Source organism: Pieris rapae, chromosome Z (assembly GCF_905147795.1).
Source record: "Pieris rapae chromosome Z, ilPieRapa1.1, whole genome shotgun sequence".
NCBI lineage: Eukaryota > Metazoa > Arthropoda > Insecta > Lepidoptera > Pieridae > Pieris > Pieris rapae.
The window spans coordinates 10,257,954-10,330,042 of record NC_059534.1 but is presented as its reverse complement, the minus strand read 5'-3'; the positions used below and the strand labels follow the sequence as shown (position 1 = coordinate 10,330,042).

At 33.7% G+C, this 72,089-nt stretch overlaps 5 protein-coding genes across 5 annotated transcripts in view; 3 read left to right on the top strand and 2 right to left on the bottom strand.

Annotated features, from left to right (window-relative positions):
• Nucleotides 1–2,262, top strand: part of LOC110997576 — a 4,841-nt gene extending 2,579 nt beyond the window's left edge. The window contains exon 3 of the mRNA XM_022265811.2: nucleotides 186–2,262. Within this exon, the coding sequence (XP_022121503.2) occupies nucleotides 186–2,262 (2,077 nt within the window). The remainder of the gene's footprint in view (nucleotides 1–185) is intronic.
• Nucleotides 2,263–3,802: 1,540 nt separating this feature from the next.
• Nucleotides 3,803–7,394, bottom strand: LOC110997616 (glycine-rich cell wall structural protein-like). The gene is made up of 3 exons (XM_022265859.2): nucleotides 7,333–7,394; nucleotides 6,162–6,220; nucleotides 3,803–5,188 (listed from the first exon to the last, which is right to left on the bottom strand). The coding sequence occupies exons 1-3, from the start codon at nucleotides 7,348–7,350 to the stop codon at nucleotides 3,937–3,939; spliced, it is 1,329 nt and encodes a 442-aa protein (XP_022121551.2). The 5' UTR covers nucleotides 7,351–7,394; the 3' UTR covers nucleotides 3,803–3,936.
• Nucleotides 7,395–14,147: 6,753 nt separating this feature from the next.
• On the bottom strand, nucleotides 14,148–25,934 carry LOC110997585 (protein disulfide-isomerase A5). The gene is made up of 12 exons (XM_045634137.1): nucleotides 25,690–25,934; nucleotides 25,219–25,451; nucleotides 24,849–25,056; nucleotides 24,236–24,364; nucleotides 23,660–23,760; nucleotides 21,779–21,924; nucleotides 20,781–20,911; nucleotides 20,179–20,337; nucleotides 19,849–19,987; nucleotides 18,949–19,148; nucleotides 17,816–17,990; nucleotides 14,148–16,810 (listed from the first exon to the last, which is right to left on the bottom strand). The coding sequence occupies exons 1-12, from the start codon at nucleotides 25,717–25,719 to the stop codon at nucleotides 16,554–16,556; spliced, it is 1,908 nt and encodes a 635-aa protein (XP_045490093.1). The 5' UTR covers nucleotides 25,720–25,934; the 3' UTR covers nucleotides 14,148–16,553.
• Nucleotides 25,935–26,072: 138 nt separating this feature from the next.
• On the top strand, nucleotides 26,073–29,194 carry LOC110997590 (transmembrane protein 208). Its single transcript, XM_022265826.2, has 4 exons — nucleotides 26,073–26,309; nucleotides 26,604–26,759; nucleotides 27,731–27,867; nucleotides 28,130–29,194. Exons 1-4 carry the CDS (start codon nucleotides 26,301–26,303, stop codon nucleotides 28,347–28,349), a joined length of 522 nt encoding a protein of 173 aa, XP_022121518.1. The 5' UTR covers nucleotides 26,073–26,300; the 3' UTR covers nucleotides 28,350–29,194.
• Nucleotides 29,195–39,894: 10,700 nt separating this feature from the next.
• Nucleotides 39,895–70,619, top strand: LOC110997617 (peroxidasin). The gene is made up of 7 exons (XM_022265860.2): nucleotides 39,895–40,133; nucleotides 62,409–62,624; nucleotides 65,505–65,576; nucleotides 65,954–66,186; nucleotides 66,262–66,555; nucleotides 66,637–66,909; nucleotides 66,985–70,619. Exons 1-7 carry the CDS (start codon nucleotides 39,973–39,975, stop codon nucleotides 69,828–69,830), a joined length of 4,095 nt encoding a protein of 1,364 aa, XP_022121552.2. The 5' UTR covers nucleotides 39,895–39,972; the 3' UTR covers nucleotides 69,831–70,619.
• Nucleotides 70,620–72,089: the final 1,470 nt, after the last annotated feature.

The window sequence follows — 72,089 nt, the reverse complement described above, 5'->3', positions numbered from 1 at the left end:
GGGGAAAGCCGCCTCGGTCCATTGACACTAGACGGAACAACTTACGAATAGCACGCATGCGAACGCAACGACCATTGCCTTTTACATATTGTGTGTTCCGCATGTATACATATTATGTAACCGTCCATCTCCTTGGTGTATGAAAATATTTTTGGTATAACATCACTAATTTTCTTTTGTTACAGAAAAAAAATTCGCATACATCTACCACAGAAAGTGAAGCATATACACCATCACAAAAAAATATACATAACGAACCACCCTGCGTCCTCGCAATATGCCCCGGCCTACATGCCGAGCGCTGAGGGCACAGTGGCGGTGCCGACTAGCGCCTTGCCTGGAATCAACCACATCGTTCCACTTAACGGCATGGACCTGTACGAAGATCATCAGGGTCGAGTGCCGAGTCTATCAGCCGCCGCTTCACACCTCCTACCTCTGTACCACGCTAGAGGTTACTATGGACCAACACACACTGAAGTCGATGAACAAGAGTATGACATATCAGCATCTGAGCCAAATGAAAACTTCGGACCATCAGGATATTCAGCCCAACCCGTATCTATTGCGTCAAGTCATCCATCGAACCGAGTTAAAATTATAAAATTAAATGATCCGCCGCGAAAGAAAGTAGTTAAGAAAAATAAACCAAAACGAGTTCCTGGACGCCGCAGGCCACCACAACCTGGAACCCTTGCGGAAGTGGAACATCCGGTATCCACTTTCCACGAACAATTTTATTCCGATGTAGATGGTTCAGGAACCATCAGAAAACTTAAAAAACCACCACGAGTTGAGAAAATTATCGACGGTGATACTGAACACATTCATACGTACACCGAAGAACATATACATAAATTGTTATATGATCAAAACTCTAAATATCAAAACATTATTGGAGTCGATCCTTTATCAGGTATGACAGCTATTACAAGACCAACTGCAATCAATCGTTTCAAACCTGGACCGACAATAATTGCTATTCCAACACATCCGTTTGCTGGCTTACCTGCATTAGGTACAATGGCCACACCACATTTTGAATACGCCGCCTACAATCCTCGCGAAGTAACGCATGATCACATATTCCATGACCATGGGGAAATACCTTCTGGAGTTGATATTACAAAGGAAGCTTTAAGTTTGCCCAAAGTATCGTACAATGGCCAAGGTATTAGAATAGGAAACATTAAGAACATACAAAATAAAATACCAAAGTTCAAAAAGCCGATAAAAACTCCTACCTCTGATTTCTCTTACTACGAAGGTATATACGGAGATAGCAGATTGAAGAAAAACTTACGGCCTCAGTCAGTGCCTTCATCGGCGTTTGGATCAACTGCTGAAGAAAACAACTTCAAGCAACTGTCTGATTACGGAATAAAAAAAGCTAATGCCAAACAAAGGAATTTGATATCGTCTTTTTTTGGTAAATCAGCCACGGATTTTAGAATACAACCTTCAAGCATTTCTTCACCGTATAGTGTTTCATCTACAGTCGTACACGACTATAAGCCCAATAATTTTGGAGGCGTTGCGTCTAATTCAGAAAATCTAAATAAATACAAAGACGCATTAGCAAATTTTAAAGAAAATTATGCGAACAACTTTGAATATGATACATTTGGATCTTCATCGTCAAATCTATATACATCGGAAGACAAGAACGATAGCGGCAGTCTTACTTTAACGCCGCAAAAGGATAGAAAGAAATCAATATCTAAACAGAATATTAAATTTGGTGGAAAAGATCACGTCACATATGTTGACCATTTAGGAAACGATCCGGCGATAAATGACGATACACCCACCGCTTTGGACAATCTCGATATATTTGACCAGACTCAATCGACAGATTTAGTCACTCCCACAGATGTATCATTCAAATCTCCATCATCAATACAAGATTTTATTTCTATGTTAAGCGCTAAATCATTAAAAGGAGAGTCTATCTCTTTACCAGACGCTTCAAATGACAACTTTCAGTATGTGGAAGCCCCAAAATCTAGCACACCTCACACAACACCTGTAACGACTCCACCATCCTCTACAAATCATCAAAGTATGGACCAGTCATCGGACTCAAAAGAAAGCAAGAGATTACGTGAAGCAAACAAAAATTCGAATGAAAATTTTAGTGTAATGTCAGGTAACGATTTTAGGAAAGGATCTCAGAACTTAGCAGACCATCAGCGCTCATACAATGATCCCAATAGCCCAACAACGGTAAGAGGGAAACTTAAATATGGTGACAAAATCTAGTGAAATTGGACTATTAAATTATTGTTAACTTTAGGATAGGTATATTGTATAAATTCGTGATCTTAGCCCTTATTATTGTTGCCTTAATCCAAAGTCTATTGTGATAATTTTATGAAACGATACTAAGCTAAGATAACTTATTTATTGAGTTAAATACTCCTTTTGTAAATATTCTATTAAAGCATAACGGAATTCATGCATTTTAAACGAATTCTTAGAAGTTATAAGTAAATTTTAAAATTTTAATTTGTATTTTATTTAACGCCTGTCAAGAAACTTCTCTACAATAAGCGTTTATGGTGCACTTGCATCTACTAGGCGCACTATAACTTGTTTTTTACAGATATTTATATTTTTTCTACAAGTGTTAATTAATACCTTTAAAGTATTATCATTTGAAGAGATGGGTCCCTTTCAGGGTTACAAACACAAAATATTGACGCTTCCAAAGGATTAGCAAGTCGTATCAAGTTCACAAATTGGTTTATTACGTTTACCCATCAAAGTGATTTCAAGGAAAGTAGACAAAATACACTATAGATGTTCAAGCCTAATAATAATATATAAATGAATAAAGAAGATATTTTATTAAGAATTTATCAAACGCCTGATACAGTTATCTAATCATATGCGTTTATCACGACACTGGTCTACTTATTTGACTGTTTCGCGCATAATTTAATTGGAAATTATATAAACTTAGTGATCCAAACAATGGCCTCTATTATAGGGTTTTCTATAAACTTTATATGAGCTATTAAAAAGTTCTGTAATAGCATAACCGGTTCACGTGTTTTCGGGAGTTAAACTATATCGATGTACATGAAGCTTAAAGCCTTCACTTAGAGTTACATAACCGGACAAGTAAGTTCGTGGTACTTATATTATGTAACGAGCCGTTGTCTGTAATTGTTACTGTCTCATACAATTCAGGTTGGGTAAAACGGTTTATTAAGTGACTTACACCATATATAAATTCTTTATACTATTGGTGAGATTTCTGCTACTGAATATGTTGTGTTTTTCTTTCTTTCTTTCTATCTATTAATTGATCCTTGATTTATCAACAATAGAATAAGTACATCATATGAGTTTCTACTTCAATTAACTCGTATAATTTTTTAACATTTTTTAAAGGGTTTTGGGATTTTGGGACTTATACCCTTGAAGAATCTTGTATCAAGCCGATAGATCAGTATATGTGGAGCAAAACATTTGAGTACTAGAGCGTAATTGCACATTGCAAGTGGCCATCTCAATTCCTTACTTTCACATTACGTAAAACGATGAGGCATCATTATACAATTTTTTTTCTCACTCAGTGTGCTCATTTCGTATACTTAAATTAATTACTTTTTCACGCTAACTTAACATACGAAACAGTCTTCATATTGACCACAAATAATTTCGCTTCCTGTGTTCCTTGCGATTTTCAAACAATACTTTTATATAAATTCGCCAATTGTCATACGATTTCGCTTAGCAAAGCATAATACAATTGTTAGTGTAGAAAATAAAACGAATTTGTTAAAGAAAATATTTTACTTCAAAACATTAACAAAACAATAACTTAATAATAATATATTATTATTTACACTATAACAAATTGTATTTTAATACTGGTTCGACCTCACCGCATGATGGAGCTATGACTTAGTTGGAATGCGGTGGAGATTATTTCTTATGATAGGGTCCACCACCGTGTCCTGCGCTTATCGCATTTGTGTAGCTGTCCCCGAAACTGCCTGATCCATGGCCTCCCCCACCCAAACTGTAACTATCGCCATGCCCTCCAAGTCCCCCATGACCTCCGCCTACGCTATAACTGTCGCCTCCGTGACTACCGGAGTAACTGTCGTGGCCCCCAAAGTCACCGAGTCCTCCAGAACCGTGGCTGGATAAAGCGAGTGTGTAACTGTCTTGGCTTCCATGACCTCCTGAATGTCCACCACTGTGGGAATCATGGCCATGTCCGATGTCTATGCCACCGTGGCCGTGATCACCTCCAAATCCCCCTCCGCCGTGCCCGATGCCACCACCATAACCACCTTGTCCGCCAAAACCTCCATGACCATGACCAGAGCCTCCGAATCCTCCATGACCTCCGATATCATTTCCACCTCCGTATCCACCTCCAAAACCACCACTATGGCCTCCAATATCTAATCCACCTCCATGGCCCCCTAAGTCATGGCCACCTCCAAAACCACCTCCATGCCCTCCGATATCATGGCCACCTCCAAATCCACCCCCATGCCCTCCGATATCATGTCCACCTCCAAATCCACCCCCATGCCCTCCGATAGCATGGCCACCTCCAAATCCACCCCCATGCCCTCCGATATCATGGCCACCTCCAAATCCGCCTACATTACCTCCGATATCATGACCACCTCCAAATCCTCCCCCATGGCCTCCGATATCATGGCCACCTCCAAATCCTCCCCCATGGCCTCCGATATCATGGCCACCTCCAAATCCGCCCCCATGGCTTCCGATGTCATAGCCACCACTGAATCCACCCCCATGTCCTCCGATGTCATGGCCACCGCTAATTCCGCCCCCATGGCTTCCTGAGTCATGTCCACCTCCAAATCCACCTCCATGACTTCCTATGTCATGTCCACCACCAAATCCACCTCCATAACCACCGCCATGCCCTCCAACATCGTGACCACCTCCGAACCCACCGCCGTGGCCCCCTCCATGACCACCAAGATCATATCCATGGCCAGAATCACCACCAAGTCCACCGCCGAAACCACCACCAAATCCCCCATGATCGTGCTCCCCTTTTAGGTGGTCAGCAAAGCCTCCGTGAAGATGTTCGGCAAATCCACCGCCTCCACCGTACCCTCCATGGCCGTGGTCATCGTGATGCTCCGTTGAATGATGATCGTCTGGTATGTGTACCCTGATATGGACGCTGTAAAAAATAATTCAAAATAAATTGGCTTCAAAACAAGTAAAGTGGCAAACACATTTCGTTCTATTGACAAAACGCGGAGGTATCTTTTCATGAAAAAACGCGTTGTTTGTATAGGTTCAGTCCGTGACCTAACCATGAATGCAAATTATGACAAAAATGCATCGCGGAAGTACCAACATAAAGAAAAACCCTGAGAAATTAAAACAATAGGTCGAAGCAAGGCCAGACAGAACCCAGTGAAATCGTAATGGGCGTTTACAATAGAATTTCACTACAAGACTCGTGGGAACCGCAAAAGAAATTCAAATTACACTGACTAGAGACATTTGCGGTTAAACGAATGCAATTGATATATTAACTGACATTGAACTGATTCGCTACCACAAAACATCAACACAATAACGAAAGTATTTTATAGAAACGTTATCATATCGCGTTATGATGGATTCTTGGGAATATGCCAACCCTAGGTGAAAATAAACTAAAGCTTTCTACTGTCTAATCGATGAATGTAGAAACTAAACAACCTGAGGCATTATTATACCACTATTATATACCTATATAATGTAGTGTTATAGAGATATAGTAGATAGGGAGTACCGGAAGATTTTTACGTCGTCTTTTTCTCTCGGCCTACACCCTCCGTCTTTTTTTCTGAGTATGGATGGAGATGAGTAGGGATGCCTACAGGTTCAAATTTAATGACGTGTAATAAGTGATACCTTTCTATCTTATGTTCCATAATAAACGTATTTTATTTTATAAAACTTATTATTTTAACTTTAACTTTTTAGGAAGCATATAATTAATTGCTAAAACTTTTAATGTTTATTGTGTTCAATATTTATAAACTAAACGGCCGTAGAGTATTTTATAGTAATTTAAGTTATTGTGATTTCTTGAGAGGTTTCAATAGATTCAGAGGTGCTTTAAACTAATCAAAAGCTTAAAGTGAGAAGGTATTACTTACTGTTCGTGACCTCCAAATGTCGCTGCGGTGAGGCCAATACACGCTAGTAAAAAGGCAAACTGAAACAAAAATGTTAGATTGTATACAACATATCATAAACCATTAGGATAGCTATCGAATATAAATTATTTCAAATTACGGACGTGGTTTTATTGTGTGTTAAATTAAGTCAATAATTCCATACTATCCATTTTAATGATACTAACAGGTCAAGCGACAAATGTTAGAATTAAACATGCTATTATTGATAGCCCCATGCTAATAAGAATAGAAACATTAATGTTTAATTAAGAGTTATATTAGTTCTATGTTTCATAGCTTAGGCTATCAAATGAAAAGGAAAGCGGTCAGTTCGACTTGCAAGATAATTGCCGGAATTATGTAAGTGCATTCAAGATTACAATCTAAAACAACATAACATAATACGTTAGATGACATACATATAACTTTTTAAGTTAAAATTACACAGATAAGAGTACAAGTCTTCGAAACTAATGTACAAAAATATAACACGTGGTTCAACAAAATTGTGAAATTAACTAAAAATAACGAATAATTAAAAAAAGAAAAATTGATCAATTAGTAGTATTTTTCACGCTTCATATCGATCGATACATCGATCCTACAAGTCGTAAACCTACAAGGCATACGTTTGTTGTAAGAAATGCTCCCTAGGAAATGATTTAAACGGATGTTACGTGCAGAATTAGATATCTCTATTATTTATTGCCAATGGGAAACTCGCCGCTTAAGGCTATGTGACAAATCAAGCGAAGCCTGTATAATAAGTTTAATACAGTATTCATTAGTACATTTGTAAACCAGTGAATGATAATTCTCCATATTATGATGTTAACCCGGGTTTACTAGCAGAAGACGCCTTAGTGGAGACTCTAAGATATGAACACTTCTGTTGCAATACTTCCGGTTAGGTTAATTTAATAATTTAACGGCAATTTATAATGTTTAACCAACTAAGTAACGCTACAACATATGACATAATTAGGATTTATTACATTAATTATCAAAGCATGCTATTATTGTAATAAAATTTTATAATAACTAAAAAAGTTATAACCGCGACCAAAAAGCCCAGTTGTTAAATCTATATAAAGCTTAAAGCTCAGCACATTTCCACAATCACATGAACTTTCACTGGTCCAGTACTCACGGCGTAGTAGGAAGCCATGATGAGAGGTTCCTCGCCTCGTGAGATGCACTTTGTAAACAGCAAACGAGTTGAGCGCCTTTTATATTACAGTGAATGTACACCCCTCTCGATAAAATAAACCTCTTTGGTTTATAGGAAACGCTTAGAAAATCTTCAAAGGACTTTGCCCTAATTGTAGTATTTAAATCGTCGTACCGCGCTACCAGTATAATAAGGTAATTTTTCTTATAAAACAGTTATTTTTATATGGTATTTATTAGTTCATAAAGAACATGAGTCAGTTATATTTATTCAAAAATAGTTCGTTATCTGTACATTCATTGGTGTTTGTTTAAAAAATAAATTGAAATAAATAGTTGCTTGCGCATGCGCCTCTGAACGCCGGTTGTGCGTTCGAATCACGGTTGTGCAACATTTGAAAATTCTTTATATGCACATTAATATGGTCGTACTTAGAAAAAAAATGCAAATTTGCTTAAAAACAATCACGAAACAGATACAGAAAAATCAAAGGCCAGCCTCTTCCACCTACATGCTATAGAGTATTACCAACAACTTAGCCTTCCTTCTATAGACATGAGAAAACAGACCACATACATGTGAAAAGATGGTATACCACCCCTTTAATCGGCGCCATTTCTATTTCTAAAATTCATTAATATATACCTCCTATATGTCAGGAATTAAATATATTTTAAACGATATAGACTAAATCCGAATCATATCAAAATGACAAAAAAAAATACTTTAACAATAGGTAGTTGTAATATGTAAAATGGCTAGAGTCTAATGATGTCGAAGTCGCTCATAAAAAAATAGTTTGATATAAAGCTTATGGGATCCGGAAAAACTCGTCAAAGAAACATTAGAAGGCAGAGTATATACGTTTGTAAATAATCAGTCAAATGATACAGACAGAAAAACTATGTCAGTACACTATTGAAAAATTCTTTTTTTATGCTAATGTATATACAAATAAAATAAGTTATTACTGAAGATATATATCCTTTTTAAAGCAGGTCCATTATGTAATTGGTGGATATTTACTTCGCTTTTAATTTTCAAAGAATAGTCGGAATGAAGAAATCCTTCCAGACGTGGTTCGAAAAATGTTCAAATGGGCCTTGAAACAATACGTATAGATAACTCCAATTGCCTCGTAGGAGGTATTCTTTCAATTAATATCATAACACAATAATATATCATAGGGTGGAATAGTGGCTTTAGCAATTAAATAAAACGTTAGTAATACTTGTAACATTGTGTTTACTTGTACAAGAGAAAATATATAATGATTCTATAAATGACAACGCACATCAAAAGTAAAGAAAACATAATGCAAATTCAAACGTAGTGCATCATAGACAATTATATTTGGACACCTTCAAACAGTCGCGTCTTGAATCTTATGAACCCAAAGGTTCTTACTACATCCAATAGAAATATTGATTTAGGAGAATACATTTTTAATCATTTATTTTTAAAACGTTTTAATGAGTCGAGATTTAGTTTTAATTTTTTTTATAGAACAGGGGACAAACGGGCAGGAGGCTAACCTGATGTTAAGTGATACCGCCGTCCATGGACACTGTCAATGCCAGAGGGCTCGCAAGAGCGTTGCCGGCCTTTTAAGAATTGGTACGCTCCTTTCTTTGCCGTTGAAGTCATACGTTTCGTTAATTACTATGGCTATTTAGACAATTTATTATATTACTATTATCAATAACATCTACCCCCGCAATGATGCATATAACAGATCATATATCACTTTTCAATATTCATATGTATAATGTGACGCCAGCCTTAGCAAGCACATTTCCTATATTGAAGATTCATTATATTATATAACAGCAGTCTTTCAATATGTGCTAAGTTTCACAATGATTTTTTGTGCAGCAAATCCAAAGATTTGTTTGGTGTCTCAATTAACAATAAAAAAATAATACGAAAATGAAAATAACAAATATTTTCCGCAAGGGAATTTTTTTCACAAGTTTTCGTCTTTGCTTTTGTATAATGCCTGCTCTTTTGGCTATCCTTTGTTCCTCTTTTATCAAAGAACTAAATTAACTTAATTATATTTGTTATTATATTAAAATAATTTGTATATTAAAATATAAACATAGCTTGTTCAGCTAGATCTGAGTTTGGTAGACATGTTTAAAAAATCACACGGGTAATAGCTCAAATAAACCCTCAAAAATGTATTTTATAATAATTTCTATAATGAAAATTTTATTAATACCTAGTCATCATTATTAATTTTGAAAATGATCTTTTATACTACACTTATATTCTGTATATTTAATTCCGTATTACATAAATGTAATATTAATGACATAATTCAAAATATTTAAATTGGCGCTAGATAAATAATTAAATAACCACTTAGCACTTATGCAATGTATGATCATTTTAAATCTTACAAAGATTTTCTGTAGTGTTTGATAAATTCGTATAGGAATTATTGCGACTGCGTGCGCTATAGCAGTCAACCCAGTCAATCAGTGATGAAGACGGATCACGTTCAGGCCTATGACTAAAAATAAGAAAGGAAGAAGAAACACCACTGAAGAGTGAAAGGCAGAAAATACTCTCATGGTATATTAAAAAATATACAATATGATACATCAATTTCTTGTTCGTTGTGATGTTTTTTTGTTTGTTTGTAAATCCGTAATTATATGATAGGAATATTTAACTTCTATTAATATAACAATTATATTTAATTTTTTTAAATTTAAAAATAAACATACTATGGTGAACCAGAGATATAACTTACAGTCTTAGGGCTAAAGAAAGTGTATACTGATTGTTAAAAGGCCGGCGATACAGTTGGGAGTCTCCTGGTACTATGAGTCTACACACACATCAGACGAAGCTTCCGATAGCCTCTGTTCTATACAAAATATATGTATGCCTTCAAAGCCGATATTTTCGTTGCGATATAAAAACATAATAATTATAAGATTACGTCGGATCCCACATTCTCTTTATTTATTTTGATAGTATCTTTCCGGTTTTACGCAATCAACTCAGAGGCTTTGATCTTTCGTATTTCAACATATAAATAATATCCAAATTGTATTTCACCGACATTCGGACACCCACTTGGTCCAGGTAAGTGTCCAATAATATAGGTAGCAAAACGGAAAGAAGGAAAAAAACTATAAAACACAAGTGAACAAATTTAAAAGTGAAAAATTAAGTGTTATAAAACATTTATTTATTTATTCTAGTACAACATTGTTTAGTAGATTTCCGCAAACGCTATTCAAAATTTTCCACTAACCTGCGATCTGTGAGTTAAACAAGGTGTGTAACAGGAACCGACACTGGGCAAGTTTCTAAAGCCCACATAACCAGCCTATTCTATTTAATTCAATGTTACATAATATATATGTTGTATAGTTGACAATAAATGTGATCGCAGTTTCAGGGAACCAAGATAGAAAACGCTCTGCTATTTGAATGCTCTGAATGACTTTTTGGGTTAAAATGACTTCGAAAATGGGATCTTTTTAATGATTCCTGATGATATGAAATTATTTATATAATTTTGTTAAAAACCGTTTGGGTTTAATTAAATTATTATTTTATTATATTTATATTGGTTATCATAGATGTGTTAAAATTCATTATAAATGTAAAGTAAAATTTAAGAAATTATGTAGTACTGAAACTTTCGTTTGCAATTTTGCATCTGTAACTTTATACCTATATGATTTTTGGTGTGTGTAAAAAAATCTAATAAGAATTATGTTGGTTATAAATTATAAAGATGGTTATTTTAATACAAAGCTTGTAATTATTTATGTACCTAAATAAAATAATAGGTATAAAAAGTTTCGAATCATTGTAATCTAAAATACATTAAATCTGCTTAGTTAAAAAAATGGCTGTTCGATCGAGTGTGTGCTTAATAAATAATTTAGTTTAGCATTCAAACAAGGAAATATGCAGTGCTCAATAGCATGTGTTTGCACTTGCTTTGCAATCTAATAATAAAACTTCTCAACTCCAAATTGTTAAAATTATACATTATACGTTTTTGTATACTAATAATTAGAATTAGAAAATATCATATAATATTTGTATATAATATTCATATTTCCAAGCCCTATTCTAAAAATTAAAAATAATTCTTATAAATTGCGCGTTACGAAATAAATCATAAAGGCGGTCAATGTAATAAGTGAAGAGTAATTATGGCGAATATGTACTTGTTACATCACCTGACAGCACCGTAAGATGTGCTATAAAAGATAAATGGTAAGAATCAAGTGTAATTTACGTTGAATTCGCGATAAACGTCTCCGATATTTCCTCAACTATTTTAAACTGGTTTGGCCCGCAGCCAACTATTCTTTGCAATTTTATCTATACAATTATTATTTACAACCCTACTTTTTACGACTTTCGGTCTACCAAAAGACTTAAACTTCAATAAGACTAATGCGTGTGTGGGCCTAATGTCTTCAATGAGCGAACTGGCTGTCCACCAATGCACTTTCTATGTGCGCATTTAACACTCCCTCGAGCGGAAGCGGAATACATCGTAAGGAAACTGGCATGCCTTAGACCTAAAAAGCCGACGGCGTTTGTCAGGAATCGATGCTGATCTTGCCTATTAGAAAAAATAAATGAACAAGAAACAGCTATAGAAATCTGAATCTCAGACCTAAAAATATTGTTGTGCCACTTTTTAATAAGTCTCAGCTATTCTAACATTTACTTGCTAACCTAGTTTAAAACCATATAACCTCGATAGCGGGAATCACAATTCACTTCGCTAAATATTTTCTTTTGTGAAAGAGTTGTGGAATCGACTCCCAGTGGAGGTCTTCGAGGTTCAAACTCCATGGCCTGAGATAGCTATTTAAGACCCGAGTCTTATAAAAATAAACTAATAGTAATAAACAGAACAAAGCTGTAACAACTACATATTATAAGTGGTACCCAAAACAAGGTAGTGATTTAATACATTTAAAAAATGTTATTAAAGAAAAGCTGTATAATAAAGGCTTACTATAAAGTTAACGATCATCTAGTTAATAAAAGGGCCTGAGGCTAATGCTAGGCTACTTCTAATTAATTGGCGATATTTGTTTTAAATAAAGTGTTCTTTGTCATAGTCATTTTGTATGATTTTTACGCCAACATTTCTCTCGGTATATGCCCTCTGTCTTCTTTATCGACGAGTAATAAATGATACTTGATATTATAGTCCATAATAAATATATTTTATTTATTTTCATATATGCCAGTAGAGAAGCTATTCTGACTATGGGGCTCAAACACAGATATTTTTCTTCTTCTAATATTACCTAGTTACCTAAAGTTACTCACACCTAACATCAAGACGTTCCACATTACAATGTGTCTATAGCCGATAAAAAAGAAAAATAACTGATACTGTCAATATACATTGATGATGGAAGTGACAGGACACAGCTGTAAATTAAAACATTAACATGGAACAAGTTTTTTTAAATTGGAAATATTAAATGAACTTTTTGATATCCGACAAGTGCTCGAAGCACACAATCGTGCCAAATCTATTCGCTGAAATTATCCTTCGAATATTACTCTTAATGGGAGTCATCGCTACTCACACAAGTTGCCAACGTCAGCCAATTTGTATAACTCCAGAGGAGATTATAAGCGACTACAAAAAACCCCGCCGGGATTCCATAGTGCCACCGTGGGTAATGTTGTCTATAATAATATATGTACCGCTGGTCATATTATGCCTCCCAATAGTGCTGATAAGGAACTACGTTGAAAGTATACAGGCTCTCCTCGCGTGGACACTTGCAGTCATAATAAATGCGTTCATAACTGAGATTCTAAAAATAATCATAAGCCGTCCTAGACCTGACTTTTTCTACCGCTGCTATCCGAATGGAATAGCTGCGGAATGCACTGGAGGTATGAAGGATATAATCGACGGCAGGAAATCGTTTCCGAGCGGGCATAGCAGCTTTTCTTTCTGTTCGCTCGGTTTCCTTAGTATATGGTTATATGGGAGGTTTCTCGGTCGCTGTTCAGGAAATATACAAAGCGCAATGTTTTGTTCAATGCCTGTATTTTTGGCTTGTTTTATAGGCTACAGTCGATGTTGTGATAATCACCATCATTGGGAGGACGTGATAGCCGGCGCTGTTATTGGTTTGGTAACCGCGTTCCAATGTTATAAAACTTATTGTTTACCTGGTGGGGCTAGTATGGGGGAAAGGAATGAATGATCGACTCAAGTTTGTTACTTCACTAAGATCAACAATGCATATCAACAATATCGTATTCGATAGTGTAATTGTCTAAGTTTGTAAAATGAAACATCAATATTTTATGATGAATAAACTTTTTTATATATTTTCACTATACCATTTAATTCCTCTATTTTCCTTATCAACTTATGCCTAAATGGTATAAACTAATTACTTATTTTAGATTAAATACAAAATTAAAAACAAATTGACACTAGACAAAACATAAGTTTACAAACAAATAAATGCCGGCAACGCACTTGCGAGCCTTCTGGCAATGTGAGTGTCCATGACCGCCAGTACGATTATCATTATAAGTTCGTAAAAAAAGCTAACAAACTAAATTGAACGCGCCCCGAATTAAATGGCACCTAGCTATTTACTCTTAAATAAATTTAAATAATGCACAGGATTTCCTAATTGCATCTTGTATAGTTAACTAAATAACCAAATAATTCTAACTAAATTATATTTTCTGAGCTTCGAAGTTTAAGAGATTTTATTAATAAATCATGGTCAAATATTACAAGAAATAAAAAACATACGTTGCTTGCAAGACAATTTATTTATAGAAAAAATAAGTATGTTACATCTCCAACAATTATCCTTATTTTCATATCTGAAAAAGCATTTTAACTCATAACTAAATGCATTAAATACTTGGAAGACAATGGAGGAACATATAATTATAGTGGTACACATGCCAGTAATGGGATTCAGTGCCGGAGAAACGGTTTGGGTAGACATGAGGCTTAATTAAATGAAAATATGATTTTTAGACAAATAGCTCAACCAAACACTTGTTCCGTCGAAACTCAAATCCAAAACTGGCTGGCCATATTTGGCCAAAATTGTATATGAACTCATTTATAATATAGGCAAAATATTTTAACTCTATAAATTCGTACAAAATTTATGTAAATACATATGTAAATAGTAGTGTATATAAAAAAGTGTAAATTTTCGGATACTTTTACGTATGACGCCAATAGGTTCACAATAGCACCAGCGAAATAGATGATATGGGCGCAAGGGTAACGTAGTTACCACAATAGCTTTGTAAATTAACTGGAAAGTAAACTCCCTTCCAACCTATTTATCTATTCCACGATTGAACCCAAAAATTATGTCTAATAAGTACGTACATTTAATATTCCATTAGGAGAAATAATCCTATATTACTGTAGCAAATTACATCAAGACTGATTTAATACAGCAAACCGACTTCTATATGCCAAAAGGACTTAAGAAGCATTTGTATATTTAAACGATTTTTTCTGGTCAAATTTAACATTGCGACGACTGTACAACTCAAATATCAAAGCTATACTTAAAATTGATAGACGATTTGAAGTAATTTGATTTTATTAACATTCATTATACGACAATGGGCTTTAGTTTAAAAAATATATGTTTTATACGAATTATAAAGGCACAATTAATATTAGTAATAACAACATACGTTTACGTTAGTTAACGAACCAGTTATAAAGAATTACAATTAGCCCTGTCAGACAGGGAAGTAAACTATTGCATTAGATCAATATTAGAAGGTACATATAAAAATTCAGTTACAAGTATTGCAACCAATTCCAATTGGAATGTTACTTACAGGGTTTGAGATCTCGTCAATATTTATTCATGTGTAAACGCGGCAGAAATATTGAGCATATTGACATAATAATTATTTTTTGTGATGTATCAATATATATTGACTGTGTTGATTTGGATGGGTAGTTAGAGTATGTTGGATCACTGTTTTGACAAAATAAACCTACGTAGTATTTTTGTATGGATTAACAATTTAAAATTTGACTGAACTGATTTCTTAAAAGTTATAGGCTTAACTTTTGTCGTCCATTATTACGAAACACGTCTACTTATACCAAAAATACCGCAAATCCTAAGTTTTTTCAATTAAGATCGAAAAAATGGAATGTACGTGCCGATATGAAGACGCGGATTCTCTATTATTATTGTAACCTTGATTTCAAACAAATAGTGCAAACGCCTCGTAGCTTTTACGAATCGTGGTTTAATTGATCCGGGCTTGATTTTACGAAATTTTAATCAATTTATGTATACTATAAACCATTCAATACATTTATAAATCAGAATTCCGTGCCGTTAATAATTACGTTAATTACAAATTAAAATCAATCAAATTTAGTGTAGTGTGAGTGTGAATTGCTAGTCCTGACAAAATGACGGAAACTGACGAAAGGTAATTAAAAAATTTAGACCGACTTCATAAATATATGAAATTCAGAATATATATCGAAAACCAATAAACCAACCATTACTCCCTTATTGAACCTGTGACCTAATAAATTTTGCAGATACAAAGTTTAACACACAGGTTAAAAACTCTTATTATACACAAAATATCACATACAAATCAACACATTTTTATAAAGTCGATTAAAAAGTTCTGAGTTCGTATAATTACCAACAAGTTGTTTTGACCGCGTTCATTCAAGGAAATTGGCAACATTTTGATTTTGAAATTAAATTTCAAACATCTTCAATTGAGAACTGTGTTATTTTAATTACTGACAAAATAATTACATTTATACAAAATACACTTGTTGAGAATGAATACCAACTGGAATATATAAAAACTATCAAATTTTTTTGAGGTATCTAAATGAAAAATTAAAAGCTTCGCAATACCCAATAATTAAAACTTGAAAACCTCGAAAAGAATACCTTTTTAACTTGAACTATAAATTCTTTCTAATTAACTTCATTGAATTGTTAATATTGAGTTTTACGAACGATTTTAATATAATTATTATATTAACAATTCTGACATTGTTAACCTACATATTTTTAGCAGTTATAAGATGATTCAACATATATTGCTAGATAAAAAAAGTAATAATGATGAAAATTTAATGATATAAAAAAAATTTAATGATCTGAATAAATTTCATGATTTTGCTACAAAAATCACAATTCATCTTTCACCTGAAAACTCTTACAGAATTTGTACATATCATCCTCAGATCTATCTCCCCCGTAAACAGATACTTCAGAAGACTTGGCATACATTTTCAATGTAGGCAACGTTTTAATACCTCCAAAATCTGTTGCCTTCGGATTATCAGTCACGTCAATGGCTACTATTTTTATTTTAGCATTCTCGCTTTTCAGTTTAGTTGCTAGGCGGCTAAATGACGGCTTAATCTCGTTACAGTGACCACACCCTGAAATTGTTATTACACTTTAACTATGAAATAAATAAGTATTATACTACCATAGACAGACTCGGCCAAGCATTGCTATGGCTAAGGTATTTGTTATGTTACATAGTAGTAAACTATTCAAGAGAAACGGTAGGTAAACTTATGTGAAACCTTGGTACTTTAACACAGCGCCATCTGTTGGATTTGTATCAAATAATAAATAAATAAATAATTTGCAATAAAATAAAATTGCGACTATAATTAAAGATCTAAGCTATCCTATCTCTTAAGTTGGATCAGACTGCTCACGGTGTGCCAATTTAATTTAAAATCGTTTAAGTAGTTTAGGAGTCCATCGCAGACAAAGATAAAAGCAGTTTACATCAGTTATTACGTAAGGGGCGGCCTTCGCTAGCGTTTTCTTCCGGGCAACCCTAATATGGAACAATAAAAGACGAAACATATGCATAAGGTAAAGTACTCAAAAGAACTATAACTTAAACAAAAGGGTTTTGATTTTCACAATAGGGTCCGAAGAAAAAAAAGTTATGATTTGATAATTTTTTTTCGTAAACTTAATATTATTTTCAAGACATTCCATAAACAATCATAAAAAGCAAGTGTATCGAAAGGTCTTATCAGTACTATCTAGTGGGTATTATAAAAAAGATACAGAGTGTAGATTTTTTCGAATTTCAATAATTAGTAAGAAATGTCGATTATCTTATAAAAACGCTAAATAAATTATAACTCTACAGGGGATGAGTTGAAGGCCCTCCCGTAAAACAATTTTTTGCATCTGATGACCTCATCTATCGCCTAGTTGCGTTTGATCCACGATATTTTGGCCACCCTGTATACACACTATCGCTATACAAAAACGTCTGGTTTACATAACCCCCTACAAAAATAACTTAAAATATATACCATCTATATTCTACCCACATGCCGGCCACTAAACCCACTAATGACTTTGCTATCGATGAAGGCAGTATTTCTACAACATATATAATAGATAAAACTTACATTGAGCATGATACATAACAAAACTGGGAACTGAGTCGGAGAGAATCTCTTCAAAATCTGCATCACTCGCTTGCACCACATTTATCCCAAATCCTGTCACAGTATGACTCTTCCTACCCTGCTCTTGCCTCTGACCATCTATTTGTGTATGTATGTGCTTTACGAAGTCCTCACTCTAAAAAAAATAAATCATAACTAAAAAGTCATAGTGCGATTAAGTGTAAGCCTTATATATCAAAAACTACTGAGTTGATTTTGATGAATTTTAACAGAAATTAACCCGATTGCCGATATCTCTAGAGAAATATATATAAACAAACAAAACGTGGAATACATTATATATATATATATATATATATATATGTATATACATATATGTACGTATAAAATATAAATATGTATAAAATATGTTGTGTATGGGGATATCTATTGAATGTGCTGTTTTATTGATTATATTATATCTGGTCTTGTAGTGTTTTGTATGTACTGGCTCTATCAAAGTACGACTAATGAGTATGACTTTCTAGAATCCTATCTGGGATTTATCAAAACAGGAATATATTTCAGAGTTTATGTTTATATAGTTCAATTAACAAACTAAACGGCGCCGTTTAACTAACGGCCTGAACGATATTCAGCCAGTAGATTAAACAGCTAGGCAAATGACTTGGATCGATGTCGTTTCATTACTTGCCTAGCAAATTGACTGTTAATTTAAATTTAATTTCACTTTCTGCCACTCTAAAACTTGAAACGAAACTCTTCATACTGTCAATGGCATCGGCAAACTACAATTTTGACGGTATTTTCCAAAATTTCATGGAAAACAACAAGTACTATGAAAAAGTGTAGTGACAATAATAATGTGTAGCATTTTGTATCTCATATGTGATTTTTTTTTTATTTCTGCCAAAGAATTAATATATCGTACGAATGGCCTAAGCATTAGCCAGCCAGTTTATTAAATGTTGTAACAAACGGTACGGCCGAATATCTTTCAGGCCGTTAGTTAAACGGCCGATTAAACTAGTTGACTGCGACATATATAAAGTTATATATTATAACCACAACCTGGAGGGAAGAAGGCTCCGTGTGAGGGTCATGAGTATATTTAATATAATTAAAAACCTTACCCTTCTCCCGCCATTATAATCTTCAACTCCCTCATAATGATGGAAGTATTTAAATGTGGGATAACCAGTAACTTTGTAATTATTACAAATGTCTTCCTCAACCGTACAGTCTACGGCCCCAAACAGAACCATCAGGTTATCCGCGAATGTGTCGGCGGCCTTTACGAATTCCGGTTTAGTCGATTTACAGTGACCGCACCCTGGAATTTTTTAATACATTACTAGATTACTAATTTAGGAAATATTAAAACTACTCAAACGGAAAATGTCAATTCTAATCTATTTAAAGATACATAATCGCTAAATATGTTGCTAAGCTTGAAATATCAATATTGGATCAAATTAAGTAATTTTTGAGGAAGGTTTAATATTGGGAGAAATATAAAAATACAAAAAGAAGAGTAATATTAGAATGATATATACGCACAAACGAAAAAAAAAATTATAAGTTAGGTTTATTACGTAAGCAAAGCTCCCAAAAATAATAGTACATAAACGGATTAATTCTTTGTAGGAATTATCGAAAATACATTTCGTTTTCAAGCATAGGCAATGAGTGGGTAATATGTGAAAACAGTAAATAATTACTGTTGACGTAATCACCAAATAAGAAAATCATAGAAATCCCCCACCCCGATTACATAATACTAATAATAATTCGGACACCTCAAACTGGGAATCGAAACTAGCTTGTTACCATATATAAATAACCTAGATACCGACTGCAGCTATGTTGGGTTGATTTGTGAATCTAAACCTTCAAAAGTTCATACAAACCGGTCCAGCCGTTTAAGAGGTTTTCAGTGAAATGCACAAGTACAATAGAATTATATAAAGATTATTGTCAATGGTAAATTATTTAAATATTTTATGAATCATATAAAATATTTATATACTTACATGGAGCATAGAACATAACTATCGCGTATGCCGCCTTCTTAAGCGAGCGTTTAAAGTTGCTTGCTGAGAGGTGACGCACAGATGTCTCCTCTTCAGACCATGGCGTTTCTGGTGGTGTAGGCACCGGTTCTTGGGGGTTCTAAATATTTAAACAAACAAATATGTATATTCGAGAACTATAAAAAAAACTTCCATCATTTCCACTAATTTTTCAACTGCTGGCAACATAATTATCTCCGATATTATAATTAATTTTAACTAATAAACACAAATCACTAAAAAATTATAAATCGTTTAAATAAAAAAAATATTAATGACTAAATATCATACCTTCATAAATTCAACGATTTTGTCATCAGTGCGGAAGTTCAGGTCATATTTGTATTCGCCATTGTTAAAATACTTGATCGACGGATATCCCTTGATATTGAACCTGGACCCCAAACCCTGCTCTGACGTCACATCAACAACTGCGATCATACCAGCAATCTGGAAAGTGATTATAAATAGCAGTGTGCCGTAACTTCAGAGGAACACGGGTCATACCTACTGGAACCAAAAACATTCTATACCCCAAACAGATTTGGGAATTCATCAATTTTACAAGCAAAGGGCGCTGGAACGACCTGGCGTTTAGAGAAGGAAGACAAACAGACTGGACTTGATCAGCTGATTAGCAAACAATCATATTTTAGAAAATATATATCTTGTAACATATACTGCATATATGTATAGCGTAATGTAAGATGTGATAAACTTCAATATATAAGACAGCAGAATACAATAAATTAACAAATAAAAATTAGTGTTCCTACACGTTCCTTAAAATTTTCCTTAATGTTATGTGACAAAAAAATTGTCCATCAGTGATAACATTACGAACTTTGAAATATCTATTTCAAAGATAAAATATTTTAAAAGACTTTACAAACCTGTTGCGTCCTCATACTTTCTTCAGCTTTAATGAGATTCGGCTTCAAGTTCTTACAATGACCGCACCAAGGGGCGTAGAACACTACCATAGCGTTGTTTACGTGTTTTAATGTTGAATCAAAGCTATCCGCTGAAATTTAAAAGAAATATTCACATAAAACCTTTTTTAAACAGTACGTATACATATATAATTCACACTATACATAACATTCATAAAACTTTTTAACAGCACCGTTTAACCTAGTTTTGTCTTTTTTTATCAAAGTAAACAATTTGACAGATAGAAAAGTACAGAGTATTTTCAGTTTGGCTAGAACATTGGTAATTTACACTAATTCAACGTAAATTTAAACCTACATAATTAAAAATGTAACTATAATTATAGTTACATTATTAATGAGTCAATTGCATCAATGTCATGGAAGAAAAAACTGAAAAGAATTAATTCAATCGAAATCCCTGCTGCCCTGATGAGTCTTCCATACAAATACAGACCAGTAAAGGTAATTGGGACACATAAAATTCGCTTGGATGTTTAAGTTAATAATAAAAATTGCCTTTTATTTCATAAGTTTCTAAGTAGTTGGATGGCAAGTTTTACAAAAAATGTGACTATATATGATATGTATTTACCATGTACCCAACACGTCTATAGCAAATCTATTTTACATAACTACAAGCTAGTTAATATTAAAATACCTAAATAATACCGTATACGCTTTAGCATTGTTTAAAAAATAGCAATGTTGACCCAGCCAGAATAATTGACGTAATGACAAACGTTGGGATAAAGAAAAATACGAAATGAGGTCTTATACAAAAAAGTGAATACGACACAGATTAGATTAGTATAGAGTAATTCCATTAAATACTTCTTAGTAAGCATTTTAAATGAATAAATTTTATTCTATGGTCATAGAACAGACAATGATAAGTACATTGTTTCTCAGTATGACTTCTCATATACTGACCTATGGCCACAGAATTTATTAATTACCTGTCAAGTGTAGTAGATCGGTATCCAAGTCCCAGGATTTTGGGGTTTCCTTCTTCATCTCCTGTACACTATTCGGGTCTCGAATGAACCGCACTAACGAATCGCGCTTGTTTTCCCCATTGTACACCATACGATAATTTCCTTTTCTGTAATTTTTTAAATAGCCAACATACAGTCCATTATTCTAATTCATATGTCAAACTTCGTACAGCTCTTGAAACTAGATTATAGTTAGATTGACTTAGTGGTAGATCTGAGAGTTGTCACAGAACGTTAAACATGGGGCAAACAGGCAGGAGGCTCACTAGATTACTCTCAATGCCAGAGGGGTCGCGATCACGTTGACCTTTTAAGAAAAGGTATTACTTTGAGACAATAATAAAAGAAACTTGTACTTTTGTCTCAACATATAAATAATAAATTATAAAAGCACATCGTCACATACAATTAACAAAAACGCACGTTATAAAGTTTCGTAACACAACACAAAAATACATACATAATTAAATGATGTCTGTTTTGTAGTATGACTTTCAAAACTTATAATCCCCGGCTGTATCCATAAACATTTTTTTGTTTTTCAAAGCAAACATTTAAATGGAAAAGAAAGGCTACTTCATAAATATAATTAAAGAAGTAAGACAGGGCGACCCTCCATCGTCAAAGCTGTTCTAGAAGATCTATTCCGTAAGTTAGAGACAGAATATGGATTAAATATGAATGGCCAGAAACTGACCCATCTGAGATTCGCTGACGACATAGTGGTCTTTGCCAGTACCGCAAAAGAAATACAACAAATGCTCTAAGAACTGAAATAGTACCAGAAGTTGGACTCCTAACGAACATCAAAAATAGATGAGGAAACAAAAGATTATGTATCAGAAAATCTATATTTAGGTCAACTAATATCCTATCACGATTCAACTACAAAGGAAATAGACAGAAGGATTGGAAATGCATGGAAGCAATCCATCCACAAAAGTAATTATGAAAAATAGTCAAACAAGCATGCACATCAAGAGAAAACTTTGCAACACATACATAATACCAATTCTCAAATACGGCTATAAAACATGGGCACTTACCATAGCACAATGTGGAAGATTAAACGTAACCCAGATAGCCATGGAAAAACATAAAAAATAAAAAACAGTGGCGCTACAACCTTTTTAGGGCTGGGTCTCAAATTTCTGTATCTGTTTCGTGATCATTTGTCACTCTAATAGGCAAGTAGGTGCCTAATCCTTCTGAGCCTGACATACGCCATCGACATTTGGGTCTAAGCAAGCCGATTTCCTCACCATGTTTTCCTTCACGGTTCGAGCGAATGTTAAATGTATAACATTCGCTCGAAATGAAACTCGAAGGTCTCGCATGACACCTTCGACGCACGCTTAAGCCACTTGGCCACCACTGCTTGCTAGACCGGATGGAAAGAAATATTATAAAAAAAGAAGATGAAGAATCAACAAAATAAGTAACAAGAATTTAAGAGGTTTGGTGACGTTACACAAAATAAAACAACAAAATAATGAAATTGAATTGTTCTATACAAGAGGAGCAGATAAATGGATTAAAATTGTAACACTATCGCAACGGCCATAAGAGAAATAGAGGTAGGCAATTTATAAGGTGGGCTGATGAAAGCATGGAAATGGCTGGCTGCAAGCAAGCACACAGAATCGGTTATCATAGAAAAACAATAAGTATAATGTATATAATTTGTGTTTCTGAGACTATAAATTAATAAATTAGCTTTATGGATTGTTTCTATATAATATTATATCAATTTAGTCCATGTCAAGGCCGTAAGAAGGGCCCATGACCCCACTCTGGATCAGCACTTAACAGATTAAACCAAAAATATGACATAATACTTACACAAAATACAATAGAGTGGGGAACCCTGTAATGTTGTATTCATAACGAAGTTTTGAATTATGAGGTTTAGATACATCCATAGCTGCCAGCATTGCTTCTCCCTGTAAATACAAACAATTAAAAAAAAAAATTTCTTCATCAAATTTGTATAATTTATTTCTTGTAATACTCACATACTAATAACATTCATGCAGCATCCATAATAAATTATCCCTGAGTAACATAGGCTACTTTTTATATAAAGGTATAAGAAGTTGAGACTCATTCTTATATTTTGGTGGTATTTATTATTGTGCTATATATATTAGATTATTATATACAAATAACAAAATTGAACATAATAAAATTATTGAAATAACATAAAACAATAGCATGACTTAATCTTGATCAAAGAATAGCATGTCTCAGGCACTGAAGGATTATAATCTACTTTTGTATAAAAAAGGAAATAAACACATGATCATACTGTATAATATTTGATAATGCCAAGACTGAAAAATTATAGCGCTACTGGTTATTTATTATGAAAAACCAACTACTTTAAATTTTTTACTATTTATTAAACAACCATTTTACCTTTAAGTCCAAAGCTGCATCAGAATATTCAGGTTTCAATATTTTACAATACCCACACCAAGGAGCATAAAACATAATTATTGACTTCATTGAGGTTGCTGCACACTTTTTGAGAAAGCTAGATAGAGCCTGAAATATAAATATACATATATTATAAAGTTATTCATACATTGGTTTCTATGTTACAATTTACAATCACATAAAAGAATCTACCTAAAAATATATAAAAATATGTATATTATTTGTGTATGTGTTTTGATGTTTCAACTGGAGTCTCAAAGGTCTACTTTACCAAAACAAATCAAAATTCTTTTACTCATATGGGTAACTATTGAAGGTCATAAATTTCCAAAAGTTAATTTATTACTAGCTCCCAAATCAAGGGTGTAAAGCAAACTAAAAGAGCAGGCAAGAAACTCTCAGCTACTATAATTGTTCATTGCAAAGATTTCAGTTTAAAAATTGTAAAATGAAGAATAAAAGAAATAGACTGAGAAAGGCAACAATTGCCCTATAACCTGATTTTGTACTTGTGATCTAAGCAAGTCTTGTAATGTTAACAATCAGTATGTTAAGTTGTAATATAGTAGCTAATATATAAGCTTGAGCTTACCATAGAATCAGCTAAATGATAAATATGATTAGCAGATGGATCTTCGTCCCATGGTGCATCTCCAGTTGGATCCAATAAAAAATTTACTATAGAATTGACTGTTTCTGCTCTATCATAATCCTTATTGAATTCTCCATCTTTAAAGTGCTTAATGAAGTAAGGACTGCTTTTTTCAATCTTCAATTTTTTGCAAAGCTTTTTCCCTTCACTGTTAACAATAATTACATAGTTATATCTAGGGTTTGGTAATGGGTATCCAATAGTAAATATTACTTAATTTAATAAATATCTATTATATTCATAATTTCTACACATTTCAAGAAGTATTTTTTTAAATTTGTGAATAATTCATTCCATCTGCTTAACTCACCCTCCAGCACAATTAATGGACACCAGTGTAGCCTGCCCTTTCATTTTATCTGCTACTTCTCGGAATGTCTTTAAAATAGGTGTGGCCTCTTTCTGAATATTTATGTATAAGACTAAAACATTAGTCTTTGTTTTCATTAACTTTTTGAAATCTTTAAGGTCTTCAACTTGAGTGATTGATGTTTGTTTCTTGACTTGAGTTGAATTTTGTATGCATATTAACAATATTAATAGCTGAAATCGTAAATTGAGTTAAATTATTCTTAAAGCTTATTGTAATGACCAAAAAAAAGTTATTGACAAGTTATTTCCAGGCGGGTATTTTCTCCTTAAAGTATTGACAACGTGGGAGCATCCGATTTATTTTAATGTCCTTACCAAAGCCTTTCACATTCTGCTATATTGTGCAATACTTAATAGTTAATGTATTTATCAAGATTCAAGTTTAAACTATTTAAATTTTAAAACTTACCAAACAGTCTGCAAAAGCTAATCGGCGCATTTTTGTAAATGTTTAAACACACAAGTTTGTACTTAATACGATTTGTTTACAAAGTTTAATCTTATTTAAAAGCGAAAACGTAAAACTGTTAAAGATAACTTATTCAAAAATACCTTTATAGAACTAAGAAGTATACCCAATAATCGCGACTACTAAATACTAATATTACAACTTATAACTTGAAAGTTCATTTCACCGGTCACCCAGTCCACAGACTTCACCGCTGACCAAGACAACAATAGATAGTAGATATCTTTTAACTCTGAAATTTGCACAAATTTGTATGTCAGCTGCCAGAATATTCCACGAATGATGACATAAATAAAAATGGTAATTGTCAATCAATATACAGTCCACACCTCCTAGCTACTACTACCTTCTCTCAAAGATATAGATTGCTTAACACTGCTGTAGATCTTTTGCCTTTCGTCACTTGTAAAATCTGTATTTTTTAAATGAAAAATATCAGTGTTTTAAGTATATAAAGATCAGTTTTAACTGTTAAATTACTGGGTGGAAGTGGGTGTTAACCAATTTCATTGTCAATTCTTCTTTAATACGGAAAAAACCAAAATTTAAAGATGCCACCTGTAAGTTAATCTTATAAATTTTAAATTCTTTTAATTATTATTGTATAACAGATGTGACTTTATTATTTTATTGTTTGGTATTTATATTGTGTATTTATACGAGATTTACCATTTGATGGATATTGTATATTAATTAATATATATAGCGCTTATAACATTCACATGCGCATCGCAATTATTGCCCAGTTTTCCGGATCTGCTATATTGATTTTAACCTAAGCGTTGCTATGGTAATATACTACCTATTTTTCGATGAATGACCTTTGCCTTTGTTTTAAATAGTTTTGTTTTCAGCCACCAAAAAAGGCTCCAACAAAAGGCGCTAAGCAGATATTGGTGGAAAATCAAGCTACAATCAGCTTCTATAGGAACATGGCAGGAGCTTCTGGGTTATTCTACAACTCTGTTATGTTTGGAATTTACCATGATGAAGTCCGATCTTGGTTAATGGTAATAAATTGGTATTTAAATTAATTGGCAGTGTTGGCCTAACAGTTTCAAGGTGGGAGTGGTTCCCATACCTGAGGTCCCTGGTTCGATCCCCAGCTGTGCATCATTCTTTCTATGTGCGTATTGAACATTAGCTAAAAAAGTGAAGGAAAATGTTGTGATGAGGAAACTGGTTTGTCTTAGACCCAAAAAGTCACAGATATTGGTGGAAAATCAGGCTATGATCAGCATCTATTGGAACATGGCAGGAAATTCTGGGTTATTCTTTGTTACTCAACTCTTATTTTTGGAATTTACCTTCTTGAATCAGTATGATCCATATGGTAATGGTAATAAATTGAATATATATATAATTAATTGGCAGTGTTGGCCTAGTGGCTTCAGCGTACGACAACCATACCTGAAGTAATAGGTTAAATTCCTGGCTGTGCACCATACGGACCTTCAATGTTGTATTTAACATTCTCTCAAATGGTAGAAACATTGTGATGTGGTAACTAGCTTAACACATTTTCCACAACAAGGTCTACCTTAAACCTGTGCGTCAGGCACAGGATGCTGATTGCCTACTTGCTGATTAGATTAACAAATGATCATGAAACATAGAAATCTGAGCCACAACCTAAAAAGGGTTGTGGTGCCCTGCTTTATTCCATTTAAAATTAATAATAACTAATTTAATTGTGAGTAAAATGAAGTTTTATAGAAAAGAAACTAACATGCCTATGAAAAATTTTCATGACATTACATAAATCTTGAAGTTGAGATATATGACCCAATTGTCTTATGTAAAAGTACTAGAACAAAACATTATTATTATCACTTTGCCAAGTTTTCTGTTGGCAGGCACAAACATGATTTTAATTCTTATTATTATAGCTATAACAATAGAAAATAAAGGAATTCATAAATCAAAAGGAAGTTCATTAGTATTTTCATAACATTAATATTTTATTTATCTTTCATTACAGTTCATGAACGTGTTTGTGTTGGCTATTTACGTTGGGAGCTACCAATTGATGAGATACATCAGTCGACCAACATATTCTGAACATGGACATCTTATAGATCCCGGCCTAGATCTTAACATGGAAGGTGGAATGGGCGAGTAAGTATATTTTTTTAATCATTTAAGTTGAAAGGTTTTCGCTTTTGTTACTGCAATCATGTTGAAAATATAGAGTGCCCTTGTCATGTCATAAAATGTCATGCCTTTGTGGCAAGTCAAAATGGGATAAGCCATAGTACTGAAATTGTACAGAAACAATCCTTTTTGATTTTGTATTGGGTCCTCTTGTCAAAAACTAGTGCAACAGTTTTTTTTATAAATATTAGTTAAGCAACAATAAAAAATCCTTATCTTCTTTTAGGCATATCAAAGATATAGTAATTCTAACAGCAATAGCACACATCACAGCAGTGATGTCCAATTACTTTTGGCTCCTATTGTTTCTCATACCTGCTCGTGCATTTTGGCTTATTTGGAAGAATTTGTTAGCCCCATGGTTGTTCCAAGAAGCACCTGAAGACACAGAGCAAGATGAAAAGAAAAGGAAAAAAATTGAGCGCAGGATGAGGCGCCATCAGTAAATATAAGATAGTAAATATTTTTAAAATAAATTATATGTGTAGATTGACATATTATGATTATCTACATCTATGTTTGTTAATTACTGTGGAACGTGGTTTGAAATCATTATTGTAATTTACTTGGTCAACACCAAAATGGATTGATTTGTTCTAAGTTATATGTTAATTAAGGTGAACATAAATGTATATAAAAAATAAAAACTAATAATACCTTTAAAAATTACTAACTACTGATATATTCAAATAGTAAATTTAAAATATAAAGTTATAAAACTTAGCCATTATTTCTTGGAATATCCTTCAAATCATTATTTTCAATACTCCTAAAAAGTTGCAGGCTTAAAGTTCAATCTTACATGCAAAAATATGGCATGTAAGCTTTAGAAATTGACTAAGTTAGAATTTCCTATTAAGGTGCTAAAAATACATTGGATTAAAATTTCATTCAATCAAAAAATAGATAGTTACGGGTTTGGATCAAGTAAATGTACAGATAAATTATTGTTCAAGTTCAATATTTGTATTATTGGTGATGCAATATTTTTTTACTCTGCTGTTTTTACTAGGAGTTTTTAACATTACCTGAATATGTTTAATGTAGTTGAACTATATGGTGTAATAAATATTGTAATTATTTTTAATTTGTAGGTTATGGTTTATTAAGACAAGTGGTAAAATTTAGTTTGTTTTTATTTAAGTTTTAAATTTATAAAGTTTATGGCTAAAAAGGTTGGTATTATAGATAAATGTTTTAAAGCTCTGGATGTATTTTGTGTAATTTAATCATCAATGTATTGGATGTTTATAAAGCATAATGTATATCAATTATATTTAATAAATTCTGACATATCTTTTTTTTCCACCGGCTCTGTTTCTGAAACTACCAAAAAAGATGTAAATTCTTTTTATATGCAATATTGATCTATGTAAGTACCACTAGGTTATGTTAGCTATGTAATACACAGTATCGTGACTGGTTATTATATAAGAAATATTTTCTGATGACCAAATGGGAAATATATTTTTTTTGTAATTTTTTGGTTATGGATAAACTGTTAAACCAATTGTAAAATCTCTTTCACTGTAGATAGTGAACAAATTTTAATATAAGATAAAGTCCCATTTTACTACCTTTTATTGAAACTTACCAGTCACCTTGATATATATATATTAGCTACATTACTTAGACTTTAGGACCATCACTTGATTGACCATCAATGATTGAGACCAAATATTTATGATGTCTAATTACATCAAAAGCACATTTATATAAGTACTTAGTATATAAATAAAGCTAAGATGAAGACAATAATCAACGTAATTACGTTATTTTTGTTGTAACGTCTAGTATATTAAAAATATAGTACTTACTGATAAGTTTTAAATTTATCAGCAATATATTTTTAATATACTAGACCCTAATAATTAAAGGATTATTTTGGGAAGTTCACGTCTTGGAACCGTCTGAAAACCCTTTCAAACATTAGAACTTTAGCTGGGGTTAATGGTTTAGAATAACGAAGGACAGATCAACATGGCGACATCTGGAGGAGACCTTTGTCGTGAAAGCTCTTTTAAGCTAGTAATGGTAGTAAATAATGTATTTTAATAAAAAGTGATACTCTAGACCCTACAGAATTAAACCTCATATTTATATGATTTTTATAAAGATACTAGAAGGGAGCGAGCATACCCACCATATTTACTGGGATTGGGAACTAGTCTAAGAATACCAGTTACAACAGCAATATAATAATATAAAAAATGAAATAGATTTTGTATTTTTAAATACAAAAATCCTTGGTACATGTATAAACAACAGTTTATAGCGATATCATAAGAAATGTCACAAGAAAAAAATAGAAGCGGTATAATATAATCCAGAGAAAATACATCTCAAACAAATAAACTTAGCAAACTCCGGCATCTGTTCTCAAAATTTCATGAACTCCTACCTCTAATTGGCTTTATAACTCTACCTCAACTTAACCGTTGCATCTTAAAAAGTTATCCTACATCTAAATTATTTACGATGTAAGCGGTGTAAATTATACTAGGTATAAATCATGAAATAAAGTTTATACATTTACCGAATTGTAAATTGCCAAAAATTATTTATGGGTGTAGGTGCATATGCATTAGAAAAAATAAATAAATTACTGTATGTACATTTCGTTTCCAAATGGAAGTGCATTTAGTGACCTAAAAAGGAAACCTTTTAGTATCAATAAGAAATACAGTGCAGTTTAAGTTGTCGATAGACACGCGATATGTGGTATATGGTACACATTTTTAATTTTTTATAAGTAATTATCGACTGCTTGGGTCACACGGGTTGAGAATACTATTTACAATTTATTCGTATTCAATAAACTCCAACTATAATTACGCGTTTATAATTAAAATACTATTCGATTTTTGTAACATGATTGTCACCATTTCTAGTTAAATCAATATAGTGTTTTTCGCGATATAAAGAAACTTATATAATATTAATTTTCGTAATGAAAGTTTAAAAAAAAAAATAAATAAATTAGTTACCTACAATTAAAATACGTTAATTTCGTAGGCATTAGGTACACCCAATTTAAAAAAAAATTCTCCCTCCTTTTTATTCAATTATTTTAATTGAACTGTATTTCTGTATAACTGCGACGAAGTGTCAATAAATAAATTAAAAAGAAATTAACGATAATTCATTTAATAATTTTCTATTATAAATATTGTAATTTACGAATTGTATAGTTGTGTTTTCTGCAGAACACATTTAACATTTTCTTTCTTCATTCTGGCCGATGCCTAGCCTCCAAAATTATACATTGTTGGCGGGAAATAGTTTGCGGTGACAAGATTGAAATACCTCACGGCGCGGCGTTAATCAGTTTATTCATGACTGTGGAGTTATAGTGTAAGTATGGGTACGTCACTATCAAATAAATTGATAACAATTTATCGGTTGAAGTAGCAGTTATAATTAATAATCAATTGTGCTCTGCTCCTGGTCGGTCCATATATCCATAGATAAATCCACACACTTGATGGTTCGAATTTTGTATCTGTCTATCGGTAGAAATTTTGCTTCGGTAAATGTATGGTGTAAATATTTTAAATTTACAGTATGTGTCCCGTCTAGACCTTAAGGCAATTAAGGCTTAAGTGAAACGGCAATTCCTTTTTCAATTAACAAGAGCTTTTTAATGATTAATTAATGCCCTGAAACCGAGCGTGAAGCTTAGAAAATGTTGTATAAAATGCAAGTACATTTCCGATGTCTTCTATGCCATGCTTTAATATAAATAAAATATGAGGACCATACATATGAAATTGGCGTTTTGTATGTGAAGAATAAAAATATTTTCTTTTAATAGAATATTTTTGATTATTTAAAGTATGTATTGCTTTAAACGCTGGCATTTCTTCACTGTATTGCGATTCTTCGAAAACACCAGCTCTGGGATCATCTGTATTATCTACCAGGCGTCAACTTATTTTTTCGAAGGAGTTTAAGTTGAATTTGTTTTAGTTAAGTTAAGAATACGCTTTTCAGATTTTATAATAATTATTTTCATCGTTTTGATATTCTTGAGTGAGCGCCTCAAGTAATCAAGTTGGCAGATTACCAACTAAGATTAAGTAAGAATCTCGCATTTCAATCTGCTTTTAGCGAACTTTCTGCAATATTTCTACTGAGAACTGATACCTAATTAAGACAATTTGTTAAAACATAATACTTGACTTAGCAGAACTTGATAGATCCTATTTCACAATAAGCAAGTCTAGATCGTTTCAATTAATGAAGGATTATATTATCTCGTATTTGCCTATGGATATAAACAGGATATTTCCCATAGATGATATTAAAAATAGATAACTTTCAATATTAAGAATAACATGTTAAATTTTAAAACAATTTATATTTTCAAACAATATAAATTCCTTAGAGCACGTCAGTAGTGTGTATCCAACGAAATCGGATACACACTACTGTTGCACCATTTTCGGATACCGTTGATTTGCATGTTGCTTCTGACATGTTGAGCTAGCCAAGTATTCAGACTCAGAACGAGTGTACAGCCGCCATTACTGTGACTTTCATTGATTATTTGTAGTTGATTTGCAGCTTCCTATACTAAAGTTCTTTAAGAACATGATCGTAAATGCCGCAAGATGTATTAATAACCCTAATCAAATATATGCGAAATCGATTAGAATCCATAATAAGGGCACGTTGATGTAATACACCTTTTTAAAACATAAAAAAACCCTTGCATAAAGCTCGTGTCTCTTGTTAAAACCAATTGTTTTAATTAAACCAATTTACTTTATATTTCTGTTTTTCTTAAAAAAAGTTTTAAAGTCCTTTCCAGTACACAAACATAAACTTAAGGATATGACCCTACGCTGTTTAAAGTTAACGAACCAATCTAGACGCTTCAATTTAAATCTGTGTAGAATGTTTGAATACTTGGTTAAATTTGATATAAAATGACTAATAGTCATTTTAAAGTATTGTTCTTGTGCGAGCATAATGTTTAGTTATAAAAACCAACTAATTATCGTTCAAACATGTTCTGAACCCGGATCTCATTCTTATAGAAATTTAGTGTTGATATATCAATCATTAGCGCCTTCGAGTTGACAATTATTCGTTAACCCGTATATTTGTTTAGTCTTGGTACTTCATTGATTCAATTGGGGGCTAGGTTGTTATATACATGATGTTATATTTTTTCATTAACTTGTTGAATGTCCGACTTTTGAAGGGCTCTTTCGAATGCAATCGGAGAAATGCAAGGAGCTCGAGACTGGCATGAGGGTATCCGGGTGTGGGCTATGCTAATGTTGCTTGAGCATAGATTGTAGCTGGGAAAATTCTGCCATAGAGTTGTGAAAAATGTTAGACAGCACAAGAGGTCTTTGCCTACGTGCTTTGAGCCTCGTTTTGCTCTCTTACTTTACCCGAGCTCGTCGAGGCGCTAAACCCTTTTAGCAGGTAAATTCCCTTTTTAGGAAATGGGAGATCTGGCACTTCCCTGCTGCCTAGCTTCTCTTCTCGGCTATAGATCTGCCTGCTCGCCTACCTACTTCATACAAGTGGCTGCTAAATATAGAGTCCTATAAATATGTATAAAAAACGCGTTGATGTATGAAGCAAAAACAAAACTGTTTTTAAAGTTATTATCTTCTCTAAAACTACTACTATAGTACATATATGAGATATATTATATATTAAAGCGCCATGGACCGGACTCCACTTAGAACCGGGAAAGGCATATATTGTTACGAAATAGCTTAACCAGTTTTTTTATAAATCAATACCGGTCGTTACTGCCGACAGTAAATTATAATTTTTACTACATTTTAAACTCACCAGCCGCGGATGTCCGCCAAGTTTCAATCAGGGATACTTTATTTATGCGTACTTTGAAAGCAGAGGCGCTTTTACCAGCAGACTAAGTAGGGTGGCAAATTTTTAATGGCAGAAAATTTGGGAACCGACATTATGCTAGATCAAAGAAAAAAATGCATGACGGTTTTCTGATGTTATACAAGATACAAGTCTCCAACAAATTTGCCCTACCCCCACCAGGAATCGATCCTTGCGCCCTCAGGTCACACTATGTATGAGTGAAAAGAGCGGAATTACAGAAAGTGTATTTCCCTCATTTATCTCCTCCCTATCTACCTATACACTATACCTACTAATAGCGGTTGCCAACTCGATGGCTTATGCATAAATTTATGCTGAAAAATAGTATCCAAAAATTATTTTACAATTACGTGCAACGAAATTGTTGGATTCTAAAACTAGTCTAGGGCATGACACTTGTAGAAGCTGGGGCGGCAAAAAATTTACCAGCCTAATATCATCAAAACTTGTACATCCACCACTGTTTGAAACGCTATATAAATTAGTATGAAAATAACTCAGGCAAAGAAATGTATCGCTTTGTTAGAAATGTAATCATGATAAAATATCATTTATTGTGCGAATAATAGAAAGTATATTTACTGGTCTCAAGTAATTGAATCCAAATAAGAAATATTACTTGTTTAATTTGAGTTCTGAAGTTGTTATGTTTAAAATATATAAAGGGTAAACAATAACAGTATTTCTTTTAAATAATTTGCATTTAAATAGGATGAAATCCCACATTGTTTTTAAGTGCCACGTAGACAGTCACAGAACATGCTTGCCCTAAGCCTATTATGTATTAATGATATTGAAGGCTTTATTCTCAAATAGTAATTCACGCTCCACGTGCCCTTACTTTCCGTCATGAGACCATCCACTCATCTCAGCCAATTCGACAATATAAATACTCATTTTTATGTTCCGTATATGTATCGTCTTTCCGTGATTCTAATTAATAGTTAATACAGCAGTGTATTTTTAGACTCACGCGTTCTATATGAGCAAATATTGACGTTAGTTGTAACGATCGTCAATATGAATCAAATGAGAGCTACTTTATGTTATTATTCTTTTAAACAACTGGTGCTATCGACAATTTCCTAGGCTTATTACCTGGCCGAGTAGGCGGAAAATATTAAACTGCTCAAATATACGAGTCTTTCCTACAACTTTGATTTTGTATATTTGGAGTAGAGAATCTTGGGGCGTAGGGTTCAAGTGCACAGCTGCTAAATATAGATTTAAGTTGGTGCCTTGCATCTGGTTGGTGATACTATTGGTGACGCCGATCTGCTTTCTTTGCAACGGACAACAGTACTACAAAATTTTTAAATTTGTTTAAATTTTATATTTATCAATTATTTATTATAATTACTATTATATATTCATTAGGTAAAGAATAATGTAAATATATATCATAATTTGTGTTATTAATAAGTTTTGTTATATCTCTGAGAGAAGAATACGTATTCTTGACATGACATGACTCAGCTGTGTAACGAAACCCGACGGACGTCTGAAACTTGTCTAGGCGAAGTAAGCTTCGTCAATTACTCTCTAGTGCAGGTGTATCAGAGCGCACACCTTCGTATCTTCGTAAGGTAATATTCAAATAGCATAATTGGGCTTTAATAGCGGCCTCTTGGTATCGTCATCAGTTCTCCGGTTTCATCATTCGAGTAAGCCTTAGTTCTCAAATATTGAAGTTTGAGAACTGGTTGGCGTCGTTTCGGCCCCCATGCCGGAATCATTCGCTTGGATGAGACATTCGCGACTCGCTGCTATTCTGCTTGATTGCAACTTCGGACTGAACCAGCTACTAGATGGTTCGATTACTCTTTCGCCCAGTTCCGATGCTTGATTTGCACGTTAGTATTGCAATGGTCCTGGGGGAGCGAGTCCCGAGGCACGAGGCAGCATCTCCCCTGGTCAAAAATCATCGAAAGAGATTTTCAGTGTAATAAGGAAAAATGTTTTCCTCGTTGCTTAGTAAATTGCGCATGGTAAATGCCAGAAAAAAAATATTTTCGTACAAATAATAATATTCATTATCGTTGTTGTTACAACACGGTGAGAGAAATATCAAAAAATGCGCCACTAATACCGTAACCGATCACTCATGTTATCTTTTATCTATAAGGCAAGTCTTACAAAATACTGTATACATATAACACACAATAAGCAAACTCAAACTCAATATAACTTTATTGATATTGGCAACAAAGTACACTTATGAACGTGAACAGAAAAGGTGTTAAATTGCTCCTAAATTTACATTTACTACCAGTTCGCAACTTTAAGTTTGATGTCATAAAGAAAATGACATATAAGTTTATAAGCAGCCGAGCCAAGTGCACTCAAACGGGCAAGTCCAATTTTAGTAGAGTTTAAATTCTATACCGTTTTATGAAACGATTTATTTATACACCCGGGAGTTGAATTGAAAGTGTCAAACACACACGTCAAGCTGTCATCTTCATAAACATGGTTCATTGATTGTGTTATCTTGCATTATTGATAAGCATTTCATAACATGGCTGGTGGTAAGCTAAGGGGGTAAGCCGATAAGTACTAAACTCAGACGGGTAGGGTTTTAGGGTGAAAGTAGTATTGTAGGGTGCAAATCTCGCTAGTATTCTGAAACAAAAGATTTTATTGCCTCTAATTTAAAGGAATCTTTATCCTTTTCATATTGGCTCTTATGAACTATTATGATTTATAGTAGGGACATTGCTAAGTAGAACTCCCGAATGTTAAACACATATAGAATTTGACAAACGAAAATCATAATCAAACTAAGTAAGTAATTACTGATCATTAATTGTGATCAGCAACTTTTCCATGCTACCCTGAACTTGCCCTGGCTTGATCTTGGTACACACCATACACACCACATTTCACCTGGTGAATATGGTAGAAGATGCAGAATCTTCTATCATATTTACCATGCAGGCAGTTCAGAGTAGTTGTTCACACTCACCTGCGGCTGATTTTTGTCTTCGGACGTCACGGCAGAATACAAAATACCATTAAAAATAGTTTCCGCTCCTCGACGTCCGTTTTTCCACATTTGAGCGTTTCTTAGGGCAGGTTTTGCTACGCTCCACCACTTAGAGGAACTAGATGAAGTGCTGATTTTGAGCTAATGTGAATTATGGTGAGGACCCTACAATAAAAGAGCGTAGCAATTTTTTAAATGCCGCCTACGCACTTGCGAGCCTTCTGATAATGTGAGTGTTCATGGGCGGCAGTATCACAACATCAGATGAGCTCATCTTCCCGTTTATCTCCTATTACATACATTTAAAAAAATGTCTTACAAAATCAAATTATACACAAAACATATTATAGATTATTCTTTTATAATTAAATTATAATATATATATATATATATTAAATTGGTGTCAGTTCTTACACCACTGGGTGCACCTTTAACAACACCTGCAATCTACGATTAAAATCACTGCGCTGACGTCATGACGTCACGCCTGAAACACGCAAATGAAGTTATTCTGACCGCTCATATAAAATATAATAACATCTAGACCTTTTTTTTACGGGAACCCCTACACACTAGCCTATCAGGCACGTAATAAAGCAGTTACGTGACAGCAGCAGGAGAGTGTCGAGATCTCTCCTTTCCTAAAAAGGGACATTATTAACATAGAGGGTTGGCGTCTCCCGCCAAGCCCGGGCGACGGGGATTGTCTTCAGTTTGAGTATGTGCAAGTAGTGTCCCAAAGCCCTGTGGCCAGTCAGGATTTGCGCCATGTGAGGTGCGAAACGACTTGTCTTAATTTGTTTGAATGCCGAATTTGAATTACCCTTTAATAAATAAAAGTTGTGTATGGAATGGACCATTTATTTTTATACACTATAGTTGTTGTTAACTTTCAGCGGCTGTAATTGATTTTACATGAGTACTCCTTGTAGTTGCCATTAATAATATAGCTGGTGTAACGTAAATGGAATGTATACATTATTTAGTTGGGCTGAAAAGTTCGTAGGCTGACACATAGATGGCATTTTAGTATTAAATAAATGTTTTTGTTAGTCATAAACCTTCAAAAGACACGATATAAATTTGACAACTGTCTTACTACTAGTTTGTGAGATACAGTATTTGTTTGAACATTATTCGGACTCTGCACCAGGAGAATTAATTGGCTAAAGTTTAAACGAGGCGAATTGAGCACCGATGTCGATGCACGTAGCAGACGCCCCAAAGAAACCGACGAAAAATAAAAAAGCCCTCAAAATAATATTGGATAAACGAAACGTGAAGTTGATTAAGATAGCTGATATCAAAGGAACTGGTTGGACATATCCTATATGAATTGTTAGATATAAGCTCCATTCAAAGTGGGTGCCGCGCGAGCTTTATTCGATCAAAAACAACAACGAATTGATGATTCTGAGCAGTGTTTGAAGCTCAATCGTAATCAATCCGTGTTTATACCACGGTATTCTTCAAGTTTGAGCACTCCCCGCGATTTTTCCTTTTTTCAGACCTCAAGAGAATCCTCGCTGGGCATAAAATAACATCTGATGAAGGTGATCGCGGTAACTGAAGCCTATTTTAAGGTTAAAGACAAATTGTAATAAAAATAGTACCTATCGAAAAATTGAATATATGTATAAGAAAAATGTCTTTTTCTTACTTTACGATCTTTTCAGCTCAACTATTACCTAATTACTAATACCTATTGGGCCTTTGATTATGTTTTGTAGAACGAAAGCAAATCTGTAAAGTATGATTATTTAATCACATATCGAGCTGTTTACTCGCTGGTTGAGCTATTTATTATTTTTATAAGCCCAGAAACTAACCTAAAGGTCTTTCTGACTGTGTGTGCCCATGGGCGATGCTCGACTCAGTTGAGTCTTCATCTCGTATGTTCCTAGTTTTATATAAAAAAACAACGCAAGGTTGCTAAAGTACGCCATGCCTATAATTCTTTAAAATATTAAATATTCAACGTCCTCTCAGTATTAAGTAAAATAAATTTAAAACACGTATTCGAATATTAATTCTGTGAGCTTTTAAATAAATACTGTTAAGTATATTTTAAGTAATCCGATAAAAAAGAATTCATCAGACATTTTCCGAAATTCTCCAATCAGTTCTGTGAATAAAATGAAATTGTATGTATACGAATCGTGTTATTAAATGTTGCTATTATTACAACTGTGTGATCCTCGGTGTTACCATCTTGTAAAATAAACCGATTAATTGGGAGTACACAACGTTATTAAATATGTATGTGATAACTTTGCGGGAAGTGTTTTAAATTATTTTACGTGATTTTTATTACCTTTTAATATTGAAATTTATTTTTTTAGAATTTATTTTTCATTTCTTTGCGTTATACGTTAAAATGATATTAATTAACGTTTTAGTTAAAAATATGTAAAAAATCTATTTGTTAAGTAATTAAATTGTATATCTGTAAATTGATGTGATTAAAAATAATTTATAGGCTGACTTAATACTCATGTTAAATGAATTTAATGCCCATTAGGACGCTAAATGCAAAAAAACTCTATCATGAATACGTTATTTTCGTAAGGCATTGGAAATTTGTTGTAACATATATTATACGCTGGATATGATTACAATACAATAAATAAGTATCGCAAACCAGCAAGGAAATATTGCCAGCATTAAATATACACTACAGGAACCATTTAAAAAAAATTGCTTTATATATTTAATGATTAATTATATATATATTATTGTTTCTGTTATAGGACCAGATTGTGTTAATACTAACTAATATTTTTAAGTTAGCTAATGAGTAGAATATTTAAATCATATTTTCATCTTAGCCTTTACGCGATTTTTTTAGTTTAAGTTTGAAAAATTATTATCCAATTATTCAAGAAAAAAAATTGATTGTACTAGTTTAACTAAGGTACTTTGTTATCTCTCCGAAAATTGTATACACGCTGCAAATAAAAATGCAAAAACGCTGCTGTGAAATTAGACTAATGCATTAATTAATTAGGTTTAATTTTCATAAGAAATTAATAAAAACTTTATGTACTTTGCTTAATTTCTTTAAATAATAATTTTACGCGAACTGAAATCAATGCATGTGGTAACCCCACGGTCAGTCCGTGGAAGTCGCGGCTAAAGCTCACTCGCACTTCGCAGCATCATTCGCTTGCAACGGTTCGGACGCGGCGGTCTCCTCTCGCCTCACTATGAGGCCTCCTACTATCCTCAAGTACCTACTCCTGTTCAACATATTCCTATTATCCCTTTCGGAATGCCCTCAACGCTGCCAATGTGACCGAAACGCGGTACGATGCCTGCACCAGGGTCTACAAGCGATTCCTAAGGCACCGCAAGAGGCTCACACTTTGTAAGTAAACTTTTGAAAAGTTTCTTGGCGCGTTTTAAATTTAGAATTGCGAATTCAAATGCTTTGCGAAAACGGGTATTACTACTGTATCGGTGTCACGATTAATGTTTGGTTCATGTCGTTTCGAGATTTACTTAAGTTATGTAAATATTAGCCCTTGCTCGCCTTGGTTTTGTTGATTGAAAAAAAATTTAATGACCAGGTATTATTAAAATGTTGGTTCAACTTATTTGTAGACAAACAGTGTTAAATTGTTCTTAAAAGTTTTTTTTAGAATGGACATCAAATAATTCAAATATTTTTGAATTAAATTGGTTCCAGAATATAATGTAATATATAAGTAATCAAAATTAATTTGACAACTTTTATTTTATTAATAAATGCGAAAGCTAAACTTTATAGCAAATAGTTAATTAAAAAACCCAAAAACGAGGTATGTTCAGTTCGAATTTAAAAAAAATATCTTTGTAATCCGTATAAAATAAAATAATTATCGTTTAATACATTTAATTCTCAAAGGCAAGACTAATTAATACGATTCAGAAATATGAATATTTAAAGTTTTGAGTGCATTTGAAAGTAGTTCAATTTTTTTAAATGACATTCAATATTTATAAAACTTTTTCCACACGCGACTGTTATATTTTAAAGTATATATTTTTAAGGCGATATTTTTTCACATTACATTAGTCGTATCGAAGTTACTTCAAAACGTCGAGTTATATTACAATTTCTAATTATGAAATTAAAATAACAGAGTCGTTCTATTTAGAAAATACCATAATGGTCTAAATCATCGGCTATGTAATCCTTAATAAACAATACAAAGGGACGTGAAATTTTATTTAATTTTCAACTGTATTGAGTGCTCTTCTATTAAAATAAAATCTAATAATACCAACGTATATAAACTAATATTTCAGCTTACATAAATTAATATTTTTAAAACTTTAATTAACCTTAAAAAGTAATTATTAAATTATATTATTAAAAAGAGTCCCTTTAGGAAAGGTTCCGAAGATACTGACAAAGGGGGACTTTGGCTAGCTAGACTAATTATTCTTTGTCCGAGGTAGCTGCCAGCTCTTCGGTCACCTGTTATGTCGACTAACCTTTTTAATATCAAGCTGTATTTCAGTTTAATTAACAGACTAGAAATAAAATAAAATTAAGGTAAAATATATCAAGTTTGGTTTAAAGTTTTTGATTTTGATGTGAAACATCTATAGCCGCACGTAAAACCGATTTCTGGCGTGGCGACGCATGCCGTGGCGACGCGTCGCCACGCTATATGATATTAATTCTAAATGCAGTAGTAAATTTCACATTAAAATATTTAATGAAAATAATGTTTATTCAACAAATAGTCATCGTTATCTGGAAAAAATCGTAATATTTTATTTTATCATTATGACATATTTAGTTCATATCACAGTCAGTTCTTTTCTGCATATTACTTTTACAAAATAATGTCGATGTTTCACATCTGCCATTATTATAATATATACATACAATCTTTGAATAGGATTTTAATCGTATTTAAAGGATTTAAACTCTTAGGTTTAATTATTAAAATTCAGAATTAAAAGTACTTATTAAATTTAAATGAAACAAGTCACTGTTAATAATTAAAATTAACATCGATAAGAATTTTGTAATGCTGTATTTTATTTAATTTGTAATCGAAAAAATCGCACTACATCAAAAAAGATGCACGTTTACATTAATTTTTTAAAGCGCAAAATTTGAAAAGTAATTAAAATATTAATTAAATTAATACAATTAAAATATCGCCGATACCGATATATCGGCAAACCCTAAGTGTCGCCGATATATCGGTATCGGTATTGGATGCATCCCTAGTATATGTATATATATATATCTTCGTCATAATTTTGCGATTATGAGCATTCTCCAAATTTAGTTTAGTGATTCTATATAGCTTCGTTCTAAAATGAAACAACTGTATGACTGGAGAATATTTGCGCCGAGGAAACCAGAATGTTAAAGTCAAAAATTTACGTGTGTTTGGCACTGAAGGATGATAATAGTATAAAACATAGTTCTTATTTAGAAATTTTACACATTAAATTTTTAAAAGCGCGCTTGCATATCTTCTGGCAATTTGTGTGTCCTTGGGCGACGGTATCACTTAACAGCCCGTTTGACTCTGTAAAATAAAAAAAATACTCAGGCGAATAGTAATGAGATCCGAATTAAACACCTATTAGCAGATGGCTTTATGTTGATGGCATCAGATGTCGGAAAAATGGTAAAGAATAGCAAAAGTACGTCTTTTGTTCGTTTTTGTAGCGAGCTTTTAGCTTAATGCTAAAGTCAAACTCAACCTAGTATATATTACTCATAAATAAGCCATCTTTCCTTTTACCTTAAGCTTTCTGCAGCCAGTTCACTGACAATTTCTTTATTACAATGTTTATGACCATAGAAAAATCAAGTCGTTTATAGTGCGTTTCCCTTTTACACTTTCCAATTGTTTAGGAGCTTAAGAATTTATATATTTACATAAATATATACAGGCTCCTAACATTGATTTGTTATTTTAATAGAGTACCCTGGTTTTTTTATCTCCGCCTACAGCTTCTGTCTTCTTTGCCGATGAGTAGGGATGCCTACAGATTCAAGTTTAATGACGTGGAATAAATGATACCTGTATCTTAAATTCCATAATATAGAACCAATTTATTAATGTCAAGAAAGAAAGAATAATAATATTAAACACATCATATAAATATATATATATAAAATAAGACAAATAATGCTGGGTACATTAAAGGATATATTAACAGGGTTACACTCAGAATTGATTGATAAATTGATGACAGATTTTTAAATACACAATTTAATATTCAACACTCCATCTGCTAATCAGACTGTAGAGACTGGCTTCGTAATATGTAAACAACGTGCAGGTAGACTAAATCTGTAATAAATTAAATGGGCTGCTCAGTATTTTACCCGCTCACCGCCCACAAGCTGAAGAGACTGAGACGTAATATGTAGAACTTACACAATACTCCCACTCACTCACATCACCCACACACACTCATTGACTCACGCATATTATAAATTGTTAAAAAATGTAAATAAAAAGATTGTATGGAATTTACATTTGTTATGGAAGAGCTGGGAATCCTGACCCAGGTATTTGTTTGATTCCCAAATCTTATACATAATTGATTTGCCTCTAATGTAATAAAAATAATAATCTAGTATTATTGAAGATTTGTTTGGCCATCCATTTTTACGATTTTAAACCACCAACATCACTTTCCAGTCAGAATTTTCAAATGACTTTCTTAAATACCAGCTAGCTTTCGGAACAAAAGACTTTTAACTAACATTTTGCTATGCGACTAGCGCTCTTCACTTGTCCCGAATAAAATAGGTGAATATAAAAAGTAGATTTTCTTACGTGACAACGTCTTATAATTCGATGGAGCCGACTGCACGCATGAAAAAACATGACGCATGCGTTACCTCGCTAAAAAAATAAAATACGTTTATTTTGGAACATAAGATCTTCTAGGTATCACTTATTCCACGTCAATCAATTCAAACTTGTAGGCATCCCTACTCATCGGCAAAGACAGAGGGTGTAGGCCGAGAGAAAAAGCCGGCGTAAAAAACTCTCGGTACTCTTTTAAAAAAGCAAATCATCAAACAATATTTAAAACAAATATATCAAATTAATTAGAGGCTATGAGGCATTCCATTTAAGGCTTGAAGTGCAAGCGAGAGCGCGGAACGAGCGACAAAGAGGCACCATCGCCTCGGTGGCATATCTTTAAACGAGCAATATATATAAATACCGTATGCCTGGTTTCGGGGGCGATAAATTGATCTAGCTAGGAATCATTTTTAGAAAATGTCATTTTATTCGTGTTTTATCAACTTAAACATAGAATTGCTCGTTAAAAGATGTCAGTCAAATAAAAAGTTTAATTTGAATATCTTTATTTGATAATTATATTCAAATTTCAAATTTCATCATTTTATTACCTATGTAATTCGTACTTAAATATAATTTCCAAAAAACACAATTTATAAAAATAAACCGAGGTCATCCAGGTACTTGTATTTATGCGTATAAATAACTGTAACTTGATCAATTCAATTGTGATTTCCATTTTTCTCCTTCTCCATATACATACATACAAAATATTTATCAAACAAATAAAATTCAAATTTTCTTTTGAAAAACGCAACCATTCCATCAGTATTTTCTTATGACGTTGTCACGTTCAACTATTGTCAGTAAACCTGTACAAACAATCGATTTTTTCCCAATATTTTTCTCCTTAAAAACCTTCCTACAGATCAACGAATTTAAAAAAAATCATTTGAATTGCTCCAGCCGTCTTCATAATATTGAAACTGTCCTAAACAGAGGAAGCTTACGCTTTATATTTTTAATAGCCAATTATATTCTGCTCATGGTAATATCTACTTCAGTAAAGGAATCTGGATGCAATAGTATTACCGTGCGGTATTTCGTTGAGTATTACAAATACTAGTCCCGGATATAAATTAACTATTGTATTCCAGGGTATTAGTGATTGTATTATTTGCAGATCATCGGTATATATAAGTACGTAATAGATATATAAGTTATTACTGTTATCCGCTTTTATTTTATTTGCGAGCCTAGCCGTGTGACCGAGCGCGTTTTTATTTAAAACATTTCGTATATGTTTGCTTTGAACTGGTGTTTGTTCGAGATTTTTGAAATTCCACTCAAATGTCGTTTCGTAATATCGTGTTCAAAATCCTTTGGAAAAGAAGGTTGTTGGTTTGTTTTGTAATTAATAAAGTTTATTATTATCACATCTACTAAATTTCGCGTTGTTAGTTTTGTGTATTTCTTTGTAAATTTCTCGGACTTTAAACGATATCTCAAAATTAATGTGATTAAATTTATTTACTTTCCAACTAAGAAACACGTTTCATCAAACCTTTTTAGCTGTATTTTTGCGATTATATCCACATTTTTATGTGTTATGTGCATAATTAAGTATTAAAAATGAGAAATGATCATAAATACATGAATAATTCGAAGGTTTTAAGATGAAGATTAAGCCGACTTAATCATTAGATGTATGGCTTATAAAATAAAAAGATTTAAAACCGCGTTGAAAGCATTCAAAGATCTTGTACTCGACACCAAGCTTTGATTAACACAGGATTTTCACATTAGCGACTTAAGACATTTAATATAGGACTGTACGATCGGAGATCTTGTCGGTGTTACCTTCTTGAAAAAATTGCTGAATAATCGAATATAGAGCATTGACCTCTTACAGGATATTAAAATTGGTGTACTTATTCCCTAGATCTGAAACTTTCCGAATTCCGTCTGCAAACGCCAACCAAGGAGTTCAGGCACCTCTCTTTCGAATTCTTCGCGATTTTGTTGTGTTTGATTTTGTAATGTAATTTAGATTTCACGGAGATATATTTGAAAAAAGCTGAAAAAGCCTTTATCTGTGAAGGCATATCGAATAGCAATAAAAATGTATCAAATCCAAACTGTATATTCAACATGAGTAATATTAGAATGGCTTTAATATTATTAATGAAGTTTAAAATAGTGCAGTCTTCAAATTTTGAATAAGGCTTATATTCCCACCAGCACTTGCCATGTGGACTTGATATAATTAGGCGTTTACGTCGTTTTAGAATGGACTAAAGTTACAATACAAACCTAACTACAAAATAATTTAAATTTTTTTTATGGTTTTATATAACAGGGGGCAAACGGGCAGGAGGGTCACCTGATGTTAAGTGATACCGCCGCCCATAGACACTATTTTATATCTTTAAAAAATAATTCGTTTTAGGATTTCTCGAGAAAAGATCGTACCAATCATCTAATCATCAAATCATCTACATCATAAGCACGCCCCACATACACACCATCACGTACACACCCACACTTTTACACCATTACACAACACAACCAATTTAGGCTTAATTAATTAAATTTAATCAGTTAGTTAATTGTATTAAATACTTTTTTTGGTTGTTCCCTTTTGTAAATCTTTTTGTTATATAATGTATCATGTATTCCATCTGTGGCTATGTTCTCGGTGTATTTGTTTGCTATTATATGTAATTTGTGTTAGCTGTAGGAGTACAAAATAAATAAATAGATAAATTCTTCAATTTGCAACTTGCACATTATATGAGATACCACTACCACGACTTTTGCAGGCCTACCTCGCAAGTTATAGTAAGCCTGCTCAGCCAACAGCGAAAATAAACAAAACTTTCCTAGTGATGTTCAGTCTCGCGGCATCGCCACTCACAAACACCTCGACACAAAATGCTATGATTGTAATCGTCGTACTTGTAAATACATACGTATATTGATAAGTATACGTACCTACATAATATTATGTCAGTGTTACTCATGAAATTCGCAGAATATCTTGGAAACGTGCTTGCTTGACACATTGCAATTCGATTTGCATTTCCATTTGTGGAGCGCGGATCGTAAAGTCTATTTCTCTATTTTAAGTTAAATGCAGATGGCAAAATAGAGTTTTCTTAAATGGCACTATTGTTTGTGTAACAAACGTAGGTTATGAGTTATTTTTTTTTCAATGCGAGTGGATTTTAAAAGTTGAGTTGTGTTTACTTTTTTATTCATTTCGTTGTATAAGCTTTATTTACAATTAAACGTAGTAAACCAATGTAACGTAATACGTATTACTAGTGTCGCAGCTAACCAGTTTAATTAGCCATTCAATATACATATTATGGACAATATCTGAATATCTTTCAGGCCGCTAGGTTAAACAATGCCGTTTAGTTAAAAGGCTAGACAGTTAATTGAACAACTAATTAAGCTAGTCGGTTGCGACATATAGATCGCGTGCTTCGTAGTAAAAAGTAGCAATGGAAACTTGTGTACAAATTAGTAAATAAAAGGCTTTTAAACCTCAATAAATTAAATAAATAAAACACGTCAGCCAACTAAACTAAGCCGCAAAACATCGTTGTGGCTCTAAAATCCTTGCAATTATAAATCTAAAACTTTGATACGCCGTAAAACACACGCTTGATCAATAGAACTCTCGAGTATTATATATAGAAGCATTATACTAACCGAATACCTACTGTATTCGGTAAGCCGTTTTTATACCCTCATACTCATCGTTTTAGAAGATAGTATGAAGAAAACCTCTGGCGCAACTTGTTGTAAGAAATATTTCTTATAATAATTAAGATCAAGATGAGTTTTACGTACTGTTGATTATTGAAGCATGTGACACATCACGATGTTTTCTATTCAACGTGTAAGCGGGTATTAGACGCGGACATTGTAAAGTTCATTGGCAGACGTGGTTAAAACTTCAGGACTGATATGTTAGATATCATATTTCGGGGTAATGACACAGTTTTTACCCAGCTGAACCACCGAATCTTGCCAATAAATCATACCAAATAAATAAAAAAACTTCTGTATTACTTGGAAAAATAATCTCGCGTTTTCGCTTTGAGACCACTTGAGAATATTAAATCTATGAACTGTGAAGTAAACCACAGCCACCTTCGAGGAATTCTTAACGTAATGGCTTAGATTTTTGCATCTCTTTTGCAATTTCTTTAAAGGTTGTCATCAAAAGTATTAGTTACCTTGTATTATGTCACGCTGTACCTGTCTCGATGGATCTTGTTAACCAATCACTCAATTAGAGAATTTTTTACATTCTCACTTCCCATTAACTATTTATTTATAAGCCACACTAACGATATAATACAGATGATATAGAAAAAATATTACAATAAACCCAGTATCATCATCATGAGTGGGAGTTTTTAATATAGCGCGACCAAGTGTCCATAATATACCTCCTCCGTTGAAAAATCTTTAACCTAAATCAAATTTTCGTCGCAGTAATAAAAATCAATCAACAAAATTCCTACAATATTCTTTGTTTAATTAAATTTGCTGCTGTGGTCTCTGGCAGGGTGAGCTGTGGAACATTCTGCTCCTCAACACAAAGCTTTTTTTTTTTTTTTTTATAGAACGGGGCAAACGGGCAGGAGGCTCATCTGATGTTAAGTGATACCGCCGCCCATGGACACCCTCAATGCCAGAGGGCTCGCGAGTACGTTGCCGGCCTTTTAAGAATTGGTACGCTCTTTTCTTGAAGGACCCTAAGTCGAATTGGTTCGGAAATACTTCAGTTGGCAGCTGGTTCCACAGAGTGGTGGTGCGCGGCAAAAACTGCCTGGAAAAACGCGCAGTTGTGGAACGGCGGACGTCGAGGTGATACGGGTGGAATTTTGTATTCTGCCTCGACGTCCGATGATGAAACTCAGCTGCAGGTATTAATCCGAACAACTCCTCTGAACACTCTCCATGGTAAATGCGGTAGAAGATGCAGAGAGACCCCACATCTCTACGCAACGCCAAAGGATCAAGCCGCCTGGAGAGATTTTGGTCGTCTGAGCTGAGCCAGGGTCAGTTACAACCACCGCCCACATACATTATGTATTTAAAATATACCCTGTTCTTAAAAAAAAGAGTGTGTGTATCTTATATACACGCGTTAGAAGTTATACTTCTTTGGCGTATGGAAAAAAATACTAAAATGCAGTAGAGGTTAACGATAAATATTAAAATTAATCAAAAAGATTTTATTTAAATAAATAAATTAATTATTAGTAAATACTATCATCGTCGTATATGAAATTGATTTTAAAACACCAAAATAATATTTATTTTATGCACACTGTTTAATTGTACTGTTACGAATATCGACAAAAGGTACAAATTAAAAAAGTATAAAAATGTCTATAATATAAAATAAATAACAATAAAATAAATTTAATCTTTGCCAAAATATTGGTTTGCCTACGCTTGCAGGGATGAAGAAGCATCAAAGCCCCGTTAATATCAGATAATTTAATAAGTCTGCAGCATTGATGCATTTAATATATGAAACATGTTCCTTTAACGATATTAGGTTGCCAAAGCATACTTGCCTCAAAGTTATTGTGAGTCCGTTACGTGAATAGTCTTAATAAGGCTTTGGTGGTATGATATGGCTACTTGCTCACAGAAAATAATCCTGTATTAAATTTACTAGAAACGCGTCTGAGAATATTATGCTTTTTGCAAAGAAAAATGTTCTTTGAAATGAAAACGTATATGGACTTGTTTCATATAAATTATGGTCTATTTATTAAATATTATCGCTTTTAAATATTAGCATTCAGTCATATCATCAATATAAGGTTAGGTTAAGATAGTGAGGCTGGCTATTATAGAATTCTTTTCAAAATCGACTGATTAAAAACTTAAAAATAATTATATTAAAAGTGCGTGTTAACGTAGCTCAATCAAAGTAAGTACGTCATTAAATTAAAAGGAAAATAATAAAGCCCAACTCTCCAGAAATTTTAGAAGACTTCTTGAACTAGGGCGGTGTTTGCCTCGTGGCTTTAGCGTGCGATTCTCATCCCTGAGATTGTAGGTTTGCGCCCCGGCTGTGAACCAATGGACTTGCTGTCTATATGTGCATCTAAAATTTGCTCGGACGGTGAAGAATAATATCGCGAGGGAACCGGTTGCTTCAGCCAAAAGGAGTAAGGTGTGTGTCAGGCACAGAAGACATAATATGATCATGAAAAAGATACAAATATCTGGCTCAAATCTATGGGCGGACACATCTTTTAACATCAAGTAAGCCTCCTGGTTCTAAAAACAAAGACATATCTCACTCAAACATCTATATCAAGGACGGGTCTAATATTATATATTATATATTATATTGCCACAGTTACATCGTTTCAATTTTTCCCCAATCTAAGCGACCGACGTCTATAAAAAGCTGCGACACTGTGCGGTAAACATCCTATGATCTGAAATAAACTCAGTGAAAGCTAATTCAAATTGAACTTCCATACAAAAGCCAATTTCGCTCAAAACATGTGACATTTTAATTACCAACTTAGCTTTTAGTATGGACATCGAATCGCCTTTGATTTCAGATTATTAGAAAATTCTAGATCAGCTGGAAAATGCTTTGAAAATTCTAAAGAATTAATTAACCTTACGGAGGCGAATGAAAAACTTGGAGTTTTAAATAATTGTTTTCCAAACCAGTTGGATAGCTCTTACTTTGTCTTTTATTTATTATTGGTATGTGCAATTATTAGGTTTTAATTCTAATTATTTTAAAAGCATTCTTATACGTCAATTGACTCCGTATGTTGTTTACATCTTGTTTCCATTTTGGAGCTATACGTCTTATTATATGTATATAATTACTGTTGCTGCATATTCAAAAATATCGTGAGAAAATATGCATGTTTATGACAGCGAAAAACAAATTCCTGCAAAATTACTAACTACTTTCTGTAAATTAGACAACATCGGACAATTATCGTCTATTTATTAAATATATTTTTGCCTGCCTTTTTTATATTTGATTATTCAGATAAATTATAAAATGAAACCATAAGAACTTTTGGGCCCACGGCCAGAGTTCTTATCAAGTTCAAGTTCACTGGCGTGCCTATTGGTGCCTGGTAGATAGTCACATAGTAGTGAACTACTGTGATACTATCCACCACCTATCTTAGTTGAAATAATGTAGTAATCATAATCATCAATTATACAGTATTTACAATTTACTTAATCTGCTTTACTATAAATATCATTCAACGTGAATCAATCAAATCAATCTCTTGGGATTCAAATGCACAGGCTTTAATTAAATATTTATGTTGGCGTTTGGTAGATAGTAAGAGTGGTGGTTTCCTCGCTCAACGAATAAGAATCGGAATTCAGCGGAGGAAATGCCAGCGTTTAAGGTACACTGCCGCGATACCAAACCTTTTTAGGTTTGCTTTCAGTATTTTTTTATTAATATTTTATTGATTTTATTATTACTATAAGGTTAAGAAATTTGTAAATACTGTCTATTTGAATGGTTTGATTACTAGAACACATTATTTTATTAATATCAGCACCGTCATGATTTTGTCATGGTTGCATTTATAAGACACCAGAAACATGCAAAGTATGAACCCGTAGTCTATTTTAATTACCCCAAAAAAAGGTTCTAGAAAGGCCTACTATTAAAGGTGTACTTTGAAAGACCTAACTGACATATAACATTTACAGGTAGTGTAGTAAGTCAGAAAGCACCACAAGTAAAGATATCGCCAAACCCACAACATACGTAAAAAAAGCTCATAAAATGACGAAATATACAAAACTTAAAAATTTAATTAACTCCTCAACAAAGTATAAATAATCACTATAATTTTGTCTGCCATCGGAATAATCCCAAAAAAATTACACGGAACTATCAAGTTGTTAGACCTTCCGAATTCCATTTATATCATCCTTCAAAAAGCAGTAATATTAAATAAGGCAAGAATAATTTACAAATTTTTACAAGATAAAAAAAACTGTGTGCACTTGACTTTGGCCCTTGTGCAACAGTGTACCAGGATTGATTCGATCCTGTGCTAAAGTATACATTTACGAACAAACGATTCGTTTTTTGTGTATATTCTCACGCCCACACTATTGAAACGATTCAGTAAATCATGATGAGCTTAAAATAGCATTCCGGAAGAAAAGTACTAATAATTGTACTTTTTATTATAATTATTTTTCATCATACAATATTCGGGAAGATTATAATGTCAAATGATTTGTATTTATTGGCGATTGTGTATATCTTTTTAAATTTTGACACCCACAGAACAATGGTTTTCCTTGTACAGCGTCTCAATATGAATACCAAATTCTTCGCATTAATATTTGTTAATATGGGGTAGTTAAAAAGTTGTCATCAGAACGTTAGGGCTGCCTCTTTAATACATGGCTTCTTTTATAAACTAAAGAGTCTTTGCGACAGATTTCAGAATCTATTTTTTCTTCTTCGAGATATGGCTCTAAAACATACCGGTTTTCTCACGATGTTTTCCTTCGCACACAGGAAGAACAATCCATTGGTGTACAAACGTGATTCGAACGTCACCTTAGTGCACGTTCAAACCACTAGGCTAACACTGTAAATATACTTCAAAGACGTTAATAACAAATGCGACTTCGATACAATAAGTCCTCTTGGGAATTGTGTGCCTCCATATCGTGGGCTACTCGATTCCATATTTCATAAGTGTATAATTGTCCTCGTTTGACTTGTGTACTTTTATACGTATTACTTGAAAAATAAAATACATGCCTCAGTTGCCTAGTTCGTGTCTCTACAAACCCATGTTTGTAATATTGCAACGGTTCATTTCATTTATTATTTTAATAAAATAAAATCCCAAAGGCTCTTATATCTCTGCCTTTTAATAAATTTAAGAAAATTGGTAAAGAAAAGCTGTGTAAAAAGGCTTGCTATAAAGTTAGCGATTATCTAGTTGATAAAGGGCCTGGGACTAGTGCTTTGCAGGCTACTTCTAATTAATTTGCTATATTTGTCTTAAAATAAGTATTGTTTGATGATTTGCTTTTTTAAAATAGTAGCCGGAGTTTTTAACGCCGGCTTTTTCTCTCGGCCTACACCCTCTGTCTTCTTTGCCGATGAGTAAGGATGCCTACAGGTTCAAATTTAATGACGTGGAATAAGTGATACCTTGATGATCTTATGTTCCAAAATAAACGTATTTTATTTTTATTTTTTTTACGTGCCAACCCTAGCTTTGCCTGACCATCATTGCGGCTATTGACTGACAATGAAACTCAGTCATTAAAATGTATGTGGTTGTTATTTATATTCAGTGTTGATACAGCCATAAAACACATTTGGTATGCGACTTTATATTAGAAATATTATTTGCATTTATAATGGACATTACACAGTACTAGGTATGTTTGCCTCTTGTACAATGTTCAAAATAATATGTTACACGCAATATTTATCTATTTGTTTCCTTATTTCCTATTTTTACAGTAACTTAATACTAATACAATAGAAAACTAAGCTAATAACATAATACAAACAAATAGTTCAGCAAATCTCATAAGTCAAATTTTAAGGGCATCCCCTTCAAACTTTGAGATTGCTGGCTTGGAAGAAGCTAGAAACGCTTTCTTAATTGCATGCCCAGGTCAAAATTTTCCATTTTCTCTAAATTCACAGAGGAGCTGGGACGACATAGACAGTAAAATGACTTATGACAATCTTTTGAGCCGTAGTACAGGTTCAGCACGTGCTAGGCTTTTGGCCGTGGGTACGCATGAGGCCGGCTATTGGCTTCACGCTTACCCTTCGTCAAATACAGGAACATTTCTTGAACCTGACACGCTCCGAATCGCAGCCTGTCTGCGGCTTGGGGTACCGGTCTGCGCTCCTCATACTTGTCCCTGTGGCAGTGATGTCGACAAACTAGGACATCACGGACTATCATGTCAAAAAAGTGCTGGCCGCTTCTCGAGACATGCCGCACTCAACGATATCATACATCGGTCCCTTGCCACCGTCAACGTGCCTAATCTACTTGAGCCGACTGGAATTGCTAGAGACGATGGCAAGAGACCGGACGGTATGAGTTTGATTCCATGGAAGATGGGTCGGGTTTTGGTATGGGATGCCACCTGTTCAGACACACTGGCCCCTTCCAATCTTCATGGAACTAACAAGAGAGCTGGTGCGGCTTGTGATGCGGCTGAAAAAGCTAAAGTCTGCAAATACAGGGGTCTAGGCTCTGAATATGATTTTGTCCCATTCGGTGTCGAGACCCTTGGTCCGTGGGGTCCTAGCGCATTAAAGCTTTTTAGGGAATTATCAAAAAGATTAGTCGACATCACAGGAGAACGAAGAGCTGGCAGCTACCTCGCACAAAGAATTAGTCTAGCTATTCAAAGAGGGAACGCTGCTAGTATCTTCGGAACCTTGCCTAAAGGGACTCCTTTTAATAATATTTTTTAATAATTAAATTTTAAGGTTAGTTATTAGATATATTTTTAGTTTGTAATTGTATATTAATATAATTAAATGTATTAAAATAGGTATAATGTAGTTATATTATTTTTAAACATTTATAATAAAAAAAAATATTTAGCTAACAACCAACCAACATAGTTTTATAGGTTTTAAGTAAAAAGAAAATATTTTTGAATAAAAATGTGATGTTTATACAAACATAACAAATAAAAACTTAATATAAACCATTTTATATATCATGCAATTCTTGTGAATTCAGCCAGCGTGCAACTAAATACGTCTGTCTCACACGCAATAATATTTAGGGTGCGTAAGACGCGTAAATGGTACTTCTCTGAGTAGGTTTGTATGCGCCCGAGGCACTGCCAGCAATTGATATCGCTTACCACGCCGAGTGTAGTTATTTGGCACACGCAGCCCCAGTCTCTCCAACATTTGTGTATTATATACTTTACCTATATTATAGATATATATATATATATATTTATTTATATATCGTTAGTACACGAGTCTGGCCTTATTTCATCCAGGCGCGTAAAGAGGAATAGATTCTTATGACCACATAATTGCAAGGTGTACAGATAAAAGATGGACCATCAAAGCCTCACGAAGGTAACTCTAGAAAAAAAAACGTGGAAGCTAAGAACAGATCCAAATGGAAAGATCAGGAGAAGGCACCATAGATGAACCTACGACAAAACAAAAAATAGAAATCTATATATATAAAAGAAAGTCGTGTTAGTTACACCACTTATAACTCAAGAACGGCAGAACAGATTTGGGTGAAAATTGGTATGGAGGTAGCTTAGAGCCAGGAGACGGACATAAGATACTTTTTATCCCGTTCGACAGCGTTCCCGTGTGACTTGACATGAAACGTCAGTCACTATAAAACGGGAATAACAAAACGCAAATGATAGCTATGTAATAAACGTATAATGACTGCTATGTAATGACGTATAGATGACAATTTGATATTTGTAAGAAATCAATATTCAAACTATTTCTATTAAATAAATAATTAACAATTATAATGTAATGATAGTGCCATTGCCCAAAATGATTAATGTAGGTATTTATTTTTTTTGTATTTTTTCTAATAAAAAAAACTGCTTATTAATTGCCATTAAGGCGGAACAAAGTTCGCCGGGTCAGTGATATTAAACTCTTAATTATATTATTACTAGCTGACCTGGCAAACATCGTTTTGCCATGTACTTATATCATTTATGGTTATTGTGCCTCACTCGACATAGATAGGTATAGTGTGTCACGGACTTTTAGACGTAGATAGTTATAAGATCTACAATTACTTAACATTTTATGGTTCTATCTTTAATGGTTTAGGCAGGGTACGCAAAATAAGTAACTTTTTTGGTTGATTTTTTACACCTTGTGTCCGAAAAACCCAAATATCTTACGGAACCCTATTTATGTTCAAAATTAAATATAGCCTATATTACTCGTGGATAATGTAGTTTTCGAATGGTGAAAGAAAAGGTAAAATCGGTCCAGTAGTTTATGAGCCTATTCATTACAATCAAACAAACAAACAAAGTTTTCCTCTTTATAATATTACTAACTGACCCGGCGAACTTTGTTCCGCCTTAATGGCAATTAATAAGCAGTTTTTTTTATTAGAAAAAATACAAAAAAAATAAATACCTACATTAATCATTTTGGGCAATGGCACTATCATTACATTATAATTGTTAATTATTTATTTAATAGAAATAGTTTGAATATTGATTTCTTACAAATATCAAATTGTCATCTATACGTCATTACATAGCAGTCATTATACGTTTATTACATAGCTATCATTTGCGTTTTGTTATTCCCGTTTTATAGTGACTGACGTTTCATGTCAAGTCACACGGGAACGCTGTCGAACGGGATAAAAAGTATCTTATGTCCGTCTCCTGGCTCTAAGCTACCTCCATACCAATTTTCACCCAAATCTGTTCTGCCGTTCTTGAGTTATAAGTGGTGTAACTAACACGACTTTCTTTTATATATATAGATATAATAACAAACAATCTCATTGAAAATATAGCCAGAGAGGGTATAATACATTTAACTACAAAAAGGTTCTAACATTTACAAAAGGAAACAAACAAATAAAAATTATTCAATACATTTAATTAAGTGGTACCTAATTTGGTTGTGTGTGTTATGGTGTAAACGTGAGGGTAACTACGTGAAGGTGTGTATGTGGGGTAGGCTCATGATGCAGGTGGCAGGTGATTTTGCGCTTAATACTCCTTTTAACCATATTATTATTCAGACTAAATAATAACGCACACATTAACAGGTAAATGATATGTAATTAATTTTAAATTAAAGAATTTTATGAATGAATCTGTTTATTTATATATTCACGCCACTTTTCGAAGGGGTTCTTCAAAGTGGCGAAGTCCTTTGCATAAGGAGCAACTGTGCTAACACACTAGTTCTCTGAATGTTCACTTTAATGACGATTGGAAACATTTGATCCTCATTAACAGCATTTGCTCATGGAGAGATTTCGATAAGCACTATTCAGAATTGGTTTGAGTGGGTGAGCATCGAGCCCAATCAATTGAGATATTATGTCTGAACGATTGATACGCAAACAGATAGGTTTGTGTGGCTTTGTTGACGTAACATGTTATGTGACTCTGTATAAGGAAACTAATGAGGTCTCTTTCATTGATTGTATCTATGAAATAGACCTATATTATAAATTGCTTATTTTTTTTCTCAAAATGTAAATTTAAATGTATTTATATTTACCAATTAGATATATAATTCCACAAATTAATTAATATGGCGCTAATATTCTGCCAAAAGCCACAGGCTTATAATAATTAATTACAATCGCTCAGAGTTGACTGCTTTAATTGCATCTGTTCGTGATTATTCGACAAAAGCTAATTGTTATACTCAAGTTAATGAATAGATTAGTTTAGTAATTAATAGTTGCATTGTCCGATTTCAACAGACGCTTCCATGTTTGATTTGAATGCATATCATTAATCAATAAGCGAATAGACTACACCATGTATTTATTACATAGGGAGCGTTCAAGTATTATGTTACGCAATTTAGGGGGGAGGGGGGGTCTTGTAAAACGTTACGTTGCGTTACAAGGGCTGAATTAAAACAACGCGTTACGTAACTTTGTTGTACTATTACCTGACCAGGACTGGGTCAGAGTGGCAAACACTTATTCCATCTGTATGCGCCGGCGTCAACGCCAAGAAAAACGTTACGGTGCGTTACATAGTTTGGGGGGGAGAGGATTTAGAATCCTCAAAAATTGCGTTAAGTAATACATGAACGCTCCCAAATATGATATTTTAAAATGTATAAATACAAACGATACAAGCAGCTATCGTAAATATTAAACATGACAATTTTCTATCGATTTTAAGCATTAGCAAATCCTTTGATGTTAGAATCAGGACAATCTTATGATTAAGAATATACAGAATATACACGTATTAAAATGACATGAAAACTTAAGAAGGTGCAGTGGTAACCATACCAACCAATCCATACAACTTCCTCGAGCAGCCCGCTATATCGCACACAATTCCCGAGGGGAATGTGATACAAAATATACAATGTAACAAATCCCAAATCCAATACGTTTCTTAATACTTGGCGATGGTTTCTTCCCTATATGAGTGCGAAAATTTCTTTACATAGGCCAACGATAAGCTAACCTTATGAACCATCTTTGGTTTACAGCCTTGATTCCATACAGCGTTAATGTTATGTTTCGGGATTGAAGGTATAACGGAGACTCGACTTAAAAATTATGAAAGTATTGTTATCAGTCTTCTATCGCTCCGTTATTTATATATAATACTAGCGGACCTGACAGTCGTTGTCATGCATGATATTTCAAGCGATTAGGATATTAGACAAAGTATGAAAGTGCCGTCTGCAGCGCTATTTGCCGGGCTGATTCGAGAATCTAAACCATCCGGGGTTTTACCCAAACGCATAGAAAACAATTAAGTTTAAGTAGTAAAGGATTCCATACAAACAACGTGACGCGTAATTTATATATAATAAGAAATAGTATAAATTAAAAGCCAATTTTTAAAAGCCCGGCAACGCACTTGCGAGCCCTCTAGCATTGAGGCTGTCCACGGGCGGCGGTATCACTTAACATCACGTGAATCTCCCGCCCGTTAGCCCCCTGTACTATAAAAAATGGGTTTGAAAAAGTTTGAGGCCCAGTATTTATTCACTACGTAATTCGTTTTGATGGACTCGTATGGACTGGAACGCTATCGTTCGTTACTCTATTTTAGCGCGAATAAAAATATTTATTTGTCTCTTTCTTAGAACCTTCGGAATGGTCAATTACGATTATCGAACATGTCTTTTTAACATTTTCAGCTGTTTTTTTTTCACGGCTCACAAATATCCATAGATCGGTCGATCAGCCATTTATGAAAGCAACGACATATGGTGTCGTTTGTCCCAGGGCTAAGCCAGTCCAGCTGAATCGTGGACTACGACCACCTGGCATTAAGGAATGGCGCAGGGGCGCATGGGCGTTCACTGTGGGTCGCATCACTAGCATCCCAACACTATCGTTGCTCCTAAGAAACAGAAACAGACCACGAGTGCCTACTTAGTTATTTAATTGGGACTGTTATGATAGCAACGAGATGATTGTCATAAACAATGCCAAGGCCCAAAATATATGTAGTTACCCTTCACCTTATTTCATATTCAAGTGGCTGAACAAGTTTAAATCAATTTCTGGCTTCATATGGCCCTTGAAGTATCAATAATCGTTTAGGGCTGCCATTTAATATTTTTCTTAAAATCGCTTATATTTTTGGCTCCACATACATCTATAAACATGCTCGCTAGTGCCTAGTATCACGTAGTTACTATGAAATACCCCATGCCAGTAGTACGGCTATTCTGTATTTTATTTCGCTTTAATTTCGTAGGATTTTCATTTTATTTTAGCACGTTGCGCGCAAATTGTAGTGGTTGAGGCGTCTGTGGCGTATAATTTCTATAATTTGCATTTCAGTCATTTAAAGCTTATCCAACGCTTTTATTCTAAATTATAAAGCGCGAGAAATTCTCGGAGTACTTTTCATGCGTCAGGTATTGTGGGATTTGTCTGTCATTATTTGTACTATTGCGACGAAGATTAAACCTGTAGATACAACTATTAATGTGTACGCAAAACCAGAAAATAAACCACTCCATATATGGACATTGTATTCGTTTTTACAAAAAACTCCCAAGCGAAAAAAGAGTTATCGCTAAATAAATTCAAAGCCCTCGTTAAAAGTAAATTAATCAATAAAGCTGTTCTATAAATGTGACGAATACTTAAATGATCATAATTGATTTGCTTCAGTTCAATCAATTTGTATGACTCAAAACTTAGCGATTATAAAGAGTGGCGGAAAGTTTCTGCCAGTTCTTGCTCTACGGCAGCTTACTGGAAGTAAATGTAAATTTACAATTAATTAAATTTTTTTTGACGTTCATAATTGTTTTGGAAGATGAATAAAGATATTTTGAGTTTGAGTTTGATATATGGGAGTCTATCTCTCATAGTCTTAGTCTCGTTTCTAAATCTCATAAGTAGTCTAAGTATTATAAGTGTAAATTTCAATGTAAATTAAATAAAATGGTACTTTGGTTAAGCTTAATTAGCACATATTTAAATTATACAATAAACATAGAACATAGAAAGAGAGACAAATAACATAGAATTAATGTTAAATTTAATTTTCAAAGATAATAGAGGAACGTGAATTTGATAGTGTGATAACTCAACAAAATACAACATAAGGTACTCATTATTAAATATATCAGACGCGCCTGTATGAACGATATACTATAAAACTACCGAATGGGTAATTGTACAATTTTCGCCAAAGGAAATCTGTTTGTGTCTATTATTATTTATTGTTTGTTTTTTGAAATATTACTAATAATTGGCTAATAAATAACTATTACTTTTGAGTAAGTCAAAATACCTTCCCTCTATCTATAATAAGTTATAGAGATTTGTAGAATAATTAGAAATATTAGAAAGAATATAAAACATACAGTGGCACTACAACCATTTTACATATGGGCATCAGATTCATGAATCTGTTTCATGATAATTAATCAATCTAATAGCCAAGTAAGTGATCAACCTCCTGTGATGCACACTGTCAAAGTGGTTGGGTCAAAGTCAAGCCGGCTTCCTCACGATGTTTTACTTCACCGTTTGAGCGAATGCTAAATGCGATAATTTTCAACGGGAACGAACCTACGGCCTCAGGGCTTAGAGGCGGACGCTGAAGCCTCTAGGCTAACACTGCTCTTTTTACCAAAAAGCCACGTTATTTGCAAAATAAAAAGACTTTCGTGGTAATCGGATTTGTTTATTTGAAGTTGATATTAACTTGAATTAAAAACTGTCCAACGCTAACAGATCGAGTTTTAGATAGAAGTCTCATATAATGAAAATGCCTACAAAAATGTCGTCGAACTTTCAAATTACACAAAAACCAGTTCTCCGCCTTGTTTGTGTTCGGGATAAACTCAAAAACTGCATTAATGTTCTAAGCCCAAATTTTCATATGTAGACTAATTCGCAACGAAGGTTATATAATTTTCCAAGTTCCCGAAGATTTCTCGAAGTCGGGACGAATTGTATGAAATAAAATTAATTATATTCGTATAACTATTATTAGGTATATTACGCTTTGATCTCGATTCTTACAGCAGACTAAGAGAAATATTGTCTTATACAAAGTGGTCTTGAAATTCAAGATTTCATTGGAAATTCAAACAATAAACGCGAAGCTATTATACAGCAAGTGCATAGCTTTAATATCAGTTGTAATCTCCACTTTGACAGAAAGCAGCTGTCGTGTCTCAAATATGAAATTGCGATGAATACAGCATTGTCTTAGAGTATGCTTTTAACGAATATTTGAATTTGCTAGGAAATGCACCAGTTCTTATATGAAGATTATCAATTGTAAAACGAACTTACTATCGTTTAGGTCCACGTCTCAGATTTCTGTACCTGTTTAGTGATTATTTGTTTTTTCGAGGCTAGGAGGTGTTCAGACTTCGGTGCTTGACATAATTATGTACAGGGCCTGATTATCCCCTAGGCCAATTAGGCTGGGGCCTAGGGTGCGATCATGTGGGGGCGCGCGGGCGCGCAGAAATCGCGTCTAGTCTTCGCTAAATCCAGTGAATTATCCGCTATATATTTCAATTAGACCGAGACAAAACACTAAATGAACTGAGAACTGGATCTACAAGGAGATGCGAGATTTTAGTATCCAAATTACATTAAAAATCGACGGTACAAAAAATATGCCAATAACTCGAAAATAAGTAAAGATAACTAAATAGATGAGTGTTATCAACTGCGGCTGCAAAGGTCTTTTTCAGCTATAAAAAGAGTTAAAAACTACTTGCACTCCACACTCTGCCAGCTAAAACTTACAGCGCTTTCGCTAATGTACCTACATAGAATGTGATATTTAGAAACTATTGAATTTAAAAAAAAAATAAAAACAAGAGGGCGCATCCCGATAAATAACCTAGAGCGGACAGAACTCTCGATTCTCTCTACATGTTCTACATGTGTATATCTTCCGGGGTTCAGAAATAGAACCTCAGGGCTGAGAGTCGCACGCGCAAGTCACCAGATACCTGGCCTTTATTTATTGTAGGCATGTTTGGAAAACAATTGGTGAGATTTCTGGCACACGTTGCGCCAAGGTAGGCTGTATTTATCATTCTCCACTAATTTCTTCATTCTCAGTACTCATTGTAACAGTAGACGGACCAACAAACTATCAGCCTACCGTACATTCTTACATGAACTAGCGAATTGAGGAATTGACTCCCGGAGGGGCTTTCCTGTGAGAATTTCAACAAGATTTCCTTTTGTTTGAGTATTCACCTCCCTCAAAGAAGTACTCACGTCGTTTCGTTAAGAGATCCGCCCATGGTCACTGCCAGAAGGCTCCATTGTGTTGCTGGCCCTTTAATTTATGTTAAAACATTTCAATTCCACTGATTTACTCACATGTGTCAAATTCCCACAAGATTTAGTCCAACTTATTCTGCCCACGCACGGCTTCTAAACATAATATTCCATTTAATATCAGTTCAACGAAACCATAAAGCCTACGCAAAATTTACGAGTTCAGAAATAGATCTATTCAGTAATAATTTAATTATTTTGTTGAAATAATCGCGTCTCAAAAGTACAAATGTTGATATGCCGCTAGATTTTTACAAGATTTACTTAAAGGTATTCTATTTTTTGTTTCAGAGATGTCCGCTTTAACAATATCTACGACCTCGCGCCTGGAGTGTTCAGCCACCTCCACCGGCTCCGCTCCTTGCTACTCAATGACAACCGACTCACCACAATACGTTCCGGGGCCTTCCATGGGCTCCGACGAGTGAAGTACCTCTATTTATACCGGAACCGAATCAGCCATATAGACTCCGATGTCTTTCAAGGAATGATTCATCTGGAACAGCTGTATGTATTTTTTTATTATATAAAAATAAAATAAATGATCGGCGCACAAAAACCTATATACCTAGTTCTGGCCTCAGATTTCTGTTGATTGGTTTCTGAATGATGGATCATTTGTCTATCTAATAGGAAAGTAGGTGATCAGCCTTCTGTGCCTGACACGCGTCGACGACTTTTTGGGTCTCTACACGATATTTTCCTTCACCGTTTGGGGAGAGTTCAAGTATTACGTCACGCAATTTTTGGAATTATTTCGTGCTATAGGGTTCGATGCCGTGCGGCGGCGCAACGCATTGTGTGACATTGTATAGTAATTTTTTATGTAGGATGACGTTGCGCACCGCACTGTTACCGCATCGTGTGGCCGCGCTCTAACTCGCCGTAATGTTGAAATGAACGCACATACGAAAAAAGTTTATTGGTGCCGGAGTTCAAACCTACGACCTCAGAGATGAGAGCACATCAAAGCCACTAGGCCAGCATTGCTCTTCCACTGTATTTGTATATATATTATTGTGTGTACTTGTATTATACCTATATATCAGACGCGTTTGACGAAATTGAATGCAAATATCTATGGACCAATAACCAGAATTCCAACTAACTCATTGAACGTAAAAGCATTGTTTTCCACCGTCATCCATAAGCTTTATAGTACGCTCAGGTCACGTATTTATGTGTGCAAAGCCCTATTAATAAAATGATTCGTTGTACTGAATATTAATATAATGTCATCGAAAGCAATGTATGCGTCATTTTTGCCGCTAAGTGTCGATTTGAGAAAAGGAAACTTAACAAAACAATTAAGGATTTGCACCGATCAATCACAAATTTGATAGGATAAAATCTAAATAATAATTAACCTATCTATGAGTATGTTTTAATAAAATTAATAATACCACCATTCCTGCTATCTGCTATCCGGATTAATAAGGATCAAATCTATCTGGGAATTATGGAATAAAATATGAGAAATGTCAAACTGTAATAAAAAAGTGCGTGCGTACAATGTACACATGTCAGAAGTGAAACTTTATTATTTACTAAGGTAATCTTGTAAAAGCCCTAATTTATGATCATTCTATATATGTTTTTCTATATGTATATTCACACTGTTTACACACTGTATACGTGCTAATGATAATAAAAATAAATTAAATATCTACGTTTACTGCAAAAGATGTATGTATGTATGTATTCTAATATGTAACTACTGAACGAAACCCAATAGCGTGTACTTTTTCTCAATCTCCCTATACTCTCTCTCAATCATTCTCACTAAAGCTCTCCCAACTTTCGCTCCATGGCACTGTGCGTGATGCTACGTTCGCCCTTTCTCACTCTCTCAATCGGTCTTAATCGCTCTCTCCCTTTTCTTCGACAAAAACGCTGCACATCTTCGTGACGCTAATATTATTATCATAGCGCGTCATCCGTATAAAAAATACTCTTATGGGCCTAAAAAAATTTCAATTCAAAAATCAAGTAAAAATATTCACGTTAGTAATTTATATGCTTTTATTACTCCGAGTTCTCAAATCATTGACGTAGAACGAAATAGTGGGCAATAATCTGTCTGGCACTCCTTTTAATCCCCAAATAATATTTAATTTGACAAAATACTTCCAAGAAATTCTTATGATTAACCTTGTCCCAGATTATATTGAATCAATCATAACAAACATTACGTGTCTACATCTGTTTAGATCATATTCATTGTATCAGCCTTCTGTTTCAGCCACAACGTTTAATGTATTCCGTCACTGTACGAGCAAAAATGTGTAGTGATAATAAAATTCAGAAATGAATCTTAATATATAAACCAAAGTCGCGTTCTTTCGAACACATAGGTAACTCAAGAAGGGCAGTCCGTCCTTAAGCCCTCAAATCAAAGAACAATTTTCGGATTTGGATAATGGCGTATTTTTCGAGAATATAATTTATTTCTATCATACAAATATACACATATTCTTAACCGACATAGTATTTCATATAAGATATGTTAGTAATAAATATACATTGGTTATCAAATATTCACAGCATCTTTCCTTTTTGTGTTCATTCTTTGTTTTGTATTCATTGTATTACTTTCATACGATCATTAATTAGTTCAGGCAATCTGTAACGAGACATTTGTTGACTGTTAGGCAGTACAAAATTAGTACAGTGTTATATACTAAATGCACACATAAATAAAGTATATAGCCCATGCTCAAGCTCTAATAGATCAAGATTATCTCTACTATACAATGTTACCAAGTTAATATGTATTGTCATTCACTTTTATAGACGCAGCAAGTATATGAATAGAAATTGAACTGAATTCTATGCAGCTCCTTATAAAACGCTTGTGTACTCTTTGAAATATATTTCAAAGACCTTAAGATTATTATTGTTGTGTGCTGTGCTGTGTGGTCGGGTCGAGTTTGTTAATAATATACATTAGTATTTCAATTAATATCAATTCAATAAGGGCAGTTATTATTGAAAATAATAACTTTAACTTGGTTTTTTTAATATTAAACGGGTAAATATGTCTTTCCTACAACTTCGATTTTGTTTCCTTTGGAGTAGAGACTCTTAGCATGTGGAGTCAAGTGCACAGACGCTAATTAAAGATTTAGGTTGCTCAACGAATAAGTATCGCAATACAGCGAAGAAATGCTGCCAACGTTCAGGTACATTGCCACTGGGACCAAAAATTTTAAATAGGTTTTAAGTTTTTTTTATACAAGGGTCAAGAAAATTGCAAATACTGTATATCTGTTTGTTATGTTTACATGAATAAAATTTATTAAAGGTAAAATAAATTTTTAGAATTGGCGTTTATTTATTACACAAATATATTTTCTCTTTATAAATGACTTATTTCTTTTCATACAGGTACTTACACGTCAACGAAATTCATCTGGTTGAACCCGAGACGTTTTCTAATCTGCCTCGCTTAGAACGATTGTAAGTGATATAGTATAGGTATAGTGATATATATACTCGTATATATAGAGAATTTAGGTTTTATTTTGCATAACATTTTTATTTCATCAAAAACACGCGAGTAGCAAAAAAAATTAACGTCTACCATATTTTTAAAATGTTAAGTTATGATTAATATTATAATTGGCTTAATTAAAGAAGCATTATAATTTTAAGGGCCAGTGCACTCTACTTTATAGAAACATTAATGTATTTTGTGTCTAATAAAGTTATTTCTTTCTTTCTTTCTTCTAATTTTTTTTAGAATAAAATAATAATTAATTTCTTTCTTTTAAATTTTCCCCTGTTCTATAAAAAAAAAATTCTTAGTAAATATTTATATTTTGTATTGTTTGTAGATATTTACATAACAATAATCTGAAAACGATTCCACCCGGCTCTTTCCGAGGATTGCCGAAACTTCAAAAACTGAGACTCGACAGCAACGCCCTAATTTGTGACTGCTCTATGCTCTGGTTTGTTCGAATGCTCTCTGAACATAGCGACATGAGCATTGCTGCCACTTGCTACGGACCAACTGGAGCCACCGGTTCATCGTTGGCTACTATGAAAGAAAGCGATTTTAACTGCAGTACGTTTGAACAATGTTAAATATAACTCTAATTTTAAGGAGTTTCAATGTATTAAAAACTTATATCCTTTACAGGACGACCCGAATTTAAGAAAGAACCAGAAGACGTTATTGTAAATTTTGGCAAAGACGCTATGTTCGTCTGTTCAGCTTCGGGGGATCCAGCGCCAGAAATTGTTTGGTTCCGTGATTCTGCTTTACTACCCCTTGAAAGCTCAAGATATGAAGTAATGGATAATGGAACATTGATGGTGCACGAGGCCGATGAAACTGACATAGGCATATTTGAATGTATGGCTAGAAATCCAGCCGGTGAAGTGCACTCCAAACCTGCAAAAATGTTACTACATATGGATGAAAATCCCAAAGGTAATTGTGACGTCTTATATCGTGTCGTTCTGTTAAACTTATGCTGTATTTATTTTTATACTATAATCCGTTTTGTTTCAGACTATCCTTTATTCACAATTTTGCCGCGGAAACAATTAGCAAGGCTTAACCAACAATTTGTAACCTTTGATTGTGTCGCTAAAGGAAATCCAAATCCACATATATCATGGACATTCAATGGCGAAAGGATTCTCCTCTCTGATCGAGTTTCACTGAAACACAATGGATCAATGGTCATAGAAAAAATTCAGAATTCAGACGCTGGAACATACACATGTGAAGCTGAAAATGTTCATGGAAAAATATCATCGTCTGTAACACTAGAAGTAATGGGTTAGTACATGCACCGGGATTTATTAAAAAATAATAATTTCCTTCTATTAATAACTTATAAGATTTTTTTTGCAGCTCCTCCCGCTTTTATAGTGGTTCCAAAGGACGAACAAGTGGCTATAGGAGATAGAGTACAATTTGCTTGTACAGCTCGCGGCGTACCTAAACCAGTTATAACATGGTTCCGGAATACAATGTTATTACCCCCTAAAGATAACATCGTTCTGTCTGATGAAAACCAAAATTTGACGATAACTGAAGTTACAGAGGACGATGATGGTCTCTACCACTGTCGAGCTGAAAACTCGGAAGGTCTCACTGAAATTTCAGCCATTTTAAAAATAGATGATTATCAAGTTGCAGCTCCTAAAATTATATTACGACCTGAAGATGTGGAAGCATTTAAGGAATCAACTATTCAGTTACCATGTGAATACGAAAGTGAGCCGTTAGTGACTGTCGAGTGGCGGAAAAATGGTAACCGCATAATTAATGACGACAGAATCGTAGTTTCTTTGATTGGAAGCTTAATTATAAACAACCTTACATTATCCGACACCGGTAGCTATGAATGTTCAGTTTATAATGATTATGGACGTGATACAGCTTCGGCATTTATAACAGTCAAAGATCATATTTTACCCGGCGATGAATACGTTAATATTGCTTTAACTGAAGCTACCAGAGATGTTGATCAAGCTATTGCCCGAACAATTGAACAAATGTTTACAAATAGGAGTGGTACAAGCGTTCACGACCTGTATCGAGTCGCTAGGTTTCCTAATGCACCTGCAAGGGAGGTTGCAAGAGCTGCTGAAATTTATGAAAGGACATTAGATAAAGTGCGTGATTACATACAAGGCGGATTACACATAACGACAGTGGAACCTTTTAATTATGAAAGCATTTTATCACCAAAGCACTTAGACGTTATATCTCGACTATCAGGATGTGTGGCCCATAGAACACCCGAAGATTGTTCCGATATGTGTTTCCATAATAAATATCGTACAATAGATGGTACTTGTAACAACTTTGATAATCCAACTTGGGGTGCATCACTAACACCGTTTAGAAGAATTTTGTATCCTATCTATGAAAATGGATTTAGTCATCCAGTCGGATGGAACAAAGAATTAAAATACAATGGTTTTACTTTGCCAAGTGCCCGATTAATATCAACAAGTATTATAAGTACAAAAAATATTACCGAAGATGATTATTACACACATATGCTTATGCAATGGGGACAATGGTTAGACCACGATATAGACCACGCTTTACCATCTGTAAGTGATCAAACCTGGGATGGAATTGACTGTAAAAAAACATGCGATTACGCCGCACCGTGTTTTCCTATTGATGTCCCTCCTAATGATCCTCGTGTCAAAAACAGGCGTTGTATAGACTTTGTCAGAACTAGTTCCGTATGTGGATCTGGTATGACATCTGTTTTATTTGGCAGACTAGAAGCACGAGAGCAAATTAACCAATTAACTTCTTATATCGACGCATCTCAAGTTTATGGATTTGAAAAACCAGTTGCTGAAGACTTAAGGGACTTAACTACAGATAACGGTACATTACGGGTAGGTGCAAAGTTTCCAGGAAAGAAACCTCTATTACCAACGACTGGTATCAATGCCATGGACTGTAGGCTTAACTTAGAAGAAAGTACTCGAGCTTGTTTCGTAGCAGGTGATATCAGAGCCAATGAACAAGTCGGACTCGCTGCAATGCACACAATTTTCATGCGGGAACACAACCGACTTGCAACTAAACTAAAAGCCATAAACCCTTTTTGGGATGGAGATAAAGTTTATCACGAAGCACGAAAAATTGTAGGCGCTGAAGTACAATTTATAACTTACTATCACTGGTTACCCTTAATCCTTGGGCCTCAAGGTTACGCCTTGTTGGGAAAGTACACGGAATACAATTCTCAAACTAACCCTTCAATTTCCAATGTATTTGCCACGGCAGCTTTAAGATTTGGCCATTCGCTAATCAACCCAATTCTTCACCGTTACGATGAACATTTCGAAACTATACCTCAAGGCCATTTACTTTTACGTAATGCATTTTTCGCACCGTGGCGTTTGGTTGACGAAGGCGGAGTAGACCCATTAATAAGAGGCATGTTTATGACTCCAGTAAAATTGAAGACTCCTACCCAAAACTTAAATTCAGAACTTACTGAGAAACTGTTCCATACCGCACACGCTGTCGCGCTTGACTTAGCTGCTATGAACATTCAAAGAAGTCGTGATCATGCTATTCCACCCTATGCGAAGTGGCGAAGTTTTTGTAACATGACTGAAGTAAATGATTTTGATGACTTAGCCGGTGAAATATCTGACAAGACGGTAAGGGACAAACTTAAAGAACTATATGGGTCTGTTTACAATATCGATGTATGGGTGGGCGGTATTTTAGAAGATACAAGTAACGATGCCAAGGTTGGTCCGCTATTTCAATGTATACTGATTGAACAATTTAAAAGGCTGCGAGATGGTGACCGACTATGGTTTGAAAATCCATCTATGTTTAAACCAGAACAACTTAGAGAGATTAAGAAAGTTAGCTTAGCTCGCATTTTATGTGATAACGGGGATAACATTGACACGATTGGTGAAAACGTATTTGTGCTACCAGATATACAAGATGGATTGATATCTTGTGAAGATTTACCGTCTATTGACTTACGCTACTGGATGGATTGTGAAACTTGTAACGACGACTTTGAAGAGGAGAAAAAACGAGCCAAAAGAGATGTTACTTCTGACACCGGCCACAACTCTCTCATTGAAAATAATCATCGTTTAGAAATCCTGGAAGACTCTCACAGCGAATTATTAAAAATTATTGACGTTTTGCAACAGAAGATTGAGCTTCTAGAAGAAACTTGTCAGAAACATTAAATGTTTGCATTTACCATAAAGTCAATTACAGTGGTACATGTCAGATTAGGTTAATTTAAATGTCTATTATATAGTTCATTGTCATGAACAGCGTTTTTGATGTAAGTGTATAATAAATAATAAGTGTCATTTCTCATGGAGAACTTGAATGTTGTAATAAAAAAAAACAAAAAAAAAACAAAAAAATTAGATAATAGTATATTCAGGGATCATTATATTACTCTATAAATGTGGTTTAAAAATCAGGTTAAGTGATTGTTTTAGATCGTTGTGCACTAAAATCTTTAAAAATACAAAAAAATAAATAAAAACAAAACAAAATATAAAAACGTACACCTTGATGTTGTAGATTGTAGCAACCCTTAATAATTTTTATCCTATGTGGTCCAAATATGCATGAATTTATTTAAAATAGCTATTTCTCGACTTTACAAAAGTTGTATTATTTACGGTTGACTCGTCTTTAAGTATTAATTGCAGGGTTTCTATTTACAATTAATCCATCCTAAATGTATGTGCTAGACTATTGTGTAATACCTACTTACAATGTATTGATGGTGTCTATTTATTACTCTACTATATGTCTAGTTAAGGATTATAATATCGAGACTAAGCGTTAACTATGATTTCCACACGTCAAAAACTTCTTGACATACCGAGCTCAGCTGAGTCATACTTAGCGCTCTGTATATTATCAAAGTGTTGCTTTTTTATTTCATATGTGCAATCACTATTTACCTTATATGTAGCACTTTTGATTTTCATTGCAATTAAACGTTCATTTTTGTACATATGTTTTTAATTTCTGCATGAAGGTTGTGCTTTTTATATATACCATAAGAGCAAGAATAATTATCAGGTTCCGTCCTTATTCAAAATTTGTAGGTAATCGGTAAGTATCCTATTACTATTAGACTTATTTAACCGTACAGTTTGATTTGCTTAATTTTTAGCGGTTAAATATTATAACCAATAAAGCACCAATATTTTTTAATGATGATTTGACTAGTTGCATTTCTATAGAACTATAAAAACGTCTCGACATGAATTAATTGGTAAAATAAATCTTAAATATACCTTAAATATATTTTAAATACACTTATTACTGAATATTTTACTATTGTCCGGTAAGGCGTGCATACATACGGCCGCATCTCACTAATATCAGATGAGATTGGGGCTTAGCGTCTGTCCGGGGGCAGAAAAAAATTCATGAAGCAGTACCTGTGCATGCGCATTCCTAGAATCTATATACGACTGGATTTTATTTGTGTAGGAATTTCCTACTGGGTGACAAACAGACAATATTATTGTGTTACGTAATACATTTCACTGATTTGTAAGGCTTTTTATAAAATGTATATAAGGACTATTACTTCTGTATACAACGATTGTATTTTTCTTACTCACTTTCATTGTTAGTATATATTATATGTATGTGTGTTTAAAACATAAATAACGTTAGCATGTGTTAGGATATCTGTGTAGTTTATTGATGTGTACATTGGGTCAAAATATCGTGGAATTAAGTATTAATTAAGTGTACATAGTCAACATGGTATCGTGTATATCATTTTTCATTATTAATTGGAAATGCCAGAGCCTCAAACAATTTCTGCTATGCTTTTAAGGAAATGTTGTGGTAATTTAGTTTTAGTAATTTAGTCTTTGGACTTTCGTTTTCGCTTCCTCCTTGACTGCTTATCAGGAAACCGAGGTATATGTATAAACTTGCCTATTATTTCTAGATCTTTCAGTTCACCAGTGTGAATTTTACTGTTCTATCGCTTATAATCACTTTTGTTATGGATTAATTTATGTGTAGTTCATACTTCTCACTTTCTGTCTGCATTTAATTAGTTCGGCTTAGTAGACAAAATAAACGTAAGACAGAAAGTTGGCGCGTTTCGCTTGTTTTTGATTGGTCTAGAGCAGTATTTCGAAACCTTTTTGTGTCATCTTAACGCTACAAAGCAAAGATAGAACCTTAGCCTTTCTAAGATTCTTAAGCCCCAAACAAATAATTTTTAATATAAATATTTGAATTGTTTCCTTACGAAAGACACTGGTCTGGATAATATCCCAGTGATATTTATTTCGCAAGCAACTAGCTTAATTAACCGTTCAATTAATAGCCTAGCCATTTAACTACGGCGCTGTTTAACTGGCTGTCTGAAAGATGTTCAGCCAGTTAATCAAACAGCTAGGCAAATGACTTGGATCGATGGCGTTTCATTTCACGTCTTTCAAGCTTAGCCT

What these genes read in the sequence shown, in the direction of transcription:
- LOC110997616 (XM_022265859.2), bottom strand. An exon ending in ACATTTGGAGGTCACGAACA is followed by an intron (nt 5,189 to 6,161) that starts GTAAGTAATACC and finishes TATTTTTTACAG; the next exon opens with CGTCCATATCAGGGTACACA.
- LOC110997585 (XM_045634137.1), bottom strand. Translation starts at nt 25,719, where the DNA reads ATGCGCCGATTAGCTTTTGCAGACTGTTTG. An exon ending in ATCATTTAGCTGATTCTATG is followed by an intron (nt 24,365 to 24,848) that starts GTAAGCTCAAGC and finishes TTTATATTTCAG; the next exon opens with GCTCTATCTAGCTTTCTCAA. An exon ending in TGTTATGTATCATGCTCAAT is followed by an intron (nt 16,811 to 17,815) that starts GTAAGTTTTATC and finishes TAACAATTTCAG; the next exon opens with GGTGTGGTCACTGTAACGAG.
- LOC110997590 (XM_022265826.2), top strand. An exon ending in AAGTCCGATCTTGGTTAATG is followed by an intron (nt 26,760 to 27,730) that starts GTAATAAATTGG and finishes CTTTCATTACAG; the next exon opens with TTCATGAACGTGTTTGTGTT. An exon ending in ATGGAAGGTGGAATGGGCGA is followed by an intron (nt 27,868 to 28,129) that starts GTAAGTATATTT and finishes ATCTTCTTTTAG; the next exon opens with GCATATCAAAGATATAGTAA.
- LOC110997617 (XM_022265860.2), top strand. Translation starts at nt 39,973, where the DNA reads ATGAGGCCTCCTACTATCCTCAAGTACCTACTCCTGTTCAACATATTC. An exon ending in CTGCCTCGCTTAGAACGATT is followed by an intron (nt 65,577 to 65,953) that starts GTAAGTGATATA and finishes TATTGTTTGTAG; the next exon opens with ATATTTACATAACAATAATC. An exon ending in AGAAAGCGATTTTAACTGCA is followed by an intron (nt 66,187 to 66,261) that starts GTACGTTTGAAC and finishes TATCCTTTACAG; the next exon opens with GACGACCCGAATTTAAGAAA.